The following is a 72,089-nucleotide window of genomic DNA, read 5'->3' on the forward strand; positions in this document are numbered from 1 at the left end:
TGTAAATCGATTCTTGAAATGTCAACTCCAAAAACCAACTGCGATAACATCGACAAGTAATACGACGTAGGTAGACGACAAAATAGTCAAGTAAATACGCATTATCAAAGATTAATCCAAAAGTTGTAATCAGATCTCGATGAAATTAAAATGTGTCCACACGATAAACATCGACTTTCGATTAAATTAAAAATCATCAAAATCGGTACACCATTGTCGATATAATTGAAGTCGGATTTTCTTCGCTTGCCTGCAAACACAATTATCATGTTTTGAAGTTGATTAAAAAATAGTAAATATTTTACAATGAATAACAAAGTATTGTAATTAAAATGTTTTAAAAATAACTATTTCTTGGTACATACACGTGTACGAAGCTGTATTTATAACAAACTGATATTTTATGCCTTTTTTTATACATTACACTACATTATATTTGTTATTTGTTATTTGTTGTTTGATATCTTTATTTACTTCTATTCATATTTATATTGATTTACTAACATTAGATATAAGTTGTTTTTGTAATACTAACATTAAGATATGGACTACTTATGTCTGAAACAAAATAAATAAATAAAAAAAAAAATAAAAAAAAAAATATAAAATGATGACCTAGTATTATTCTTTTATTAAATATTAATTATTTTATACGGGGATATCTTCCATATTGTTTTTCGGTGCGATAAATTTCTTTAAAATAATCAAGACTCTCTGTTTAACCGACTTGCAAAAACAAAGAAGGTTCTCTATTTTTTTTACTGGTCGGTTGGTGGGAACTTTTGACTGATTGAACCGACATGATTCCTGTTTAAGTCAAAAGCCAATACTTGTCATGGGACCACCATTTAAATTTAATCGAAATCTGATGACAACTTTTTGAGTAATCATTGATAACGCGCATTTGTTTATCTATTTTATCGTATACGCCTACATTGTATTATTTGTCGATGTATTTAAAGTCAGTTTCTTTTTTTCTCGATCTCTTTATTTTTGGGTGCGAACAAGCAAAATCATAACTACCCCAATTTCCTACATAGTACAACTTCGATGGTATGGTTGTACCCCGTAACCCTATTTGAGTGTTCCCTAATCACATATATTCTATTCTCTAATTGTCTCTTCTTTATTGTTTATTTGATTGATCGAGTCATAAATAATCATAAATTTCATTTATCCTGTTGGTATTATGGACAACGTTGTGAATGAGTCCATATCTGACTCAGAAGTTAATTAACAATGATGAGATAATAGCTTTGTCAGACTGCGTGTCGCAAAGTCGACATTTATAAAGAAATTCGATGCTATTAGTAAGTAGTTCCTGACAAAGGAAAGGCATAATATCCTTTTTGCTGCCAGACAGCACTTAGGAGTAGATAAATGCTGGGCACATGGAGTCAGAAAAATAATGGCTGTCAGACCCGATGGAACTCATCATCGCATTTATAATATAACTGACCTTAATACTATATCACCGCAGCCTGATTTTGATCATTTGATTTTATCCTGTCAAATGCCACTGCTAGCACCCCTACTAGTTTCGTCGCCACAGGTTTACTATCAATAGGTTGGAGTCACAAGAATAGTTAAGTGACCACCCGCCCATAGAGGGTCCAAAAGAAATAATTGATATAATCTTATTCCTGTTCATAAAATAACTTTAAAATTTAACTACTTGTATAACTATTAAAACTTTTTAAATCGCTTTGCAAATAAATTTTGTAAAAATATGAGTCTTTTCCAAATCTTTCTCCTTCTAGATTAGATATTATGTTAGTGTCATCTGCTAAGCTTGTGAAATGAAATAAATACAACTGTACTCAACATTTATACACACAAACATAAACAGCCAGGCCTTGTCAATTCCACAATATATTACATGCAGTCATACGTTTAGCCTACTGTTTTGAAAGATATTTTATGTTTCTTTCAATACGAATAACCATAAAATTACAATGACGATAATAACGCACTCCAATGTCAAATGATTGACAAACGACACGTACCTACAAAATGTAGTGGAAAATAAATTACCTAAAATGTAGTGGAACATTAAATGTACACAAAATATATTTTGTGTCCGTTCTAGCATAAAGTTGAATGTATTGATACTAATTTTATAAAGCTGACAAAATTGTTGTTTCCAAAGGATCTCATCTCAGAAACTACAGATTCATCATCATGATCATGATCATCATCATCATCACCACCATCATCATCATCATCATCATCATCATCATCATCATCATTTCAGCATATTGCAGTCCACTGTTGGACATAGGGCTCCACAAATTCGCGCCAATTTGGCGCGAACTCATGTGCCCATAGTCACCACGCTGGGCAGGCGGGTTGGTGACTGCAGGGTTGGCTTTGTCGCACCAAAGACGCTGCTGCCCGTCTTTTTGGATTTTTGAACGTTGGATGGTTATCCTGCCATCGGTAAGTCCCAAGGTGGTAATGGAACTTTGTTATTCCTTAGTCGCCTTTAACAACATCCACGAGAAGAGAGGGGGTGGCTATATTCTTTACTGCCTTAACCACACAGCAGAGTACATAAGTAAGACGCTGCTGCTCGTCTTCGGCCTGTGTATTTCAAAACCAGCCGTTGCTCCAAATCACCTAACTCACCACATGAATACAACATTGCTTGAAAGCAGTATTATTTAGCTGTGATCTTCTGTAAGGTCGAACTACTTCCCCTGCCAGGCTGCTTCAGATTTCGAACAGCATATTTCCTGCCGTGCCCTACCTTAGTTAAATATATATGTTCATTTAAGATTGTTATTAGCTTCAAAATTTCCATCTAAACCACAAGTGTTAAAAACCTCATATAACCAAAGTGCACTTCCATTTAGTTGAATTAATTCCAAGATTACCACAGTCACTTATAACTCCTAGAACTCCTGATCCAAATTATGTAAAGTTTGTGCACCCGAAGTCAAGACTCCTGCGGAATAGCAAACAGGCTTTAACGCGTAATATTAGCTTTAGTTTACGTATTACCAGACTTTAAACGTGGTTGACAAGGACTTGAAAATTTCCTAACCTGTAGTGTAATACCCTCTATATTATCTAGCTACGAAACGCGGTTTTACCCGCATAATTTTCAATCCCGTAGGAATCTCGGCATAAAAAGTAGCCTATGTGTTATTCTAGATCTCCAGATATCTAAGCTATCTACGTACCAAGTTTCATTAAAATCAGCCAAGTAGTTTTTGCTTAAAAAGTAATAAACAAACATACATACATACATAGGTACATACATACATACATACATCAACTATCAACCTCCTTTCGTATTAGAATGGGTTGGTCCCCATCAGTGTCACATTATGTCACTTATAATAAAACACAAGACTATTTTAGCAAATCAAAATAGAACACGTAGATCCTACGGTTACAAAATTGAATGTTAGTTTAGCTTTGAGCAAACATTTACAATATTTTTAAGCAATTAAGTAAACGCTTGAGACATTATCAAATCTACAAATGTCAATGGCTCCTACTTAAAAGTATACTTACGATTTCCACCATTACCCGACTTTAATTTATAACTAAACAGCTATGCCCTGTGGTTTCACGCGCGTTGATTTGAGAAAAAATAGCCTATAGCCTTCCTCGCTTATTTACCGATAAATCCAACACAAAAAGAATTTTCCAACTGGAACCAACTCCTAGAATTAGCTCGTTTAAGCAAACAAACAAACTTGTCAGCTTTGTAATATTAGTATAAATTTATATTTCGTAAGAAATCGTGAACACGGGCAGATTATAACTACGAAATATACTTTTTCTATAAACATACTTACTGTTTGATTTTTAAATCGATAAAAGAATCTGATGAAAGAATGTTATAAATTCTATAGGATCTATTGTAAGCGAGTTTTTTCACTTGAGTGATTTTCCATGATATTTTGTGCAACGTAGCATAAAAAACATATATTAACAAAAAGTAATTTCGCAAAAAAATATATATATATATTTCCTTTAGCCTCAATAAAGCGGAGAATAGTTTGCGGGTGATTTCCGGCTGTTTTCATAAATGGGGCGAACATCATGTTGGCTGACATCATTTTTTATGTTATAATATAAGGTTTTCTTGACGTTGGTTTTCCCTTCCTCAAACTGAATTGAGCAGGACTGTGATTTTAGGTTAAAGAGGGACAGTTACTATTTGTTAGTACTTATTCATCTTCACAAATTGTGTAGATTACGATTTACCATAAAAAAATGAAATTCTAAGGCCCATCCACATTATAATGTCGATTTCAATTTGTTCTCGGTTCCATCTCGATCCGGTAAGATAATATACTCTGTAAATAGGAAAAAATTAGTGCATTTCTATCTCTAACAGTCAAGTTCCAATCAAACCACACACCAGCAACGACTCGTCTATTCTGAGATGAATGTTGGAATAAGGATAAGGATTTTACCTTGATTAAGTGTTTACATTTTTTGTACATTGGTCTGTATTTTGGCCGCCCATCACGCTACAACTACGGAAGTTAATTAATGATTCATTTAAATAATAAAAAAAAATTGATACGAATCTCCTATATGTGATGTAGAAATGAACGATGAGCGGATTTAAGGGTAACTCATCTCCAATACGGATTACAGGGTGGACGGTAACAATGAAAATTTTAAATGTATGTTACTCTGAAACTACCGACCAATTTTTATCAAATTTTTTAAGCATCTGTCATTTTGTCTGACTTGGAAAATATGGTAGTTTTTATCTCAATTGGACTCGGTAGGTGGCGCTGCTATCTGTATGCTATAAGTAGCTCTGAAACTACTGAATCAATTTTTATCAAATTTTGTAAATATATATAATTTTGTCTAACTTGGAAGATATAGTAGTTTTTATCTCAATTGAACCCAGTAGGTGGCGCTGCTATCAGTATATAAGCTATCAAATTTGGTAGCTGTTTTCCGGGCAGGACAACGTCTACCGGAACCGCTAGTATATATAATATAACTTCATCGTTTATGAACCGATTTTGATAATTATTTTTTTGTTGGAAAGGAAATACCCTAAGTGTGGTACCATGATAAGGAAACCAGGATCTGATGTTGGTATCCCAGAGAAATCGAGGGAAATCCTCGAAAATTCGCATACCTTTTTACTGGGTGTACTGATTTTGATGATTTTTAATTTAATCGAAAGCCGATGTTTATCATGTGGTCACATTAAAATTTCATTGAATTCAATTGAGATCTGATTACAACTTTTGGAGTAATCTTTGATAATGCATATTTACTTGACTATTTTTTCGTATACCTACGTTATATTAGTTATCGATGTAATTGGAGTCGGTTTTTTTTTCTTTTGCCAGCAAACACAAATATATTTAACTTATAACATATTTTTTGAATAAAAAGTTATATTACGAAAAATTACGGTTCGCACTTGGCAAGCTTTATTTATTTATCACTCAATATTGAATATTACTTTTGCCTACTTGTTATTCACACGTCTGAGCTCGTACAAATATTTATCAAGAACCAAAATCAACACGTCAGCGTTAGTAATGAAGCCATTACACACATTAGCCGTCCCAATTCATGTCGTTATGATATGTCACGGTAGCAGATAACGTGATTGGAATACCGATCGTGCTACCGGTGACATGTTGCTTTAGTTTATATCTTAGTTGAGATGAGATAGATAGTAATAATACATCGCTTACATACGATAGACATAGTTTTTGAAGTGAAATTTCTTTAGGCGCATAAAGGTAAAATTTTTGTAAATGAAACGTCACAAATATGTGAGACATTTTGATATGCAACGTTTTTTCAGGTACAGGCGTCGCCCGCCTCGTGTCCCGCTTTACCTTAGGTTTCAATTAGTTTTTAATTATTTTTTTTTCAATTACTTTGCCACAGAAATTTCACTTCTGACATGTGTACTTTGTACGCACGCACTTTTTTTTGATGGTAAATATGTTGTACCACTAGGATAGTATACGAGAATACGGTTCATCTGATGGCAAGCTGTCATTATAGGCTATAGATACCTAGCATTAGGACCATCACAACCGTATTGCTAATTCTAACCCTAATCCTCCTTAGAAGCTCTGGCTCTACTTGAAAGCAATATTATTTGGCTCTGAGTTTCTGTGAATTTAATATGTTTACCTTAACGTGCTGATACGTATTCCTGAATTTCGCGTTCTTGGATCACTGCTCACTTAGTTAGAGGTCTGCTCACGCTGCGCTTCCTTGTCGGGTCGCCACTCCAACCTTCATTCAACTGTATTTTTTATGTATGTTACCTCATAATTACTATTAAAATTCTTATAGAAGTAGGGTTAGAGAATTGACTTGCAAAAAGGCTTGGTGCTGTATAGGGTTTAATTTTTTGTTTAGTATTGTTTCGTTATATTTCTTCCTTTTACTGGTGTTTGTGCAGTCCTTGTGGGGTCTGCCCACCGTGCCTCGGAGAGCACGTTAAGCCGTCGCTCCCGGTTATTATTATGTACACCTGATAGCGATCGTTACTCATAGTAGGGAATATATCCGCCAACCTGCATTGGAGCAGCGTGGTGGATTAAGCTCTAGTCCTACTCCTACATAGTGAAAGAGGCCTAGGCCCTGCTGTGTGATATTACAGGCTGAAGCGTATTTCTTCCTTTGCCTGTAGTTGTAGCTTGAATTTAGTTTTTAATTGCTAATATTAATTTTTAATTTATTTAATAAATGTATTTTTGCTTTTAATTTTAGCGAAGGTTGATTGTGTTAAATTTATATGTGGAAACAGTTTTGGTTTATGTTTTATGTTTGTAAATTTAATTGTATTTGTTTATTTTTAACCGTTTGTGTTCCTTAACAATAAAAAAAATATTTTTAATGGTCAGACGGTTTTCAATGATTCTTTTTATAATCAAAAGTTCTCGTCACGTGGTCCCATTTAAAGTTTGTCGAGATCTGACGAGTACTTTTTGAGCTATCTCTAATAATGCGTATTTACTTGACTATTTAGTCGTCGAATAGTGTAAGATGTCCTGTACTCCAGACCTTTCATACATATATTCTAACTCCTAAATTTTCCACAGATCCCAAATTTCAATCTCATACAACTAGACTTCATTACTTCAATTCTATAAATGTAATTTTTTAGGGTAAATTATTTAACAGCCAATTGTACAGTTATACGTAGAAATACGATCATAAAATAACAAATTGTTATTTTGTACTATAAAATATTTTTTTTTAAATATATATTTTGTAGGTTTCCCTTTGGAAAAGAGAATAATAAGCCTTACAACAATGTAATTGTTCGGGTGCGTTTTATTTGTTACAAAGAACGAACTACACCTTTGTTTTCGTGGAAAAATTGTGAAATGTGTCTTCGACAATTTTAAATACAATTTTTATGTCTCCTCGTAAAGAATGATATCAGTATTTTATGAGAAGCTGTAATTGACGTACATTGTAATGTTTGATTAGTTTATTAAGGAAACTTTTTAAATTTTTATTTTAATCTTGTTGACCTCAACCTTGAGACCTTCAAGAATGTGTGTCTAATTCTTTTTAATTTTCTTTGGTTGAAATAATATATCCAGTTTGATGGGTACTTGAAATTTTTACGCTTACCTACATTTTGACGATTGTTTTTTGCTCGCATTGATTTTTTTTATAAAAAGTATCCTATGTTACTTCTAATACCATCAAGAAGGTGTGTACAAAGTTTCATAATTATCGGTAAGTAGTTTTCACGTGAAAGCGTAAGAAACAAACTTACATTCACATTTAGAATATTAGTAGTGATTTCGTTTACAATATATTTGCGAAAAAAAAAATAGCTCAGGTGACAAATCGGTCGGTCGGGATCGACCGGGAAGGCCACGGGTCAAATCCCCATGTCATGTATTAAAAAAAAAGAAAAATAACAACATAAAAAAATACTATGTCTTTTTGCATGTAAGATATCAACTAAGTTAGCGTAATTTTGGTCGGTGGACTCACGTCTGCACTAGGGATACTAAGATAAAATAATTAGTTTTCTTAATGTTAGCTGCAGTAGTGTACCAAGTCAACGATCACTAACAAAAATAAAAATTGGAATGACAAAAGCATGGGCATTATAAGCCTGTGGACATAACGTTATAAAAAAAATCCCCGTCTCCAGATCGATTATTTTTCGTTTTTTTTTTTTGTAATTGCACTCATGATTTTTCATTTAAATAACCAGTTCATTTTTTTTATTGACGATAAAATCGAAAAATATTATTCATATTTTATCAATACGTAATTCGTATTTAAATATGATTTCCAAAAACACGATTTACTAAAAATACCGAGCTAAGCTCGGTCACCCAGGTATATCTATAGGAAATCTCTATCTATAGGAAATATCTATCATCTATAGGAAAGAATGAGATAGAATACATTACTACTCAAAATGCGTAAGCGACACGTTTTGCACGGCGTTTACGACCTTTTTCACGAGACCTTGATCATCGTCGATAGAACAAATAGCAACCTACCCTCCTACGGCATTTTTTTTTTTTTAATTATGTGATATATCCACAGGCTTATTATACCCGTGCCTTTGTTATTCCATATATTATTATTATTATTTTTTTAACATGCATCGGTACTTCACCCTCCTACGGCTTTGAAACGTTTGACTTTTGACGTGTGTGAATTGCACACGCACACTTTTTTATTAATTGAAGATATGATAGAGTCGTAAACAAACAAGTTATTTTATTCTTTGTCCTTTAAGGAAAAAATATTAAAAACATATGTTTTTTGTTTGAAAACTTGTTTTAAATGGAAACCGCATGTAGTGGCTTGGTTGACGTGTGGTAATAAGAGAAGCAATCGATATTGCAACGCCGTAAAAGCATGAATAAGGAAAATCTGATACATATTCCTCACAAATTCGAAGCAATTAAAATGATATGTTTCTCTATGTACTGGAAATGATTTATTTTTATTATTTGATACATATATTTAGTTTAATTTATAATTTTGTCTTAAATAATTTTTTTTTTGGAATTTCGCTAAGTAACAATAAAATTCCCATATAGGGTTTTTTTTTATTTTGTGAAACAGTATCGCTGAGTAGTAATGCGACTGGCCTGAGAGCGGCGCTTTAATGATCAACGTCTCTTGGGAGAAAAATAAAGTCTGAGGATTCACTCTAATCCAGCATATCGCAGTCCACAGCTTGATATAGGTCTCTCCAAGGAGGTAGGAATATCTGGCGCGAACTTGGGTAGGCCTGATGATAAGACCCTTCCTATTAGGCTGACATACACTTTTTTTATTATCGTCAGAACAAGATTGATATAAAATAAATTTAACAAAAAGTTTCCGTATATTTGTCACATTTTAATACAAAATAACATGAAAGATAAGAGATTCTTCATTCTGAAAGTGATGCGATACGGCTTTATTTTTGCTGCGCAAGCACGTTACACTGCGATTTGATACATGATTTATAATAATTATATTTTCTCGCAAAAAACGAATTCAGTTTACATCGGCATAATGTCGTATTACTTACGTGAGTCGGTGTCGTAAGAGGCGACTAAGGGATAACACAGTTCCACTACTACCTTGGAACTTATAAAGCCGACCGGTGGCGGGATAGCCATCCAACTGCTGGTTTTAAAATACACAGGCCGAAGATGGGCAGCAGCGTCTTCGGTGTGACAAAGCCAGCCTGCGGTTACCAACCCGCGTGCCCAGCGTGGTGACTATGGGCAACACACATGAGTTCACGCCATTTTGATGCGAACTTGTGGAGGCCTATGTCCAGCAGTGGACTGCAATTGGCTGAAGTGATGGTGATGACTTACGTAAGTAATCAAAAAACTAGTCAGTCAACAACACATTATTCGAAATAACTCAAACATTTCTCGCCAGATCTAATTCGATATATCCTTGTAGGTATTCCCACCTGCCTCGGAGAGCACGTTAAGCCGTCGATCCCGGTTGTTATCATGTACACGTAATAGCGATCGTTACTCATAGTAGGGAATATATTCGCCAACTTGCATTGGAGCTGCGTGATGGATTAAGCTCTAATCCTTCTCCTATATGGGGAAAGAGGCCTATATTCAGCAATGATATTACAGACTAAAGCGTAGCATATAGCTCATTTAATAAAATGTAAATAGGACCACAATATAAGCGCCAAATTCGATTTATGCACCAGATTCAAAGTAGCAAAATCTATTTATGTTGTAAAAAGTTATAAGGATGTATTATAAGAAGTTTTTTCTTTTTTTTGAAATCTGTTAAAAACGTTAAAAAATTAGCGGAACTGAGCGTATTACTCAATTCATATTCATGAGAGAATGTCACTCTTCTAACATTAAATCGCGAATCGCGTTCAGTCTGTACTGCTCCTAAAGCTATATCAGTAATGACTTGGTACAAAACTTTAAAAATTAAAAATATTACTCATCGCTTTCCCTAAGTACTTAGCGCTTAAAGTTTGTTCTTTTTATTATAATAACAATCGAATCCATTTGCAGAATTACTTTAAAAGGATGAATCGAAGTTTTTAATAACTAACAAAAAATGAGTGTTGCAATTACTTTGCTTTCAATTTTTTCTTACAATTAAAATTAAATAATGCGTCCAGTAATTGTAGAACTTTTAAAAAGGAAGAAATCTTTGTGATTTTGTCTTTAGACTTTTCAAATGTACTCATTATAAAATAAATTTAAATATTTCTTAAGAAAATTCAAAGTTGCGACATCTAAAATAGGTAAAGTTAATATCACTTCCTTCTACGACAAAGAGAGAGTCCTCGATCTTGTCGTTTCATACCATACTATGCTACCTTAGTTTAAATTTTTCTCTGAAATAATGATTTCCTTTTACCCTGACATGATATCCTTTTCCAAATTACTGTATAGAAAAGACTTTTTCTATATAACTAGGTCATCAAACAAGCGTACGGCACACCTGATGGTAAGCGATTACCGTAGCTTATTGACGTCTGCAACACCAGAAGAATCGCAAGTGCATTGCCGATCCTACCCCCTAAAACCTCTGGACACTTTACTCATCACAGGAACAGAGCACTGCTTATCATTATTTTAGCTGTGATCTTCTGTAAGGTCGAGGTACTTCCCCAGTTGGGCAGGATTGAGCAGTATATTTCATGCTGTGCCCTACCTCGGTTAAATAGGTTCTCAAGGAAATAGTCAACTTAATATAGAGTCTGATCAAAGCCTCCATTTAGCAGCTGCTGCAAGAATATACATTGCTATGTGTATATTAATTTGAAGTTAACTATGAAGTATAACCTTCAGAAGGCTACTTAAGTACACATAATATAAATATAAATAAATCGCTGTAATGCTAAGCGCAAAACTCGAGAACGCCGGAACTTCCAAGAAAGGAGGAGGTTCTCAATTAGACTGTATTTTTTATTAATGTATGTTCCTTCAGAACTTTTGACTGGGTGGACCGATTTCGACAAATTTTTCTTTAATCGAAAGGTGGTGTGTGTCATTTGGTCCCATATAAATTTATTTGTGATCTAACAACTACTTTTTGAGTTATATTCAATAATGCGTTTTTACTTGACTATTTTTTCGTCGACCTTATTATAATATCTAAATGAGCAGTTCCTTATATATATAGAATCTGAATCTCGGAAACGGCTCCAACGATTTCCATGAAATTTAGTATGCAAGGGATTTCGGGGGAGATAAATAAATCTAGCTAGGATTCATTTTAGAAAATGACACTTTATCCCTGTTTTTAGACCATGAAAAAATGGCTACAATATTGTTAGAATACGAAGATAAATTTCGCAATTGTCAGTAAAATTGTAATAGCTCAGGTGGGAAATCGGCCGGTTGCGATCGACCGAAGAGACCACGGTTCAAATACTCAAATTTCCAATTCGATTTATTTTTTAATTGCACTCGTTATTTTTTATTTAAATAGCCATTTCTTATTTTTTATTACTATGTCGGTAAAATCGAAAAATATTAGATATTCATATTTTATCATTATTATTTTTTAATTATTTTTTATTTTTGATTTTTATATTTATTTATATTTTTTATTATTATCGGTAAAAAAAAATATTATTTATATTTTGTAAATATGTAATTCGTATTTAAATATGATTTCCAAAAAACACGATGTATAAAAAATACACCCAGGTACTTTAATAAAACCGAGGATAAAATAGAAAGGTAATGTGTATAGAGATATTAGAAATTTTGAGTAACTTAATATTGTGACTATTTTGACTAAGTTAAGGTTGATTATAAAACTGGGTACATTGCCTAAGTTTATAATGTACCTATGTTATTTTTTATTATATTTTAGCTACCCCAATTTTCTTTTAATATTTTTGACTATCGTTAAGTGTGTTTATCACCTTATGCTGAGATAAATGTTTTCATTTCATTTCAATATTTTCTTACATTATTCTAGTATAAATTGATCACTTACGTGTAAAAGAATTATAAAATTTTTACAAAAAAAAGAAACATGTTTTATACTAAGTATTTATTTTTATTATGTAATAAAGAAAACGATAAAATCGCAAACGATGCAGATATGGCCATAATAAGTGTCCATCGCTGTGATTATTCACGATCCTATACGTTACAATCTGCGGTTTATCCCACACATGACTCGAGTGATTCAGTACCTACATAACATGTAATAATATATACTTAAAAAATAAAATATAAACACTAGAATAAGCTAGAAATTTGCATATTATATTCAATACAGATGGTTTCTCATGTAATTACTATAATACTAGCTTACTCGGCAAACGTTGTCTTGCCGCTAAACGCTATTTAAAAATAGGGGTTGGTGGTAGAAGGGTGAAAATTTGGAATTCTATGTATTTTTCAACGCTAAATCATGATAAAATAAAAAATGAACAATTTATCTAAGAAGGAAATAGATGTTGGGGGGGATGAAAAATAGATGTTGTTCGATTCTCAAACCTACCCAATATTCACACAAAATTTCACGAGAATCGGTCAAGCCGTTTCCGAGGAGTTTAACTACAAACACCGCGACACAAGAATTTTATATATTAGATTTACATCATAAGCAAATTGAAGAATAATTGTGTTTGCTCGCAAACCGACTTCAGTTACTTAGACTAGTAATACAACCTAGGTAGACGAAAACATAGTCAAGTTAATATGCATTATTATTAGATACCTCAAACTCCCTTACAAGGCATCGGCCTCTTGTGTATTATCTTTCTCTCTCTCTTTCGTTACGCTCTTGTCGGAGCGGTCGTGGTCATCACTTCCCAGTCACTCGCTTGACGATCCGTCTCCATTCTTTCCTGACAGCTGCTTTTTGGGAGCACACACGCAATGAAACGTCTACTGCAGCCTTTCTTAGTCCGTCCATCTCATAGGCGATCTGCCGCAAGGTCTGGTTCTTTCTACCTTTCCTTGGACGACTAGACGTTCGATGGAGACGTTGTCACGTCTAACCACGTGACCAAAGAAAGTGAGGATTCGAGCCTGTACGATGGAAAATAGACGCTGCTTGATGCCGAGTTCTTCCGGAATGGCCTTGCTGGTCCGGAATTGATTCCAGGACACTCTCAACATTTTTGTCCACAAGAATTTTATTGCATCTTTTGCCTCTTCCACAATTACGTATAAAACACGTTATGTTATATATATGTCGATAATAATTTATTTGATTAAGCGAAGATATTATTAGGTATAATTAATTCCTTCAACAACGCGTCAAAGAAATATTTCAAAGTGGTACATATTAAAAACAAACCAAAGATTTATTTAGTACCCTCCAGATAGGGTGTACTGTATCGTTCGCAGTATCTCGACGCTTTACAGTCTTGTCGATTTTTTTAACTTTAATCGTTTTAACGTTAACACAATTCCAATTTTACGATCCGTCCGCGGCGAGCCATCATCGAAATAACAAATAAGTTGAGCTGCGTTTATACTGTTACTTAGTATTTAAGACATTATAAACTAAAATACGCGTTAGTAAAATTGAACTTTGAACCACATATTACAGTAGGCCGCAGCAGGAAATATCCTTCTTTATACGACTAGGTCAGCAAACAGTGTGTGCTCCATTAAATGGTAAGTGGTTACTGTAGCATGTAAACGCCTACAACAACAGAAGCATCGAAAGCAAGTTGCCGACCCTACCTTCGACCTCCCCCACCGAAGAGCTCTGGTCCTTTTACTCGCCACAGGAACACTACACTACCTGAATAGGATATTTATTATTATTTAGCTCTGATCTTCTGTAAGGTTGAGGTACTTCCTAAGTCGGGCTGCACCAGATTTTGAACAGTATATTTCCCTCTGTACCCTACCTCAATAAATCCTTATTAGCAAATAAATCCAGCTGCAACTTATAACGCATATATATATATATATATATATATATATATATATATATATATATATATAAATAAAAAAATACATAAATAAATAAAAAGAAGAAAAAAAGTTATTATATTATAATCTAATAAAGTATGTAAGCAATGAACGTAAATTGAAGATAACAATTAAGTCAAATGATATAAACACAAATATACATATATTATAAACAAAATGAGAAGAGAAAAAAAAAAGAAAAGAAATTGCACCATATATACACTAAATCGTCTCCATCTTAAGATAATAATCCTTAACGTTTTTTAACGTTTTATATATATATATATAACGTTACTATACATAAATAATATAAGATATCGTTTTAACAGAGATTTTCTTAATGCTATTTCAAAATAAATAGATAGAAATGAGCTTCCGGGAAACGAACAATAAAAAAATAGATCCAGAAGTCAGATAAATGTAAAACGGACAGTTCAAGAATTGAAGTTGGTTTAATATAAACAAAATTTAATACTAATATACAAGCACCGAATTTCGTTTGAAATGTCGCAGTAAAAATGTCACTTGTATGGACGTGGCTTTACTCGAACATTTCGTTTCGATAACATCAAGCGTCGAAACGAAACACAAAAAAAAACGCGTTTTATTATCGCATCGGTGTTGCTATCGTCGCGAACAACGGAGACGCAATTTTATTAATGACCAGATATCCCTGACGGCTTTGCCCGTATCGACTTTTATGGTTAACGTGTAATATTTTTGTTTTTGATGAAAACTTTTGGAAAGAGTAATAGCGCTAAATCTATATGTAATTTTAATCTACTTACGTTAAAAAAATAGTGAATGTACCACTTTTTCAATTAGCCAAACTCCTTGACCAATTCAATTGTGACCAGCTAACTATACCTAACTGTGCTTTAGAATTATTATTATTATTTTTATTACAATTGGATGGTAAATATACTAATATAAACATAAGAACTCATTACTTGTTTTCAATCAAATTATATTTTATTTAAATAAACGATTTCTTTTGCACAAAAGATCGAAAACCCTGTTTGTGTTTACCTTAACCGGTTATATTTTAATCGGTTTCTAAAAAAAGAAAATATAATCAATTCGACTGTGTTTTTTAATTGTATTTACCTCATAACTTTTTCATATTTTTAGTAGTGTGTGTACCAATTTTGATTATTCTTTTCTTAATCGATAGCTGGCGCTTGTAATGTGGTCCTACTTGATTTCAATCGAGATTTGACGAGTACTTTTTGAGCTATCTGATGGATATTGATTATTTTTGCGACTACCTTACTTTATTATATTACTTGTCGATGTCAGAGCTATCCTTTTTGATGCGTAACGATTATTTCTGCGACTACCCACATCATATTACTTGTCAATGTCAAATTGAGGTCAGTTTTTCCCGTTTACGAGCAAACACAATTATTTTTGTACATTTTTAAATTGTTTGTATATTAGTTTTGATAACGATAAGAATTTTTTTTATAACTAGGTCGGCAAACAAGCATACAACTCAGCTGATGGTAAGCAATTAACGTAGCTTATAGAGGCCTGCAACACCAGAAGAATGGAAAGCGCACTGCCGTCCTTACCTCAATCCCCTTCAGGAGCTCTGGTCACCTTACTCATCACAGAACGCATCACTGCTTGAAAGCAGTATTATTTAGCTGTTTTCTTCTGTAAAGTTGAGGTAATTCCCCAGTTGGACTGCTCCAGATTTTGAGCAGAATATTTTGTGAGAGCACAGGCCTCCACACCTCAGTTAAAGTTTTAATTTAGTGATTCCATTATTTCTCACACGTTCGTAAACAATAACTGTGGTTTAAATAAACTCTTCGGATACATTTTTAATTTCGTTGTAATCATCATTAACAACGTATGAATCGTTATGTTTTATTTATGTTAATTGTATCATAATATGTTTATTTATTGATAGTATAGTTACAAATAATTGAATTGCTGCACGGAATGTATTGTGATATTGAGTTTTAATTGACTTATTTATTATATCAATTAAAATATTCGCTCTATTATCATTATATCATCATTTTATACAGGGCTTTATTTAATATTATGATTAATTTTAACGTTTATTAGTTAAATATAAATAAGTAAAAAAGTTAAAGTAATTAATGTAATATAACTTGGATGGCAAACAAGCATACGGCTCACCTCGATGGTAAGCGATTACCGTAGCTTATAGAAACCTGCAACATCAGAATAATTGCGTTGCCGTCGCTACCTCCAATCGCACCTAAGTGCTTCGGTCACCTTACTCACCGCAGGAACTCAGCACTGTTTGAAAGCAGTATTATTCAGCTGTGATTTTCTTTATGGTTGAGGTACTTAGTCGGGCAGCTCCTGATTTTGGGCAGAATATTTCCTGCTACGCCCTACCTCAGTTAATTTTCTATTAATAAAGAGTTTTCGATTAATTTTTACCTACATTTTTTAAGGTATATGGACTAAGGAAAATAAATTTTAGAAATGAGCGACGTATTTATAAATTTCAACGACCTTTAAGACACTAAGTTTCCATCTTACCTTGAGGTATTTTCAAACTACATAATTGTGTTTGCTCGCGAACGATACATACGGTCGGATTGAGTAACCTCCTCCTTTTTTGAAGTCGGTTAAAAAAAATACCAACCATCAGAACCTTCTGCTTTTGATGTCTGTTAAAAGTAAGCGATTGTAATTGACAAGAAATGACAACTCATTTGACATCAAATATTCTTTTCCGATAAAACATTTTGCTTCAAAAGACACGTTATTACCATTTTTTTGTACCGTTAACCAGTCACCCTAAACTATATATATGTACTTCATTGTATATGTTAAACAATCTAAACTATAAAAATCGTCACACTAATATTTTAATCGGGAAAGTTGATAAAGTGGATTTACAGACATATGTTTGTAACTCATTCACGCAAACAATATCAGCCTAAAGCCTAATTATTTAGAAATCTAAGTAACATATAAAAACTCGTACAGTTAAAACCGTAAACAACAGCTGTTTCCAATTGCTACTGTAATTGCTACTGCGTTTAATAACATTACGGTACTATTACAAAGTATTATGGTACCGCCTTAATATAATTATCTCGCTTACTTTATTAGTCTTCGGTATCGTTATTATCACAAGTTTTATTTGACAATACTGTCAATTATGATGTTACAGGTTTTTTATAGCGTGGTGTAAATTACCATTCCATTTGTGTTAAAATTTGTCAAATAAATTGCAGTTGAGATGTTAATTTAACTCGATTTTCGTGTGTTTATTATTTTATCATACGTTCGTAATGTTCTTAAAAAATTTGATTTCATTAAATGGAAAAGTTCGTTGTTCGCGCGATTGTTTTTATTCGTTATTCTTTTGGATGTTTAAATATTTTCTTTGCGAGATAAAAACTTTTTTTAGATGCCAAGTTTATCAAATCTGAGGACATTGATCTCGCAGATACTTTACTAGAAGCTAACCTAGTGTAAATATGTTAGACTCTCAGCCAAAGCTAGGGCTGGACATCATTCTAATACACCAGGATACCAATATTTCTCTGTCTTGTACTTTTATTCTGCATACGTTTTCTTACTTTCATACTTCCTTTTCGCACTAAAAGAGCTGGGTTCCAAATCTACTTATTCTAACTTAAAGAAGAAGTAATTTTTTATTTAAATTAAAATTCAAATAATTAAACTAGTATATTACATAAAACTGAAATCCATTGACGCCGACAACACCACCACAGAACCCTGCACGACAAGGAGTGAGAGAGTAAATACGATAACACGCTTTGCTCATGAGTGTAGTAAGGCTTTTAGGATCAGAGCCATGAGAAAAGAATCGTAATGTGTAAAATTCATTACATAAATATTATCATAGTAAAAACATGTCTTTATACTAAACACTGCTGCCTACTTCTTTCGTATCACGTTCGAATCTAAAGATCACATCGCATCTACGGACATTCTTACATAGTTTCTTATGGAATTTGCTGACACCGTTTTATTGTTTTTTTTTTTTTTTGTTAATTTTTAATTTAATTCAAAAAAGAAAGATATACAAAGTACACCGTTATTATTTTAGTACGTTGGGTATAGTGAGGTGGTTTTAAGTTTACCAAATTCAAATTAAGTTACCTAAGAAACAGACAACCGTGGGTGTATAATAAAAAAAGTTACTTCATCTACTTCACTAGCTACACACGCTCTCTGTAGATCGTGCAGGCTACCAAGTAGAAGAGAGCGGTGTTATACCTATAAAGCATACATACATACATATAATCACGCCTCTTTCCCGTAGGGGTAGGCAGAGACCACTTCTTTCCACTTGCTACGATCCTTACATGCTTCTTTCGCTTCGTCCACTTTCATTATTCCCTTCATACATGCTCTTCGGTTTAGGGTACTCTTGACCTGGTCTTTTTTTTTTAAGACGTCCCTTATTTGGTCTCGGAACGTCCGCCTAGGTCTACCCCTTCCAACTCTTGTATCCACCACCTATAAAATTATGCTTTTTAAAAAATTAATAGACTTTATTGTATGGTTAATAACAACTAGCATTTCAATTACGATAATTATTACATTTTTCACATTTCTTATAGAAAGTATATGAACATCGATAGAAAATTAAACTACAGTCTCGCGTCGTAACTGAAACACACACTTTTTTGTCCAGAGCTAACATTCAACGCGGCAGTTTGGCCTTGCCACTACATTCTTGCCACCTATTCAGGCAGACATGATTTATGCCACAATTGTCGATAATTACACAGATCTAAGACGGGCAGCAGCGTCTTCGGTGCGACAAATTCAGCCCTGCGGTCACCAACTCGCCTGCCCAGCGTGGTGACTATGGGCAAAACACTTGAGTTCACACCATTTTCGGCGTGAACTTGTGGAGGTCTATGTCCAGCAGTGACTGTGATAGGCTGAAATGATGATGATGATGATGTCGATGATATTTTTTTTAATCTTTTAATGAAGTAAACAAAATCACTGTCCAAATTGGTACCTAGAAACAAGTCGATAAATTATTTTATATTCTGTCACCAATCGCCATTCTAACTTCGTACTGTATTATCGTAGCATTAATTAAATATTATTAATTAAAATATATCAATACATAATTATATCGACACACAATTGCCTTTCATTATCAACCTCACGACAATTAGGCAAATTGGTGACCCCGACGTGATTGTAAGAACAAACGTACAGTTCACCTTATGGTAAACAATTACCGTTGCTTAAAGACGCAACAATAGTAGCATCGTAATCACTTTGCCGATTTACCCCCAATTCCCCCGAGGAGCTCTGGTCACCTTACTCACCACAGGAATACAAAACTGCTTGACAGCAGTATTAATTAGCTGTCATCTTCTGTAAGGTTAAAATACTTCACAATTCTGACTGCTCCAGATTTTGAGCAGGATATTAAGTGTAAAGTTAAATAAAAATAAAAATGTTTTTTGTTACTCGGACAATAAAGGGTCCATAATTGTTAGTGAAAATCAAAGATGAAAGCTTAATAACTAATGTTAGTACTTCATAACTAAAAGTGACTTCGTAATGTCATACAAATGCCTGAGTAGCGGACAGTCCCCGCTATCGGCGATGACCCTTAAGGCATTGCTGCGGCTGCCGTGCACTCGCCTTAAAAGTGGGCTAGCTTTTTGCGTAGAATGGCCGGGAAACTGTCGACCCCCGCGTGCGCGAACATACTAGAGGCACTGCAGTACCGCGGCAGCCCCAACAATGCACTAAAGGCGTTATTGTACTGTACACGCAAGGCGTTATATGACCTCTGAGTATAGCTGACCCATAGACTGTTCGTATAAAAAGAAGTGTTGAGCAACGAGTAACTCTGCGGGCCAACATGTTCGCCCTGATCGACAACGTCCTGCGTTCTCGATCAATATCAATATTGTCCTTTAGGTCTTCTGTGTGTACAATGTGACCTAGGTACTTGAATTGGTGTACTCTAACAAGATGTGCCCCGTTTATTATTTTACAAACTCGTTTTATTCAATTTGATATCCAGTCGTTTTGTCAGTTCGCTTGAACTATAGAGTCTATGAAGATATCTTACGATGGAATTATGAATTGAAAATTTTCAGCTTGAACTCTATACTATAAAGTCTATGAAGATATCTTACGATTGAAGTAAGAGTTGAAAATTTTCAATTGTTACTATAATACTATGAAAAATATTATTACTAATCTGATTTTCTATCAGCGGTTAAACATTGTCGTCTTGTAAGTATTTTTCAACTCTTTGATTAATAATTATTAGAATTTAAACAATTTTATTTCAAATTTTTAGATTTACAAAAAACATTTATATACATCATGATATAGTAACGAAAATGGATGAGAAAGCCTAATAAAATGTAACCAAAACAAAGAAAATATATGGATAAATGTCGTACGTACTTTGTTTTAAAAAAAACTTAATAAATACCAAAAGAAAAATAAACCTATTACGGGTGTATTCCTCGCGCGAAGTTTACGACTTCATAAAGTCGATATATCTTTCGAGGCGAGGTATCCCATCGACAATAAAAATCCATTTGCCATTTCGTACTCAGTACTATATATATATATATATATATAAAATAACTACGTAGGTAGGTATATATAACTAGGTTGGTAAACAATTGTACGGCTCACCTGATGGTAAGCAATTACCGTAGCTTGTAGACGCCTGCAACACCAGAAGCACCGCGCGTTGCCGACCCAATCCCCGTTCTCGGTCTGTGTATTTCAAATCCAGCAGTTGGACGGCTATCCCTCCATTAGTCGGATTTTTAAGTTCCGAGGTGGTAGTGGAACTGTGAGAGGGGATGGCTATATTCTTTACTGCCGTAACCAGACCGGATTTTTCTACAAATATAAATATCAATACCCAACGAAAATCGAACGTGGATTCAAACGCCTACATGAACCATTACACTGTATTTAATATCACTAAGATATATTACGTAATATGTAACTAATAACATGAGTGTTTTACTAAGACTTCACACTTCAGTTAAGTGCTATCAAGACGTGAACTATGCCTAATATAGTACTGCTTGATACATTGAACAATTACGATTTTAGACTAAAATTTGAGTCAATTCTATACATGCGTTCAACGACGTCAACGAGTCCTCTTCATGTAATGCTTTGATGAAAATTGTAATGTGAACTTCATACTTTTGATCGACTTCAAAAGAAGAAGTTCTCGTTGTCGTGTTTGTGGCAGCTCCGAAGACAACAAAATTATTAAGCATTAAAATTAATAAGCAAAAAATTATTAAGTATTCAGCCATTAATTTTTAATTGCATAGATTTTAGTTATTTTTTTTTAATTAATTTTGAAAACAAGTGGCTTACAATATTTAATTAGAACAAAATTTGAATTAATGTGATATCGTTGTTATGTATTATTGTTACACGTTTAAATTTTATTGCATGTTTCTTTTACAATATTGTATGTATAAACGCCTCACGCTCAACGCCACTAGGATTATACTCCTATACCGGGGTTCCGGAAACACAATTCACAGGCACATCCACCCAGACAATGTCAGACATCTGTATAGCCAATACAAAGGTATGGTAGCAAACAAAATTAAATTAGTAACGAATTCACCGCATATTTACCGTATATATGTGTAGAAGAACCCAGTAAAATTATTCTTCATTCAGAAACATTGAAGGAATAAATACAAAGTACGTACTCGTTGTCAATTATATTTGTGAATAATATCAATATATATAATAAAAATGTAACGAATCACTGTCTGTACATGAAAGATATATAAATAAAAAAATATTGGGACCTTTATCAACGCAAATAGCATCCAAAACAATGATTGTTCGAATTTTTGTCTGTTTGTCTGTGCGTTTGTGAGCGCTAAACTTAGAAACGACTTATCCAATTTAGATGTTGTTTTCACTAATATATTTTGATAAGCTTCACTTAACATTTAGTGTTTGTTTCATGTCAATCGGTTCATAACTAAAAAAGTTATGTCAATTTAAAGAATCACGTTGAACATGTAAAGTCACTAACGTGGACGAAGTCGCGAGCAGAGCTAGTAAGTACGTATATCAATACTTGTATAATCGTACAATATTGGTTATAAATAGTAATGATATTAAGCATTTCATGAGCTTTGAATATATATCAGCCTTCATTGCTTTTAAAGCAAGCCAATGTGTGCAAAGAATAAATCGTATCATTTCTTAGGCATTGATAAAATTTCCAATTTGACGCCTATTTTTATAAATGTAATATCTTTCTGTCGTTCTTTTGTTTCGAATATAAGTCGTTATTTCTATATGATTTATAGATTTATTTTAAATTCAATAACAGATGCGGCGTTTGTTTTGAAAAAGTACAATATAAACCTTTTGTATTTGTTGAAACAAACGCTTTTTATTCATTCAAAATCAAAATTATTGAAATAGCCGTAAAAAGACATAATTATAATTATCGTCAGTGTCAGAACCTATCTTGGTTTGATTGTCTAACTGCCACGTTAATTTATTAAAATTTAATGTACTCTTTTGGCTAATAAAAATTATTTTTACATGTTTGAATGTTTTGAGTGTTTACTAATTTGATAATTTACAATGATAAGTCACAATGTCTATTATAATTTTTGCCAAAGTGACTTATCCAAAAACTATAAAAATAACCAATATGTAAAATAAAAATATGTCCAAATAATCTAAAAAAGAAAAATAAACAAAAAACAATACAAATATATTTATCATTTAAGGAAAAAGGAGAGATATTCACTAGAACATTCGAGTATGAAATTATGAGCTCCTATTTGCATCGGTCTGACCCGCTACCGCTAAGTGATTACTTCGCCCTATCACCAGGGATTAAGGTACAAATTCGATCTTAACTCGTACAGTTTAGCCGTCATATTTGCTTTCCGAACGTGTTTGATTTGCTTTATAAGCTGACCAGCGACCATCAAGCGATAAGAGAACAGCGTGAATGAAAACTAATTTCAAATCATTATACCTACATTAAAATAGTAATTTAAGACGATTTGTTAATAATGAAAACTGGGCTTTAACGACTGTTTTGCATATGTATAGTCTTGCCAAGAAAGAAATACTTGAACATTCAGTTATTTTTAATTTGTTAACTAATTGCCATTTGTGGTCTGTTTTGTGCCTAAGTAAGTCCCATCAATTGTCTACACAAACACTTTAGCTAATATTATTTTTACTGAGCAGCAGGCTATTCAACGATTTTTTTTACTAATCTACTGCTAATTTATTTTCCGGGCCGTATCTTGCATTATTGTAATATTGACATAAAATTTCTAAACGAAAACTCAATAGAAATCATGATCATCATCATCAAAAAATAAAATGTGTTTGAAATAAAATAAAAATAAAAATTTATATCAGGTAAATTTCATAAATTGGCCGTAAATTTCTTTCGAAAAAGGTCTCCGAATCCAACTCATTTTAGAAAGTCGGCTTATAGGTATTTGATTTTGTATTACAATATTTTTAAAATACGCACTCATTTCTTACAGATGCTGTGGAGCGTGTAGAGCTTACTTAATATCTTGCTTAAACTTTGGAGAATTCGCAATGACCGAAGAACGTTCAAACCATCACTATCGGTATCATTTTCATTTCGACTAGCCCGTTAGTGACGTTTGCATTGACCCTACTTTCTGCTACAGAGTTTTTTTCTGTTGCAGGTTGGATTCCTGCCCTGGTACCCAGCCTGGGTATATTTAGGTATTTTTTAAACCGTATAATTATGGAGAAAAAAAATATCTATAGGTATCAGTTAGCTGTTACCCATGACACAAGGGTTAAGATGCTTCCCTGGATAACAGAAAACCATTTGTGCGTGTCATAGATATTTTTTTTCATTTATCGACACAGTTCAACTCACTCTACCTACTAACTTAACTGAACTGCGTTACAGAGTAAATCCTACGTAGTACTATGTGACGGTTGGTATAATAACGTGGCATCAATTGCTGATTATCGTTCATTGATTATTAGTCACACTATTTTGTAACGTTCAATCAGGTGTTGCTAGGTGTTTTGAACAAGTTATGCGGAAGTGTTACGCCATAACAATGATGTACAAATTTCTAGTATTTGGGTTTACGTTATAGATATCCAGTATATTTTATGAACTTCTGTCTAAACTGTGCTGAAATGGGCCTATTCCCTGTCGGCTTTAATCCTTACTCTCATGGAATTTTGTTAAAAGTTTCTTGGTTTCAAATCAACTGCTCTAATTAATGTGGACAAACTTCCATTCCATTGTATTATTACTTACGCTCCCTTCTAAGTAAAGTCAAAGCCATCAAAGAAATAATAAATAGTTTGGAAACCATTTACCAAGATTTAAATATTTTTAGAATAAGGGAATTGGAACCGAAAGTTTGCTCGAGCAATGGCTGTTGGAGCACTTGTGTCCCGAAGTGACCAAGTCTCGACAGAATATCAAAGTATTGTCATAATGAATTACTACCTGGTACGCTTGGCTGATAATCTGCGCAATAAAAAATAGGAAACTAGACGCGGATTACAGACAAGCTTGATATTTGAATGAACTTGGTGAAACCTATGTCTAGCAGGGAACGACGAAAGGCAAAACCAATTTAGAAAATCTGAAAAACGCCACTTATGAACATGCTATTTTGTTTTCAAATATGAACTTTGTGCTTTAGTAGTGATGTGTGTTGAGGTAAATACAAAAACATGTGAAGACACTTTAAATTTAAAATTTTACAAAAGGTACGGATAGTCTTAAAAATACAACGATAGCTTATTCCGAAACAATAACAAAACCTAAGGGTCCATGGAGCAATAAACTAAATAAGGAAAATAAATAATAAAATAAAATATAAACTCGTATTTCATTCAACTTGCAATACAATATTCAATTCCGACGCTCTAAAACAGCAAAGGGGCACAAACAAAAACATAGAACAAAGGTTTTAATCAAGTAACTGGACCACGGTAAGACGTCTGTTTTCTTTTTATATTTTTATATACTCGTTCGTACTTAACAGAGAATAAGAGTATTGACAAAAAAATTAAAAGTGCTTATTTCTCTTCTTTACATACGCTTGACTTGGAGAGTAGGCTGATGAATGCGTGACAATAGCGTTACGAAAAATGTGATCGAGCGAGTTGAACGGATCAAGAGAGGGAGGTGCGAGCACACATTTTCTTTCTCTCTTTCTTTCATAGCCAGGTACATTTTGTTTATCTCTAACACAGCGCTGGCAGAAGATTTATTTATCTCAGTCATGTAGTCTAAAACACAACCGTCTTTTTCTTCTTTTTGTTCTTTATTTCTCACTACGCTTGATACTAGATGCAGTACAAACAGTAATTTAACCTAAAAAGTAACGTATGGATATCTGAAACGCTATGAGCATAGTAAGAGTCTACCCTACCACCGACCCTTCCCAGGATCTCTGGCTACCTCACTCATAACAAATATTTCCTACTGCAACATACTTCAATAAAATTCTGCTGGTTTTGCAGCCATTGCAGTTACGACAACTGCTTACCATCGGGAGAATCGTGTTTGCTTGCCAACTTGGTAATGTACATGATCATATACACTCTTAGTTCTTTATAAGTTAAGTCAGTATCTATCGATCGTAGATGATATTTAATCACACTTGAGTCATTGTATTGCGACTGTTACTACTATAAAAGCTTACAAAAAGGCTAAGTATAAAATAATTATCGCTAGCATCTCGTCTCCTGTACGCTCCAGTATTGATAAAGACGGCTCAGCTTTATTGGTCGCTGTCCCATAACAATACGATGTTTGGGTTTCGCGAAAGTTCTAACAGTAAATATTACGGCTTTTAGTATCCGTTTCCTACGGCGCTCCTGTTTCTATTGTTTTTCATTTGCTAACAATTTTATTATTATTACCTTAAAATCAATAACGTTCTGTATGAAATGTGTAAGTTTATTGACCTGTGCTAAATTTTCACTAATATTCTTTTATGTGTGAATTTTTTTTCTGTTTACACGTAAATAATTAACTATGGTAGCTTAAGACACGTTGTATAGTATAATGTAACGCTTATATGCTAGTGTGTGTATTATAAATTAAAAAATGAAAACATCGAATAACAAACATTTTTGAATATCATATCAAAAATTGACCGCTCCAGCGGGATGGAGCGGTCAATTTTTGATATGATATTCAAAAATGTTTAGAATTCCTAATTGTGGGTAACACAAAAATAAAAATCGTACATATCGAATAACAATTTCTTGCCTCGAAGCACTTGATGCAAAATTTTGTGACTCAAAATCACTACCAAATATTCATTTTACAAGTATATTACCATAACTCAAAAGAGATTAACACATTCAAGCACAAGAACAAATAGAAATCTCATATCGCCCGTCCATTTCGGACTGGATAAATGACGTACATTACTAGTTATGTTACGCTATTCCACTCAATTAGTTCTCCGAATACGAAGCTTAATGATTTTAATGGACTTATCCAGGAACTCCTGCTAAAAGTAACTCTATTATAATAGAGATAAGATTCAAAATTTAATTGAATACATTTTATGTATAGCAGCCAGCGAGATGATAGTAAGCAATAGATGTTAAACTTCGTAATAAAGTGAACGAGCTGATCGCTTCTTAAAAACTAGAGGAACATCAAGATTTTTAAGTATTCGAGAGGGAAATTTTTACGCGTTTTTTTTATGCCAGTAAATGAGCACTTGCTGAATACGTGCGATACAAGAGTTGTCGCAAATGTTAACTATGTCTGTCTGAAACAGAATTGAATAGAATTTAAAGAATTTCCAAGTCTATACATATAAATAAATTTGATATGTCTGTCTGTGATTTTAAAATAACTGTGTTTTTTCAATTGCATATAGTTATTAACACGATACTAAAACGCTTTTTTTTATGGCCGAGCTAATCTCCTAAACTAAGCCGGTATGTCTGGCGCGAACTTGGGAAAGCCTATGTCCAGCAGTGGACTGCAATAGACTAAACTGTACTTGTAACCATAAACATGTCGATTGACGAAACACTTCGTCAATGATGGCTGAAAACAATTAAAATTGTGTCCGCCTTAACCGGTTAAATGCTTTGAATTTCTTCATAAATGTATATTAACATAAACGTACTAAATAAAATAAACGTTGAAATCAAAAGGATATATCAACTGAGGTAGACACAGCAGGAATTTCCTGCTCAAAATATAGAGCAGCCCGACTGTGGTAGTACCTCGACCTTACAGATGCTCACGGCTAAATAAAACTGTTTTCAAGCAGTATTGTGTTGTTGTTGGTGAGTAAAGTTACCAGAGCTCCTGGGGGAGATTGAGGATCGGGTCGGCAACACGTTTGCGATGCTTTTGGTGTTGCAGGCGTCTATAAGCTACAGTAATCACTTACGAGTACCATCGGGTGAGCCGTACACTTGGTTGCCGACCTAGTTATATATATATAAAAATAAATATCATCCAAAGATAAAATACATAAATATTTGGTGTAATTAATTTATTAATTTATAAGTACACGTTTGTAATATAATATTAATATTACAAACGTGTTCGCGTTTGACGTATTACTTTTGGTAATTAATAAATAAGCGGCACTAAAGAATTCCTCCAATGTCTCGCCGGAAACACACATAACATGTGTGTCTGAAAGATAATTGTATGTCTGTACATAAATACAAAACTCAATAGATGTATTTTATCCTTACAACATAGTACTTATTGATACAAATTGCATTTAAGCATTTTGATGTTAACAGTCACTCTGGAACAAGTAAAGTTTCAACTTCCATTATAAAATAGTCCTTAATTCTTAAAAGATAAGATCGATTCTCGCTAGCTTCGGATAGTTATAAAGATACGAATAAGATTATTTTTATGGTAAATGAATGTGTAAAGTTATTTTATCTTTATAGCCTATTTCACGACGTCGGTTGCAAACCTCTTTGTAGAGAATACATTGTTAATAGAGCTTACGTTGTCGATTGGACATTAATCATAATGGCATTTTGATTAAAGCGTGTAATCAATAATATTAAATACACAGCACACTATTTTAGCGCCTGTAAAAATATGATAGCAATATTTAATATTGGTTTGATGCTCTAAAATTTTAAAAGGGGTTAAAATAGAACATTTCATTCAGCTAGACTCAGTAAAGTAAATATCGTTTATTTAAGAGTTTTATTTAAATAGCCCATCAAATATTATCTAATACCGAAGAGCTATAACGTAGCCATATTCTTTTAAGATTCACTAATTTTATTTTTGAATAATATAGACGATGTAAAAATACAATTTCGCTTTTTGAAAATATTATTTTCAACAGTTTTCATTGCAAGAGTATGTGCTACAATGAAATGAAAAAAAATTATACCGTTAGTTATAAAGAAAATTGTTTTGTGCATTAAGTTTTTCTAAATCCGATTACATGGTATGAAGTCGTTGCCGTCGTCCAGAGTAAGCTCCTGAGCTCCTTACAGTAACTGAATCTAAAAGCAAATTCACCTCCCATCATAGACATGCTTTCAAGATATTTTCTAGATTTTTATTTCACACTATCCGAAGATAAGTCTTAAGCTGAATTTAAGAATAAATTTTACTGTATTCCATTTCCCAAGTCACGTAATAAAGAACTTAACCGTGATTTATACTGTCGGTAATATATCTTTTTACTCTGTAATTTTTTATGCATTTTTATTCATTTTGATGTCCATAGAACGAGTCAATGGTTCATTGATTTAATATAAGTGTCGATTTGAGAAACATATTCTAAGGTTTTTTAAGCTTGATTTTGATAGCCTTATCTATCAGACTACAGTAATAAAACTTCTTGGTTTTTTACCTTTTTTTTGGTGTTTGTGTTTTTATTGACAAAACTTATGACTGACTTATGACATGAGTTTTGTCAATTCTTTTGAAAACTCATATTTTGGATAAATTTCTGAAATGGAAGAAAACGATGGACAATATTTAGATACAGAATATAAACGGTATTTAGAAATAATTCGACCATATTTAGGTCAGTTACTTGACCAAGATGTTATTGAAATTTGCAGTGCTTGGATACAAAGACTTTCAAAATGTAAAGATCATGAAAAATTATTACGTAATAAATACATTTTTGCTATGTGCTACCAATTAGCTAAAGGTGTTCTTGAAGAACCTTTTGTCAAGGAACCATCAGCTGATGATTTGTGTCCGTTAGTCGATGATGAAAATAGTGATGAAATTTCGTCTGAATTAGAATATAATATAGTTGATTTGGAGAATGATCATACAGAAATGGTTTTCAAGAACGAAAAGCCTTCATACTCTACCATATTGCTCTCTGGTGATAGTGATTTTAAGACTGATAGCATTAGATACCAAATATCAGTAAAAAGTAATAAATCTATTAATTCAATGACATACAATATACCTCAAGCTGTACATAAACAGAAAATAATGTGCTATAATTTTACTACGGAAACGTCTGACCTTAAAAGTAAAGAAAACGTTGAAAATACATATGATAATTGTAATTTAAAAGCAAAGACTAATAATGTTGTGATGAAGCTTCGGGAAATTAAAAGAGATAATTTTATGTTATTAAATGAACTTAATACTTTAAAGGAAGAATTGAGGATGAGAAAAGAACTCAGTCGCTCTCGTGACGACATTTTGAAGGTTAGTCATGCAACAAGTACTCATGCAATGTCACGAGATAGCACAACTGCATTAAAATGTAAATTACAAGAAATTACGGAAGCGAGAAATACTCTTCTCGATAAAATAACTAATTTGCAAGATAAACTAGATAACTTTAACTATATGAAAACACATGACTTTGAAGACTTAGGAGCCAAGCATAAGATAGAAATTATAAATATAAAAACGAGTATACGTGAAGAAATGAAAGCTTACTATGAAAATAAATTAGAAGATCTCAAGCAGGAATACGAAAAAGCCATAAAAGAAATCCAAACAAATAATTCAAAAGAAATAGAACAAATTATCACAGAGAAGGATGACATAATTTCCGAAAAAGATAAAATTATTTTATCTAAAACCATTGAAATAGAAAAATTAAGTAAATGTATTGAAGAACATAAAAAACACGAATTAACATTGCTTAATAACTCAAAATTCCCAAGTAAAGATTCCGATACAGAAAATTTAAAACGAAAAGCGGAAGAGTTAGAAAAACGATTAAATAAAACGGAAAAATCTAAACTAAAATATTTTAAGGCGTACGACATAAAGCTAGCTAATTTACAAAAAGAAAAACATTTAATCGAATGCTCTTTTCATCTGGAATTAATGAGACAAAGGGCTCAAGTAATATACGAAATGTCTAATGAACATCAAACTGAACTTGATTCTGCTTTGACCAAATTAGAAAGCAAATACAAGGAAATTATTGCTAATGTACAATCGACGGCCGTTCAATGCAGAATTCGGGAACAAATGGCGTTAGAATCGATAATACAAGCAGTTTGCGGTGCACGGAATGAAGGTATGTACACTAATAGCGCGCAAGCTACATGTCCAAGCCAATTAACGAACAAAGCTACGCATAGTCAAACAAGGGATAACAACGCAAATCGTGAGACTGAAATTCCGACCATATTTCAAAGTAATAAGGTCGGTAGTGTCATCGTCAGTGGTAAATCTTTTGGCGAAGAGAGTGTGGTAAATGAGTATTGCCTTGATAGCCAGAAGTTGGGTGAAATGTTTGAGAAATTGTACATTCCTCAAAGGGACACTGGCGGTGACTTTAATAAAAAGTAATCTAACTTTCTTAATTTCAGCTTCCTTCCTTTATTGGAATTTTTTAAAGTGATTAATCAGTTAATTAATTTGGGTCATTAACTTGTTCTTGTTATTATTTGTAACTTATAAAATTAGAAAATACTATATTTTTTTTTCTTATTGATACTTTGATACGAACATTAACTTTATGTCATAACCGTCACATAATGTATATAGTATTTGCATCTAATGAAAAATTTCATAAGACTTACTATACGCGAATTGCTCCCGTGACTCTGTCATAATAATAATGAAATATTACTCAACAATCTAATAAAATACAGCCAACAAAGCCTGAATCATTGCAAGTTTTAGGTTGGGATTACAGCCATATAAATACGGTTTAAGCGTGACAAATATGTCTACATTGTGTCTTTAGTAAATTAATTAGCAGATCAGCAATTCGCTCTAAGACTGGTACTAAATTATCGTTTAGAAAAATCATCAAATTTTTCCAAGTCAAAGATCAATTTGTTTCATCATTCCGAAATAAAAAATCTCAATGCGAAACAACGACCAGACAATCGTTAATATACAACTGGGTCTGGTACAATATATACGTGCAAAAAACCTTTTAGTACGCGTTAACAATTTTCCAACAGCTATTTCTTCCAATGTGCGAAAGTGGTAAAACGGTTTTATTTGTGGAATGGCTCTAAATCGATTCTGCATTGTTTCAGAAATGACTTATTACCTCCAGACAAATGGAACGTTGTGTGAATATTGTCATGCGCTGGACATTTTGATTCGTTGTGTATGTCTTTTCAAGCCGTACATTTGAAATCTTTTTATTTGGGAATTTCACTATCAATTTCACCGAAAACCGAACCTTTTTATGTAATATTTATTCTGACATCTATAAACAAAGTATTGGACACTTCGTTTAAGTTTTGCCTATTACAGAATTTTGTCTCAATTTCTATAAACTTGTATTTTTTATGTGTCTACATTTACCCTGATACATCAGGGAATGCTATATGGCTATATCCTACCGGACATTTAAGACCTAAGCCCCAATGAAAGCGACTTAGTCAGATTTTCATAATTCAATTTAATAAACAATACTCTCACCCAAGCTCATATTAGGTCTGGTCTTACCACGAAATCTCATCTTACAGATATATTATCCGAATTAGTTTTGCATAATAAAGCGATTTATTCGATACTATCCAGAACCCTTAAAACATTTGTGCCCATTCCGCGTCGCTTCTCTAATCCTTGCTAATGTTCCGATTTGCATACTAAATGAGATTTCAGATATGCCTTAACAATATCACTGATATATTGTTAATAATTTAAAACGTTGAAATAAAATTTACTGAAACAGTCACCAAATACCTAAGGCACCCTTATAGGAAAAGAATTGGAATTTAATCTGCAATGCTTACTCCACTACGAACAACATCCCTTACCAAGAGTAATGTCTTGATATTTATGAGTTAAAATAACAGTTTTATAAAATAAAAATCGGTATCGCATCTAGTCGTTGACTTTAATGAAAATTTTACGCTACCTCTTCATAATAGACGTCAAGACTTAATCATGTATAGTTCAAGGTTAAAATCCAACTTATTTTTGGGAAATCAAAACAACGTAGACATTTGTTATCATACAATTTTTGGGTATATTACAATATAACCTCCGTTAAATCGCGCTATCAAAGCTTACAGCATAAGATTAATATTGTTGAGTTTCGCCCTAGTCAAAGTTTCACCTCGTCACCTCGTCTTTCTCTTCCTTAAAATCATATTTATAATAATTTTATCGCGGCTTATTAACTTCTTTATATGTCCAACGTTTCGGATACTTTACAGCAACCTTGGTAAAATCCGAAAAAATCGTCTCATTATAATGAGTAATACTTTCGTAAACATTAGAAAACAATATAATTATATTTTAATTTTATTTATGGAGGGTTAAACAATCTCGACAGCATTTAATTTCCTTTTTTCATTACTTGAATATTAATTCAATTATACCACGTAGCAGATAAATTAAATTACGGAAACTCTTCATATCTATCTTGATTAAGACGTTTGGAATAAAAATCGGCTTAAGGAAATTTAAAAGCACCCCTTGCTACGTAATTACGACGAGATAGGATTTTATATAATTTACAATTTTGTTTTGAGATAAAACTGTTATAAAATTTCTTTGTCTTGATGAATTTAACTGTCCTATTTTCCTCGGACTAGCTGTGATAAAACATCCCGTGTGGATATCACATTATTATATCGAGCTATAATAGAACAAAAAATAAACACATACAAACACATAAAATTACGAAAAAAAAAGTGTGAAACGTCCTCCGACCCGTTGGACCGACGATCTACGTAAGATTGCTGGTGTAGCTGTGGCTCGATGAGGATTGCAGAAAACCGGGATTGAACAGATTTATCTCAAAGCAACGGGATATTTATCGGTATAGCAACGTTTTTATGACAAACATTTGTATTGGCCCTACAGGTGTTTGCCGTGGTCCGGGTGTTTGTGCAGTCCTTGTGGGTCTGCCCACCGTACCTCGGAGAGCACGTTAAGCCGTCGGTCCTGGTTGTTATCATGTACACCTGATAGCGATCGTTACTCGTAGTAAGGAATATATCCACCAACCCGCATTGGAGCAGCGTTTGGTGGATTAAGCTCTGATTCTCTCCTACATGGGGAAAGAGGCCTATGCCCAGTAGTGGGGTATTACAGGCTGAAGCGAGAACGTATTTACATGACATTGATTTCATTAATTTAATTACAAGATTTTCGCCTGAAGTGCTTTAATTGCGTATTAATGCTAATTAAACAAGCTACCCATCCCTAGTTAATAATATAGCCAACCCTTGTCAATCATCATTACGGAATAAGAAACAGCCTCATCATTTATTTATGTGCTTTTACAAATAATTATTTATCTCGATTTGTTCTTTACTGTAACCTTTACAATGTTTCAAATGAGACCCGACATGTTAGTTCTGAAAATCAAATCCCTACTTCTAATATATAAAATTCTCGTGTCATGGTGTTAAACATTGAACTCCTCCTAAACGGCTCGACCGATATTAATAAAATTTTGTGGGCATATCGGGTAGGTCTGAGAATCGGCCAACATCTGTTTTTCATACCCCTAACTTATATGGGGGGGGGGGGAATAAGCGGGTTAATAACATATATGGCAAAGAAACGTTTGCGGGGTCAGCTAGTAACATTATAAATGTGAATGTAAGTTTATTTCTATTTAAACTACTTAACCGATCATCGCGAAACTTTGTACACATATTCTTGGAGTTATTAGAAGTAATATAGGAAACTTTTCTAAAAAAAATCAATACGAGCGAAGCCGCGGGTAAAAGTTATTTGTATGTACAAAAGTATGTATATTTTTTCTTCCCGTTGCCACTTTAACCACGTGAACTGCACATTTTGACTTCTCTGTTTTCATAAGTAAAATATAGCCTGTGTCGCTCAATGATAACCTATAATTCTCATAGTGAAATATACTTTAAAATCGAATAAGTACATTTGAGATATTTTGTTTGTTTCCAATTGAATAATAAATTTAACTTTTTATACTGTCAGTGTACATATGTATATACTGTTATTTATTTATAACCTAATAATCAGTCATTAGAATACTATAGTTATTACATATTATGTTTTATTATTCTTTATATCTCATATATAAAATTCTCGTGTCACAGTGTTAGTTAATATATAGTCGCTTAGACCGAATATAAAATCATCATATCAAAAATTTCGATCTAGCGGTTATATCGTTCCATAGCTTAATTCGCTAAAGCACCGACACGGTAAGTCGGAGATGCAGGTTCGATCCCCGCTTGAACGGTCAATTTTTGATATGATATTAAAAATGGGTTAGTTAACATACTTCTCGGAAACGGCTGGACCGATTTTTATGAAATTTTGTGTACATATCGGGTAGGTCTGAGAATCGATCGAAATCTATTTTTCAAACCCTAAGTTATAGGGGGAATTAATAACATATATGGAAAAAAAAGTTTAAGGGTCAGCTAGTTATTCATATAGAAATACACCGTTATCGCATCGATCAAAAGTCAATTATCATAATGCGAATCGTTTGTGAAAGGTAAAATTGAAGACTCAAATGTGACTGGATTTAGAATGTAGACCCAGCCAGAATCTAAGTTCCAAAATCCGGTCGGGTCGAAAGGTGAATAAGATACAAAAAATTTGCCATTACCTTTGTTTCTGATACAAAATATTTTCGTCCTTTGTTTTGCCTTAAGAATTATACTTACATACATCTCAATCAAGTACTACAAAGCTGAAGGGTTTGTTCTTTTGTACATCATTTGTATATGAAATAATAATTTCATTTTTAAAAATTCTTTCTGTAAAGAACAATGCGTTGTTGAGTGAGGTAGTTAGTAGGCGATATATTATACTGCGACTCGAAGAAGTGTAAATATAAACGTATAAAAGTTATATGTTATCGGCATTTGAGGTGGTGAAAACCTCTGATCTAAGAGCTTACGGGGAGTTAGCACTTCATAGTTAATCAGTGCGATCTCCTTAGTTGACATATATTAGAGGACACTTGCCCTGCGTTCGCCAACCCGCCTGCCCAGCGTAGTCTATGGGCAAAACACATGAGTTCACGTTATTTTAAACGTGAACTTTTGGAGGCCTATGACCAGCATTGGACTGTGATAGGCTGAAATGATGATGATGATGATGAAACTTAAGTCACATCTTTCGCGACTGTTGTATAACCGCGACGGTAGACATAGATGCATTTTATAACCACAGCATATGACTATGACACCACTACTATATTCACTGCTGTGTGGTTACGGCATTAAAGAATATAGCCACCCCCCCTCATCCTGTGGGTGTCGTAAGAGGCGACTAAGGTATAGCACAGTTTCACTACCACCATGGAATTCAAAATGCCGACAAATGGCGAGATAACCATCCAAGTGCTGACATTGAAATACATGGGCCAAAGACTCGTAGCAGCGTCTTCGGTGCGACGAAGCCAGCCCTGCGCTCACCAACCCGCCTGGCCAGTGTGGTGACTATGGGCAAAACGCATGAGTTCTCGCCATTTTTGGCGCGAACTTGTGCAGGCCTATGTCCAGCAGTGGACTGCGATAGGCTGAAGTGATGACGATGAAGTGATGACTATATTACAATTGCACATTTCTTTGATTTCGCAGGTCAAACGTAATTGTTTTAATCATTCTTAAATGATGCCTGCCTTACTATTTCAGTCAAATTTTTGAGCATATCTCGATAGACGACAATACTTATTTTTATTTTATTTTGTTTTATTAGGTAATCCAACAGCGTTATAATACAATAGTATGTTACAATATAATGTATAAAAATGGCCAAAATATTAATCATTATAAAATGCATAACTAGACACTATATTTAAAAAAGTAATAAGAAGTAATAAAAAAAAAATAAACGTAAATACAATTGTATTTCCAGAACTTTCCCCCATCACAGTCCCCTGCAGCGTCTGGCACGATAATCCCACCATCAACTCTGAGCCTTAACTGCCATAAAATAATTATGTTTGCGAGATTAAGAGTATATGAGGAAGATTCTCTATTCCACCATAATTTGTTCTCATAAAAATCCTAAGATTATCCCGGATGACACGAGTCGATCCCAATAAATCACAAAAGTAGTTTAGCGAACGAAAAAATCATATTTGTGATAATTTCCCTTTTAGATATTCCTTTCGATATTATTTTGTCCGTCTACCAAAAAGGCTTTTGTGTTTAATTTTGCTGAGTAGTGTTATAGACGGGCTGAAAATATCCCAAATTTATGTTTTATATTTTTTCAAAGTGGAACGGTCCGAATAAATTTTTATTCGTAATAAAATTTCTACCCTTAAACTTTTCCAATGGGAAGTATTTATACGTCGTTAGAAGCCGTTAACTTTAAGAAAGAATGAACAGAAAAATATTATGCACCTACCAAATACACTTCATTGAACAAAACGACCACAATCTTAGCTCGAAATGCTTACACAACTCTCGACGGCATTCTCACGTCATGTGCAGACTACGTGTCCCCAATGTAGATCTTGAACTTAACCGACATGATACGAAAGCCTATTTTAACGGCAAAAACTTTTTCGTACTAAAAATAATATGGGAGCTGATTCACGCTTGTTGCTGAAATATGCAAAGTTTAAAAATCGAAAAGTATTCTACTGTTCTATCTATTCGTCTATTCGTAATACGAGTATGTCATATTATTGAACGTGCATTATTAACGCACGTATTATTTTGCAAGCTAAATTGTGCCTTTATATGTATACTAGCTGCTGCCCGCGACGTCGTCTGCGTGAACGCTATACAGCACCAAAAATACCTACGACTATACCTTTTAAATAACATTCATTTACCCATTTCTTCTTTAGATTTCATTTCTACAGAAAAATCTCATAGATGGCGCTGCTTTAAAATTGTCTTGTCTACTTATATTCATTTAATTATGTTTATCGGCTTAGTTACTTATATTGCGTGATTTTTATAGTGTGAAGCTGGCTTATATAGCATGGTTATTAACATAATAACAACAACATTCAAATATGCGTCGTTAGATTACACGTTGTTACTGACTTTCCTACCATTTTATTATATGTATAGATATAGATAGCACAATGTAATTTGTTTCAGTCTACTCTCGCTACAATCGCTACCCGTTTTATAAATGCCATTTTTATAAGTACATTGCTTTTAATCATTTACCAAAACATGGGCACTACATTCAGCAGACGGTGCAGCAAGTGTAACAGAGAATACTTCGCTCAAAATGTAGAGCAGTCTGACTTAGGAAAGCATCTTAACCCAAAAGTAAATTACAGCTAAATAGCTGCTTTATATAATAATGTTGTGTTCCTATGGTAATAATACCAGTATCAAACCTAACCCAAACCTAACCCAAACCTAAACCAAACCTAACCCAAACCTAACCCATTAAAGTAGGCAAAACTCCTGAAGATTATGTCGAAAATAAGTTGCTGATATTATAGGCATCCAGGCTATGGTAACTTCTATCACGAGGTAGACTACGTACTAGGGCACTGTATATTATATTATTTTATTATATAATACTATTAGTATTATGTTATGATATATAATGTTATATATTTTTTTTTTTTTTTTATTGTGCACCTACACACTATACAAATTATATTGCAAATATCAAGGTTGGCTGGTAGAAAATGCATTAGCGTTAAGCCCGCCTTTTGTACACGCTTGTATTAGTGTATTTATTGTACAATGAAGAATTTAAATAAATAAATAAATAAATAGGGCACGTTTGCTATAGTATATTGTAAAATGATATTGTATTGGTATAAAAAGAAAAACAAATGTTTTCGTCACTACTCTGGATACGCTAAGTCTGCACGCGACTTTCAAATCCTTACATAGCACAATGCTACCTGGAAAGACTTCTTATCTTTGTGGCGCGGCCCGCGGGGTAACCGCGAATGCACTATGGCTCTAATGGATCTTTTGTGCTTGCACCTCGTCTTTTTAGTCTTATTTTAAATTAAAGTTTTGGTTTAATAATATCAACTTGAGTTTAACTACAAAGAAGTGATAAAATATAATTTTGTTTACTGGCAAACGAAAAAAAAACCGACTTCAATTACATCGACAAGTAATACAACGTAGGTAGACGAAAAAATAGTCAAGTAAATACGCATTATCAAAGATTACTCTAAAAGTTGTAATCAGATCTCGATGGAATTTAAATTTGACCACATGATGAATATCGGCTTTCGATTAAATTAAAAATCATCAAAATCGGTACACCTAGTAAAAACTTATGCGGATTTTCGAAAGTTTCCCTCGATTTCTCTGGGATCCCATCATCAGATCCTGGTTTTCTTATCATGGTACTACACTTAGGATATCTCCTTTGCAACAATACACTTAGGATATCTCCTTTGCAACAAAAAAAAATTATCAAAATCGGTTCATAAACGACGAAGTTACCCCAGAACATACATAAATATATATACGGTCGAATTGAGTAACCTCCTCCTTTTTTGAAGTCGGTTAAAAAATAAGTTTCGTTTTTTTTTTTTTTTTTTTTATGTAGATAATAGATTGGATTTTGTGATGTGATAAATACTGACACAAAAGGCTAAAATTAATCTGTATATTACTGTACTTGAAGCAAAAAATTTGTACCCCTTTTTTACGAAAATTGCGTGGACGGAGGAATATGAAATTTCGCATACTTATAGTTTATATAGAGAAGGAGTGCAGAATGCCAACAGAACCTTAATAATATTCAAAGTTATAATGAAAATTAATTATTTATGACCATTAGTATAAATAATTATATAACAATATGTAATAAATATCGTGTTTTAATAACTGATTGTTAGGTTATAAATAAATAACGATGTGTAATCCATATGTATGTACAAGAAAGAGGAAAGACTGATGTATTCTAACTTAACCTCAAAATGTCATTGACATTAGTCGAATTTGAATAGTTACTTTTGCTTTGTTTTTTTTTTCTCTATAGATAATCGAAAAATAATTTGGTAAATTAGTATAAATAGATTACAAGCCTGACTTTACTTGATACTTACTTTACTTAAACTTTCGTTTTTTTTTTTCTACAAAATATTCTAAAAAATTAAAAAAAACGACTGTACTTTCTTCCGTATCTAACTATCATTATTATGACAAATGTAATAACATGTTACATCGGTCACCAACCCGCCTGCCCAGCGTGGTGACTATGGGCAAAACACATGAGTTCACGTTATTTTTGGCGTAAACTTGTGGAGGCCTATGTCCAGCAGTGGACTGTATAGGCTGTAATGATGAATAACATGTTATAATACATTAAAATTGTCAGATCGTGTAACTTACACAGTACTGTTATTCACACTTACAAACACACCTACGTGAAGTTAATCTGCACAGTCAATCATTATGAACACATGTACGAAATGAATATAATTTTTATAGTGAGAGATTTTTAGTGATGAAGTTTTTATACCTTAATTTAATTATTATTTTTGACTCCAAACGATCGTATATAATACATTTTTCTTTATTATAATTTTAGGCTAAAAAAATGTTTCACGCCTGTCAATTTATTTAAGCAAATATTTTTTTCATTACAATTGCTACGAACCTTTTATATATTGTAATTAAATATCTTAAGCGTGTTACAATGACTGAGCTGACCTTTACAGGCTTACCTAAGTATTACATTTTGTATGGACGATGTCGTTTATAAAAATACCAAGTTTTAACGTTTTGACTGACTAATTACTCGCTACATCAATTTTTCTGTAGAAAGGTAAAAAGCAATATAAATAATAAAAATATTTTTTCTTTTTCCCATCCACCAACCATTTGGCCTATAACCGTGTGATATCGAAGCGTAGTGCATTCTAGTTGTCATAAACTACAAGTCGAATAAATTCCGCTATCCACGACTATGCTTCATACTGGCGATACTCCAAATTGACGACAATTCACACCGCCATTTGTACCGCATCGCTTTTAATAATTGCAGTCAAGTAATTAAGCTTTAGTGATTTTAATTATTTAGTTTTATTAAAACATTTTTATACCGTAATTATCTATACAAATAAATAAAACTGGAGTGTATGTTTGTAATATAAAAATAACCGCTTGTTACTAAATGCATATGAATTTATACACGCTACATATACCAAAATAACATTTTTTATAATTTTTGTCTGTATGTCTGTCTGTCTGTCTATATATTTCGCTAGTGACTATTAACATAGTCGGAACTGCAAAATCGCACTTTTTTGTTTATTTCATAAAACGTTCCCAAATGACCAAGTCTATCATCAGCTGAAGAGAAATTTTTTATTTTATGCATAGTTTTTGAATTACTTAATTTAAAAATGTCGGATATTACCTGGCTAGCTCGCTAACAATGTCAGATGATAACTACCAACGTTGTTAGCGGTGCACAGGAGCGCGTGAATGCGCACGATCTCCCACTTCAGACTATGTTAGCGGAATTAACTGATGTTGCTTTGACACTTGTTTTTAGGACATTTTATTGTTAATCCTTTACTTTATACCAACTTTCACAATGTCTAGTAGATAAGCACGTTTAATCGAACTAACTACTGGACGTTGTAAAGAGAAACATAGTAATAGAAGTAAAAATGCCGATGAAAACATTTTGAGTAAAGCAAAACCTAGTGAGAAACAGGTATTAATTTTTACTTATTATATTACTTTTACGATTTCTAACAATAAAGTTCATAGTTTAATACTATTGCAAATTTAATGATAGATAATAGAAATTACACGAGCCATTTACAATAAGTAATTTAAAATTGTAGGATGTACCTCATCCAACTTTGTTAACCGGTTTTTGAAAGGAGTTAAATGTCGTTAGTACCATATCCGACGTTGTTAATTTTTTTTCAATATGAGTTAAATGTCATTAGTACCACATCTGACGTTGTTTATCGGTTTATCAAATGGATTCAATGTCGGTAGTACCATATCCGACGTTTTTAACTTTTTTTTTTATTAATTAAATGTCGGATATATTACATTTGAAGTTCTTTGAGGTTATGCAGATGACTTAAAATATCTTTAGTACCAAATATAACACCCAAACATATAAAATAGTTAATTTTAACTGTTTTATTATTATTATTTCCTATTGAGTTTCTAATACCGAGAACTTTTCAAGATGAGTGAACTCAATTTTTTTTTATATATAACTAGATCACCCAACAAGCGTAAGGCTCACTTGGTGGTAAGCGATTACCGTAGCTTAAAGACGTCTGCAACCTACTCACTAACAGGAACACAAAACTGCTTGAAAGCAGCGTTATTTAGCTTTGATCTTCTGTAAGGTCGAGGTACTTCCCCATTCGGGCTGCTCCATATTTTGAGCAGGATATTTCTTGCTGTGCCTTACCTCAATAACTACTAAGTCATCATTACAGCCTTTACAGTCCACTACTGGACACAGGCCTCCATAAGTTCACGCCAAAAATGGCGTGAACTCGTGTGTTTTGCCCATAGTCACCACGCTGGGCAGGGAGTTGGTGACCGCAGGGCTGGATTTGTCGCACCGAAGACGCTGCTGCCCGTCTTCGGCCTGTGTATTTCAAAGCCAGCAGCAGTTGGATGGTTATCCCGCCATCGGTCGGCTTTGTTAGTTCCAAGGCGGTAGTGGAACTGTGTTATCCCTTAGTCGCCTCTTACGACACCCCCGAGAAGAGGGCTAGGGTGAGAGGGTGGTTGAGTTATTTAAGTCAAAAGAAACATTTTGTATTTATTTTGACGATTTCCTTTATTCAACAAACTTTTCTTTGTTATTTCTAAATAAATACATTCACTTTTTTAAATTTTTGGTGTTTGTTTTTTAGTCATATTTACATACGACATACATTTGTTATAAATACTAACAATGAACAATGACGTAAATGGCATTTCCGACAAGCAATCGTCAATTTCGTACAAGCAACAATGTCGGTTGTGGTACTTCTGACAAATCAGTATTAGTCTTAACCCGTTAAAAATGTAACAAGTGACTTTTCTCATATTTACACATTAAATACCGGCTAGTAATAATATTATTCAAAATATAAATAGCCTGTACAGCATTACTCTAAAATTTCATGATCCTGCTTAAAATGAGTAAAAAGATACACGCCTTTTACACTTTGAATCGCTCTCCTGTAAAGTTGCTGTTTTTCACATCCGACGTTTTTAATAGTCATGGGCGATTTGTTCCGGCTAATCTGTGAAACGGCTGAACCAATTTTGATGGGACATTCACTGACAGATAGCTAATGTAACAAGGAGTAACTTAGGCTACTTTTATTTTAGAAATTTATTTATTTTATAACTCTGAGAACTGAAAAATATTGTTAAATTCCACGCGGACGAAGTCACGTTTTTAGTTAATTAATATAATGTCATTAACTATATTTTTGTACTAATATTTAAGACAATTTACAGAATCACTTGACCTCGTTTGAAATATTTTTTTATAGAGTTGTATGTATCAGTATTTTTAAAGTCGAAAGCTTCTTACACCATAATATAATAAAACGTCGAACTCTAGTAGTGATAGGATCCTGTGGTGAGTAAGGTAGCCAGGCTTCCTACGAAAGCGCTGTGTTTTTATCGAAATTGATTATTTTTTCTGCCCCCTTGAGATCAAATAAATTTAATTACCTACATCTACTCGTCATAAAACCTCTAAACACAACGTTTATTGTGATAAACTAATACTTCAGAAGCTCTTCGCGGTTCTAGCACGAAATTTACAATCGATCATAAATATATTAAAAAATTGCACATACAATGTATAATGTATATGCCAACGCGCAATGGAACAGCGTAACGTGGTCGATTAAACTCCGACACTTCACCTACATGAAGAGCGAGGCCTGCCACCGATTCGGAATATAGATTCTGCAGAGAAGAACCAGAAAGAAACTCCGCAGTTAATCTTTTAAAAAATAAACCGTGTTTTAATACTAAAATTAGTAACATCTTGCATGAAATACGGTGTCATTAAGTCCACACATCTTTATAATAACAATAAACGCTATTATAAATATTATAAAAATATTAATAGAAACACGTACAATACACAAGCACAATGCCCGGACCACGACAAAAATCTATAATATGGCCGATACAAATGTCTATCGTGAGCGAGAATCGAACCCGCGACCGCCAGCGCAACAGCCGGTGCTATGACCGCTGCGCCAACGCGTCGTCAATATCGTATCATTTATGTAATCCTACACCGAGTAATAAGCTTCCGATATATATATTTTTAAGCTATTGCATAACTTCTATCGCGGGCCTTGAGCGCGGGGACCGAATCCAGAAATTCCGTAACGAAAAAAACCTCACGCTCCCCACTCCGCCGGGCACGGAGGTGTGGCTCGAAGGCCGTGCATCGTCTAACGTCGTTTCAGTTCGGCAGTCTTCGACACGGCGTTGTGTGCGTGCGTTAAGTCGCAAACTTATGTTTCTTATTTCAGTTATCATAAACCTATAGTTTCAATGATAAATATTCCTGAATAACCAACAGCTACTGTAAGATAATAAAACCCACATGTATTGTAAAATAATAAAAATATTTTAAACAATATTAACTTTTTATTTATTTAATAAAAGAAAAAAAAATTGTTTTCTTATCGGTCACCACGCTCAAAAAGTGTAACTTGAATTAATATCAAAGAAAAAGAAATACTGCATAAATAAATAAATAAATAATTATAATTGCATAATTTGATACAAAATGCTATGCAATAGCTTTACCGCGGCAGTCCCCGAGTGCCACACGTTATTTTTTTTTATATAAACTGAATTTATTCTCAGACAATTGCAACAGATAATGAACCAATATATTTAAGCAACATTTTAACTCATGAAAGAGAGAAAGTTAAGAAGTGTTATTCAACATGAAAGTGTGCAACTTTCTAAAGTATTGTTAAAATTAGTCACCTGTTCAAATAAAAAGTTCAAAGACGGGGTTTTAGCTCGCGCTGTAAATGAATGAGCTACAATTAGAGTGTTAAATTGATTATATTGTGTTCTATCTTTGTGAGCAAAGTTTGTATATCGGTGTGATATAAAACTAATGCGATACGTTACACAGGGGTCCATAGTAGTGTTTGCTCGCAAACTAAAAAAACGGACTTCAATTACATCGACATGTAAATAATAAAGCAGACAAAGAAATTGTGAAGTAAATACGCATTATTTGACTCGAAAATTACTTATTCCCAATTAAATTTAAGTGGAACCGCATGTCACGTACCACCTTTCGATTTAAAAAAAAAACAAACGGTACTTTTGCAAAAGAAATCCATTTATTTGTTTAAACATCACCAGTAGATACAACACTTGTATACGGGTTTCTATTATTCTTTCATCTTAGTCAAGTCGAGTTCCAACTCTTCTCCCATATCCGTTCTACGCGTACGTAGGCCTTTTCATTATAGAAATGCGATTGTAACTGTTTACTTTTTTTATGTTAAGTGTCCTCGAGTATGCGTGTCCTTGACCAGACCAGATGGTCCCCATTAAACATCCCATATAACATTGATATATTTAAAGGGTCCAAATTTTTTTTTATCAAACTCATTCTTTACCGAAGTCGACAACCTTGCCTATCTTATTCTAAAGATTGCCGCCAAAATAACATTCTGACACTGGAGGAACGTCGCAAAATACTTAGTCTTTCTTTTTTTTATGTCATAATCTATGGCCACTTGTATTCACCCGAGCTTGTAAGTCCAATATCATATTGTGCACCCAAGCTTCGTACCCGACATACACCACTCCTTTGTTTGTACGATAATTCTGTATGTCCTATCGAAATACTAAAACTTAACGATTTCACCGCAAATTATGAATTTAAAAAAACGACCTTTTTTTGGCCGACTGTAATGTGAACGGTTGTTCAATGTCATTTACTTAAAAACTAGGTAACTTAACTGAGGTAGGGCACAGCAGGAATTTCCTGCTCAAAATATGGAGCAGATCGACTGGGGTAGTACCTCGACCTTACAGAAGATCACAGCAAAATAATATTGTTTTCAAGCATTATTGTGTTCCTGTTGGTGAATAAGGTGACCAGAGCTCCTGGGGGGATTAGGGATTGGGTCGGCAACGCGCTTGCGATGCTTCTGGTGTTGCAGGTGTCTATAATCTACGGTAATCGCTTACCATCAGGTGAGCCGTACGCTTGTTTGCCGACCTAGTGACAAAAAAATAAAACTAGAATTTGATTTTTTTTTTTGGTGTACGATAATTGTGCCGTAAACCCGATAATTTCACGGCACCGTGTCGATCAGATGGGCATAAATTTCGGGTAACACTAGTCTAGACTGCCGCGTCTATTCAATGAGATGTGAAAGAACATAGATATATTTGTAAATTCAAAACCTCACTTAAAAATAGTTTAATGGAACTTTTAAAAAATTAAGTACCGATTTTCATAAGCAATTATAAGCGAAATAAAAGTATTAGGATACAAGTTATTACTAGCCCGTTGGCGCAGTTTGTATTGACCCTGCTTTCTTCTCCGGGGGTTGTGGGTTCGATTCCCACCCCGAGTCTGGGTGTAATATGTATTTATTTATATAATTATGTAGTATTTATATGTATGTTTATCGAAAAAAATATATATGTAGCTATACCAGTCGGCCGTTACCTATAACACAAGCATTAAGTTGCTTACTTTAGGAACAGACGACAGTGTTTGTACTGTGAAGATATTTATTTATTTATTTATATCTCTGAATGTGTTCGCTATTTTTTGTACGTTTGGACTCACTGTACTTATTCTGCGTCTTGTGTTGGTCTGTAATGTTTAATGTCATAGGTCATGTTTTTTTTTATGTTACGATTCTATTAACTTTCATTTTGTTTTGTTTTTCAAGTAATTTTTTAACCGTCTTCAACAAAGGAGGAGGTTATTCAATTCGACCGTATATATATATATATTATATTAGTTCGGGAATAAGCTCGTCGTTTATGAACTGATTTTTATAATTCTTTTTTTTTTGGAAAGGAGATAGATATCCCAAGGGTGGTACCATGATTCGGAAACCAGTACCTGATGATGGAATCCAAGAGAAATCGAGGGGAATCTTCGAAAATCGTAGTGACTAGTGTATTTGTTATTACTATTTTTTTTTTCGTCTACTTACGTTGTCGGTGTAATTGAAGTCAGATTTTTTTTTTCGTTTGCTAGCAAACAAAATTATAATGTCTGCTTTCAATACTGCCCTTTTGTTACAGTACTATGATGTATAGATAGGAAAACTTATTATTGGCATTATTACTGTTAATATTATGTTAAATTTTATGTATATACGAATTAAAACGCTGTTTTTTTTTCCAAATAAAATAACAAAAAAAATCTTTTTCCTATTGAAGAATACAAATTAATTCATTCGAAATGAATGTATTACGGGATTTCCTGTTGGCTTACCCTCATATTACATAGAAAATTTGATTATACCCACCTGCCATTGGCTGGCTTTGAGCCAAATTAGGACGATTCCGCCTTAGACTAAGCAAAATTTACGTCAGCCGTTTTTCAGCTAACATACCCTAAATTAATATTCCACAGGTTTTCGCTTGGCGTGATAGCATTTTATTTATTTAAATGTCTGTTGTAATATCTGTAGAGATATTTTTTCAGGAATTGGGGTTTTTTCAGGAATTTGTTATTTTAGCTTTTTTTATTGTTATTGTAAGTTTTTCTTCTAGAGTTTTTAAGTAAAAACTTTTGTGTTAATATGTCTGATATTTTTTTACAACTATAACGGCAAACAAACGTACGGCTCACCTGATAGTAAGTGATTACCGCAGGTTATAGACTCCTACAACACCACAAGCATCGAAAGCGCGTTGCTAACCCTACCCCAATCCCTCCCAGAATTCCTATCAACTTACTCACCACACGACTACAACACTGCTTGAAAGCAGTATTATTTAGCTGTGTTTTTCTGAAACGTCGAGGTACTTCCCCAGTCGGACTGCTCAAGGATATTTCCTGCTGTGTCCTTCAGCTAAATTTTTCTTAGCTTTTTCTTTGCCCAAGGTCCGGTTATCTGGAAGTTATTTTTGTGGTAGAAATAAAATCAGTTGCAGCTGATGCAAATTATTTTGACAGTTTTTGAAATTTATCGTGACCAATTTCTATTGTTGGTGAAATAATGCGCATAAAGAAAATTAAAACAGATGTAGATCAACAAAAACAAGATTCAAACAACTTGGTCTACAAAATACCGTAAAATCTAAAAAGCGGTTATTGCGTAAAAAATCAGAACGCGAATGTCGCTTCGAGAATGTCAAGAGTGTTATTTTTTACGTCCTACTTTATTATCCACGCGTTTGTCGACGGCATCGCCATTATGCGCCCCCTTGCAATCATCATCTAGTTAGCGGTCAGCTGATGCTTAGAATTTACAGATGTGGCGTTTAAAAAAAACCGTCTTTTTTTTCTATAAATATTTTCTCGACTATTACGAGTATAGAGGACTCTGTTCCAAATATAATGTTATCTGTGGAAATTATAGTGTAACTAGCTTTTAAACGAAAGTTAGTGTAATTTTTTTTATTAATAACTGAGGTTGGTTATATCAGAAATGATCCTGCTCAAAATCTGGAGCAGCCCGACTGGAAAAGAAGGTACCTTGACTTTACAGAAGATCGCAACTAAATACTATTGCTTTCAAGACATCTGCGTGATCTTTTAAAAGGTCGAGCTAATACCCCAATCAGACTACTTAATATTTTGAGCAACTAATTTCCTACTGAGCCCTAGCTCAGTTATTCATAAACTTTTAAAAACTATGAAGTCATAACTAAATGACGGCTTCTTCAAATTCAACTGCAGCAGATTAAAAATCGCATAATAATCAATAGCGCCATAACCCAATTAATATCTACTACTACTACTATTATAAAGGTGAAAAGTAAGTTTGTGTAAACGCGCTAATCTCAGTCACTACTGGTACGAATTGATTTTTTTTGCATCAGATAGCCCACGTACCGATGGAGGCCATAGCTTATTTTCTTTTTCAAATTACCGCGTGTGGAACCGCGAGACAGCTATTATATGTACATAAAATCGTTCAACCATTCACTTCACTAACTTTGCCATTGTTTATTTCGTTTTCAATAACTAGTATTAGTACACTTCCGATACAATTAGCATAAACTTTTTATCGTTAATTTTTGATCGTCCTGAGCTCAAAATACATTTTTCTATTCCATTCACCGAGGAAGGCTAAAGGCTCTTTCATTCCTTAAATTAACGGATAAACCTGTGGAGCACAGTAATTAAATATGCGTAACAAAAATCGCCGCTTCTAATACTTCATATACCTGTCACACGACAGTGTCCCCCGATAACTGTGTTAGCCGGGACAAGGGGAGCCGAGGCCTTTCCGCGGCATTTCGGAGCTAAATTTAGACTTCTCGACCCGTGGACATCGCGAATGGAAACATCTAGAATTCTTACGCTTTTTATTTGTCCGCCCTTGATCCCTCAAATGTTATGTCGCTTGTATTTGAAAATAACTTTTATTTTTAACCAATTTTAAAGGAAGGAAGATGTTCTCATATCGACTTTAGTTTTTAGGTGTGTCGTTACCGCATAATTTTTTACTTAATGTACCAATTGTAATGATCTTTTTAATTGAAAGACCACACTTGTCGTTGATAAGTATCATACTCGTCGCGTGGAATCATTTAAATTGGATTGAAATTGAATGGGCGCTTTTTGAGTTATTCAAGCATTGTTCTTTATATTACCATCTACAACTTTGATTACTCTTAAAACCTAATGCTACGCATAGTTTGACTGGATCGATGTAGTACCAGAAAAGAACGAAAAAAACCGCGCGGTCTCGTAGGACACCAGATAGGAACGAAGTTCCTAATTATAAAATATTAATTTCAAGTTCTATTCGAGGTAGAAAGAAAATAATTATTCGGGTATACATTTTTTATTATGATTTTTAATTTTTTTTATCGATAAAAATCAAAAAAACTACTTTACAAAATTATCTTAAAACCTTTATTTTATTCACAATTGTATAATAATTATTGAATGATATAATAATAATAGTAAACTACAATAATAATAACAGTCATCACATAGACTATTCATTAGACGTTGTATAGCTATCATACATGACTACACATAAAAATCTTACGCCTTTTTTTAACGTTACGGACGTTTTTTGCCGGCTAGGGTACCGCCACATAAAGAACTTCGTTTCAAAAGTATATAAACAGGTTTTACTAAGACTATTTATAATATTAATTTGAATAAATTCCTTTTGAAATAAAAAGTGAAAAATAAAAATGTACACACATAAAAAATATATTTATTCCCGTTAGTTATTTCTGCACTCGAGTTCGGATGGTAATCGCTGGAAAATATTAACATTTCAAAGCTCAAAGAAAGTGTAATAGTCCAAAGCCCAATCAGGGAAAAATAGTATGAAAAAATAAACGTGAAAAAAATCACAACTCGCTATCAAAGAGTAGGGGTCGATTCTTACTTTGAACATTTTTGTTTGAAATTCACTTAAAATTGTTATGAGTGAGCTTTTATACAAAAGTAACTAGCATGACGGGTCATCTGAACGTTTATTTACTTTATTATTATTATGTGACTGGATGTCACTCCACCCGCTTAATATATAATAGATACATAGATTACAATAAATACTTATATAAATAATATAGTGAATTTACTTATACTTTATTGCACTCAAAAAATACATGTAAAAACAACATAAGAATAATATTTATGGCAAAGGTGGACTTATCTCTGAAAGAGATTTCTTCCAGTCAACCCATGGTCATGAGTAAGTGTTTAATATAGCGAGGCAAACAGTGCAAGAGAATTTACTAAGAACAAGAAAAAAAAAACGTGAAAAAAGAAAACATAATAAATTTGATAAATCTATACATATATATTCAAATATATATATATATATATACATACATATATACATATACGTACACACATACACATACATATACACATACATACACACATACACATACACATATACAAATATATATATAATATACTACATACTAACAAATACATGTATAGATACATACCAAAATACAAAAATACACTTGTACACATACATAAACATATACAAACTCACTACAATACATACATAAATACATACATATTCTATAGATGATTACACATTTGCTAGTGAAAACAAGTGTTTCTTTAATTTATATTTAAAGGAAACAAGGGAAGGACTAGTTCTGATGTCACTTGGGAGATTGTTCCATAGTAAGGAGGCGCGTACCGTAAATGAATCTAACTTAAATTTTGTGTTACATTTCGGTATATCTAACATAGCTTCTCTGCCAGGGCGCCTGGAACGAGTAGGAGAGGGCAGGAGGTGAAATCGGGATTGAAGATACAACGGAGCATTAGGATCATGAAGGATATTGAAGAGGGTGGACAGGATGTGCATATCACGCCGAAGACGAATGGGGAGCCATTTTAACTGAGCACGAAAGTGAGAGATGCGATCAAATTTTCGCAGGCCAAAAATGAATCTTATGGCAAGATTTTGGAGACGCTCTAACATTCTAAGTAGCTCCTCAGTCACATCCAGATAGCATACATCAGCATAATCAAGGATAGGTAATAGAAGGGTTTGTGCAAGCATAATTTTGGTGTGAAATGGAAGAAAATATTGGAGACGCTTGAGAGAGTGGAATGTGAAGTATATTCTTCTGCTGACTTCGCTGACATGAGCTGCCCAAGATAAATTGCAGTCCATAATGAGCCCTAAATTCCTAACTTTATCACAGTAAGGAATCGGAACCCCAGAGTATGAGATTTTAGGAACCAATCCCCAGTCAAGCCTGCTTCTCAATCGACTATTTCCAATAATAATAGCTTGTGATTTAGCAGGATTGACCAACAACCCAAAAGATTTAGCCCAGACCTGAACTGCAGCTAGGTCGCTATTTAAAGTTACATAAATATTATACTTACATAAATAAAAATGAGCGGGTAGAGGAATGCGCCCCGGCAGGGAGATCAAACGGCCGGGGCTTAGGGCTGAGAAACCGACAGACAATCCTAGCCGAGTCAAGTAACACCGCCTTCTGCATCCTGGCTGCGAGCGAACCGTCCCGGATCTCCAGTTGCCTTATCATTATTATAATTGTCATAAAATCTATATAAATAAAAATAAATCGTTGAAATATAGATATGTAAGCAGGTAACCTCAACGAATACTTAAAAATGAATTTTTTGTTCGTTACTGCCAAGAAAAAACAAAAATCCAGTAGAGTTGTGAACCTAATACTTTTTGAAGGTGGTTAAAATTAAAGAATTTGCGGAGACAATGGAAAATCTCAAAAAACGTAGCAGTTATTTTAACTTCGCACATTTAAGTTTGCGCGTTTAAGTTTGCGCGTTTGACAATTCGCAACACAACGTCGGTCGGGTCAGTTGTATATGAATACTAGCTTTTCCCCACGGTTTCCCCCGTCAATTTGAGGATAAAACGTACGAAAATATATAATAAAGCCTATCCTATTATAGCCTTTCACATAAACGAGTTATCAAACACAAAAAAATTCAATTTGAGCGAGTAGTTCCTGAGATTAGCGCGTAAACAAACAAACTTTACGGCTTCACGATATTTGTATATATAAGATTGTTAATTTAAAACGTTGCTCGTGGACTTTCGTCGGAGAAAAGTAAGCAGTGAAAGGTGTCTCGACGTCGATAAGGAAAACGAGTGACGACTTCTCTCAGAGAGATTAGCTATAAAATAATTCTACGTATTTCTATTTTTAAACGTCTTCAAAAAAGGAGGAGGTTACTCAATTCGACCGTATAAATAGGTATATGTTTTTATGTATGTTCGCGGATAACTTCGTCACTTATAAACCGATTTTAATTTTAAAAAATTTAATTGAATAGAAATGAGATATCCCAAAGGTCCCATGATAAGGAAACCAGGATCTGTTGATGGAATCCCAGAGAAATCGAGGGGAACCGTCGACAATCGTAGTGACGACTAGTGCGTTTGTTAATTTTTTTTCGTCTACTTACGTTGTATTACTTGTCGATGTAATTAAAGTTGTTTTTTTTTTTTTTTCGTTTGCTAGAAACCACAATTAGACGTATTAGTATTAACGAGGAAATTATATTCATTAAATACAATCGTACTTACTATTTTTTATACTCATGATATTGTTTTGGTTACAGCAAATGATTTTAATTGCACCACACCACAAGCATCATATTTCGAACGCAAACAGAATCACCAAAATAGAAACCCCGTAAAAATTTATGAGGGTCGAATTGAGAATCTCCTCCATTATTTGAAGTCAGTTCAAAAATGATTCATTCTCTATTTTGGGGCTTTTGAGCGTGAATAAATTATTTATTTATTCAAATGCGAATTGCAATGAAATATTTAATAACAAGTCAGTTTAAACAACCGCACTTGTGATAGGTAAACAATGTGGTATTTTGTGACAGACACTTCGAGAAGCTCTTAAAATTAAATCCTGTTTTTGTTTTTCTGTGTGGTTACGGCAGTAAAGAATATAACCACCCCCTATCTTCCCGTGGATGTCGTAAGAGGCGACTAAGGGATAACACAATTTCACTACCACCTTGGAACTTACAAAGCCGACCGGTTGCGGGATAACCATCCAACTGCTGGCTTTGAAATACACAGGCCGAAGACGGGCAGCAGCGTCTTCGGTGCGACAAAGCCAGCCCAGCGGTCACCAACCCGCCTGCCCAGCGTGGTGACTACGGGCAACATAAGTACACGCCATTTTTCGCGCGAACTTGTGGAGGCCTATGTTCAGTGGACTGCGCTAGGCTGTAGTGATGTGATGATGATGATGATTTGTAAATAATTTTTTATTGCAGATCTAATTTAAATAATACCAAATACCATTGATATTGTGAGAAATAAACAGCTAATTTAACATTATATATTTCACTGGTTTCCATTACAGCTCATGACACAATAACGTTTATGGTATGATTGTGTTTGCTCGCGAATGAAAAAAAAACGAATTTCAAGTAATCCATCGTACGCTTCAACCTGTAATATCCCACAACTGGACAAAGGCCTCTTTCCCCATGTAGGAGAAGGATCAGAGCTTAATCCACCACGCTGCTCCAATGCGGGTTGGCGGCTATATTCCCTACTATGAGTAACGATCGCTATCAGGTGTACATGATAACAACCGGGACCGACGGCTTAACGTACTCTGCGAGGGGAGACCCACAAGGACTGCACAAACACCCAGACCACGGCAAACACCTATACGGCCAATACAAATGTTTGTCATGTGCGGGGATCGAACCCGCAAGCCAGCGCAACAGGTACAATCCATGGCTGTAACCGTTGCGCCAATGCAGCGTCCATCCATCCAATCCATCGTAAGTTGTATACAACGTAGGTAGACGAAAAAATAGTCAAGTAACTGCGCATTATTAGAGTTAAATGAAAAAGTACACGTCAGATCTCAAAGAAATTTAAATAAAACTACATGACACGCACCACCTTTCGATTAAAAAAAAATCATCGAAATCGAACACAAAAAATACAGTCGAATCGAGTAACTCCTTCTTTTTTGTAGTCTGTTAAAAATGCTAAATGTTAAAAATGCATAATCTCATGGACCCCTTAAATATCTGTAATAATACAACTAATTCAATTGGACCAATATCAATATCAAAAACAAAGGCTTCAAAATCACTTTCGTACCGTCATCTTACAAATTAAAATTTTAATTATCGTTACCAATGAACCGTTTATCTAATTCATCAACAAATATTTATACTGAGATAATCCATATAAGTGGGCATACTTCTATAAAATATTTTAACCGAACCATAGTTACCTACAGACATTCATATATGTACGACCAAATTGTAACTTGTACTGGGGAGCTTGGGGATAGATATATCTGCACATAAATGTAATTTGTATTAAAAAGACATTAATAACTAAAGCTTATTATTCGGTGCAAGATTACATCTATAATTAATAGGAGCATAATAATATATTAATAGGAGCGGAGCACCAATGAAGAATGTTTCAAAATCAGGCTTTTTTCATTTTGAGAGCTTCAGCTAGTAGATGACTAATGACGCTGTATTTCCTGCAAGATATTACCAATTTTTTATTGTGTTGTTTTTTTTAACCGACTTCCAAATAATTGTGTTTGCTCGCAAACGAAAAAAAAACCGACTTCAATTACATCGACAAGTAATACAACGTAGATCGACAAAAAAATAGTCAAGCAACAACAACATTATCAAAACACGCAACAACAACACGTTATCAAACAACGCATTATCAAAGATTACTCAAAAATTAGTTATCAGATCTCGATGAAATTTAAATGTGACCACATGATAAACTTCGGCTTTCGATTAAATTAAAAATCATTAAAATCGGTAAACCTAATAAAAAGTTATTGCGGATTTTCAAGAAGTTCCCTCGATTTCTCCGGGATCCCATCATCAGATCCTGGTTTCCTTATCACGGTACTAAACTTGGGATATCTCCTTTCCAACAAAAAAAGAATTATCAAAATCCGTACATCCAGTAGAAAGTTATGCGGTATAATACAACGTAGGTCGACGAAAAAAGCGTCAAGTAAAAACGCATTATTAGATATAGCTCGAAAAGTAGTTGTTAGATCTCAAATAAATTTAAATGGGACCAATTGGCACACACCACCTTTCGATTAAAAGAAAATTTGTCGAAATCGCTCCACCGAGTCAAAAGTTCTGATGTAACATACATAAAAAAAAAAAAAAAAAAAAAAAAAAAAAAAAAAAAAAAAAAAATACAGTCGAATTGAGAACCTCCTCCTTTTTTGGAAGTCGGTTAAAAAGGAGGAGGTTCTCAATTCAACTGTATTTTTTTTTTTTTTTTTATGTATGTTACATCAGAACTTTTGACCGGGTAGACCGATTTCGACAAATTTTGTTTTAATCGAAAGGTTTTGTGTGCCAATTGGTCCCATTTAAATTTATTTGAGATCTAATAACTACTTTTCGAGTTATATCTAATAATGCGTTTTTACTTGACGCTTTTTTCGTCAACCTACGTTGTATTATACCACATAACTTTCTACTGGATGTACCGATTTTGATAATTCTTTTTTTGTTGGAAAGGGGATATCCTTAGTTTGGTACCATGATAAGGAAACCAGGATCTGATGATGGGATCCTAGACAAATCGAGGGAAACACTCGAAAATCCGCAATAACTTTTTACTGGGTATACCGATTTTGATAATTTTTAATTTAATCGAAAGCTGATATTTATCATGTGGTCACATATAAATTTTATCGAGATCTGATAACTACTTTTTGAGTAATCTTTGATAACGCGTAGTTGCTTGACTATTTTTTTGTCGATCTACGTTGTATTACTAGTTGATGAAATTGAAGTCGGTTTTTTTTTTCGTTTGCGAGCAAACACAATTATTAGTTTCTTACCTGTTCTTCTATCCAGAATCCAGTTCCGAAAGGGTGGTTAAGCATGACTTTTAACGGTAATTACAATTTTGATTTGTAAGATTACGATTTGAAGATGCTTTTGAAGCCTATTTAAGTTATTTTTAACCGACTTCAAAAAAGGAGGAGGTTACTTCATCATTATCATCATCATCATTACAGCCTATACAGTCCACTGCTGGACATAGGCCTCCACAAGTTTACGCCACTTACTTTTTACTTATACTTAATTCAACCGTATATATATATATAAATACCCCGAATATATATTCGGGGATAACTTCGTCGTTTATAAACCGATTTTGATCCTTTTTTGTTGGAAAGGAGATATCTCAGGGGTGGTACCATGATAAGGAAACCAGGATCTGATGATGGAATCCTAGAGAAATCGAGGGTAATCCTCGAAAATCGTAGTGACGACTAGTGCGTTTGTTAATTTTTTTCGTCAACTTACGTTGTATTACGAGTACTTGTCTATGTAATTGAAGTTTTTATTCGTTTGCGAGCAAACACAATTATTAATTTTGATTTCTTAAAAATATAATTTTTCATCCAAGGCTCCTTGTGCTAGTTTTAAGGGTTTCTTGTTTTATTTTTTTAATTCTTGTTATGTTAAATGCGATCAATACGTAATTGAAACTAGATATTTTGTTAAATTATTAATTATTAGGTAGTACATCACAGATTGTATTGGTTTTTTTGTTGCTATCTTGGTTATTATTTGGTTTATACTTACTTCTATAAGAAGTCTTGATAAAGACTTACACGGAACTATCTGAGTAACAAGTGGAACAAAAACTATAATATATATTTTTAAATAAAGTATAAAATACATTAAAAAGCACAATTTGTTTTTATTTCTTCAAAGATCAGTCTTATTACTTGTATTTTATGTTTTTCTCCCACACACGCAGCATATTACGTGCACAAACAAATACACAACATATCATATCAAAAATTTCGATCTAGCGGATACATCGTTCCATAGCCAATTGGCTAGAGCACCGACACGGTCAGTCGGAGATGCAGGTTCGATCTCCGCTGGAACGGTCAATCTTTGATATGATATTAAAAAAATGTTTAAATTAAATCGCTTTTAAATGATATTCAAACATTTATAAAAAAGTTTTATACAACTTCTCAGCAACAGCTTACTATTAAGTCAGTTTTGTATCTATAAGAAAAACGAGTGTGCTTTAGACCACACGACTAATTAATACTTACGGAACATAACGCTCTCTCTTTCTAACTTCACTAACTTATATCTCAATTTCCGTTCGCTTCGCCTGATCACACTTTTCGTAACGCTCTCGTCCCGCATTCACCAGCTTACTCCCCATCAAATCAATGTTCAAATTATTTATTTAAGTAAGCTTCAAAAGTACACGAATCATTATTTTAGAAAACATAATATGCAAAGGTTTAAATGTAATACCAAAGTAACATAAATCTTCTATAATATAAAAATGAGTCGCTGAATGTGTTGCTAAGCGCAAAACTCGAGAACGGTTGGATCGATTTCGCTAATTCTTTTTTTTAAATATTCTTTGAAGTACGAGGATGGTTCTTACGGAGAGAAAAATTCTAAAAAAAAAAAATTATATTTCCTGAAAAAGTCTAAAAACAACACTTTTCTATACTCCCATACAAAAGATTTGTGATAATACTTAAAAGTCAATTTGAACTTTAATACCATACGATAAAGTTTGTGTTAGGCGATACGAAGTTCGCCGGGTCAGCTAGTTCCCAATAAAAATGAAACCAAATCATTGCAAATCGATCCCATAATTGATTTGCAGACTATAACTTATTACACGTTACATTTTCACTTTCAACAGTAAACAATAGCGCATACCTATATTGACTTTACTATCTGTAGTAATATTATTGTGTTCGTCTTCCGGTTTCAAAGGTTAATGAACCCGGATATGTGTTAAAAGGATACAATTACGTATACAAATGACAATTTATATTTCATTTCAATTGTGTATTGTAGTCACAGAAAAATAAAAAATATTGTAATATTGCATAGCAGTAGCTACATTAAGGTTGTGACATACCTAATGATAAATTGCAGCAATTTTGAAAGTTTTAGTTGAATTCTCTTTAATTTATTTTTTCAAATATAGAATATTTTGACGTCCGTTAAGTGTGTGTTGCCATCGAATGGCGTAATAAATGTTTTTATTTATTCAATTAATTTACATTTTCTATTTATTATCATACCAGTCTTCACGACTGATCTTCTAAATTCCTTAACTAAATACTTCAAAAAAGAAAGACGTTCTCAATTCGACTATATTTTTTATTTGTGTTACCTTATAACTTTTAGACATAAATGGACATGCTTGTCATGTGGTCCCATTGAAATTTAATTGAGATCTGACGTGTACTTTTTTAGTTATATCTAATAATGCGTATTTACTTGACTATTTTTTCGTCCACCTACGTTATGTTACCGGTCGATGTTATTGAAGTCGGTTTTTATTCCGTTTGCTAGCAAACAATTACTATTATTTGTGTGTAACATTTTTTTTCGTAAACCTAGTTTTTCTTTCGCAAAATTAAATATCCTTAAAAAATGTGCAAACTCATAATGTATTAAAATACCAGCAGTTTTGCAAATCAGTCAAACTTTAAAAAAGTATGCGTGTGTGAGTACTTATGTACGCACTTAAGAAGTTATACTTCAATGGCTAGCTAACTTCACGTTGCTAACTTCTTCTTCGTTGACTGGTTAACTTCAGGGTGTCGGTTTTTTGTGTCGGTGTGCGCGCGCATCGTAAAAATTTACCCTCATCATTTTTCCCCACAGCGCCAAAAGAAGAATAGCTTGAAAAAATTGCACACAAAAAAAACTTGAGGAGGCTTCTAGGCTATATAAGATCACTCTGCAATTCATCAGGAACAAAGCACTAACTGAAAATGTAAATTATATTTATTGTTACCGCGGCTTAAACCTTGGCTTTGAGTTAAAAAATACAGAAGATAAGTCAGTCAACTTGTTTGTAGATTCTTTGATAACGCTATAATAATGTTAATTTTACATCGATATAACACACACATACACGCACACTAAATTATTAGACAAAGTGTATAAATGAAAATCAAAAACAAAAACAACTTTATTCAAATAGGCTCCAAGAGCACTTTCGAATCGTCATTTTACAAATTAAAACATCATACATTATATATTATATATGTTCATAAAATAAGTTTTAAATCTTTATTTTTACGTAAAAGTGTGTGCAGTTGTAAGCTCTTATAAACATATTATACATAATACTAATAACGGATACATAGATACAATTGAAAAGTTCTAGATGAAGAAAACAAGTCATGGACATACACGAGAATTGAAAGCAACAACAAAACTTGTTTAAAGTATTTAAGACACGGTTGGGGCAGTTACATAAAAAAATAAATCTTAAAAGAAATTATATTTTTATGATCTCAAAGTATAAAACGACTGTACTTTTGCCGTTTTACCCAAACTTCGTCAACCAGTTCCCATAACTCCCACCTGTTGCGTTTGTTTACATTACAAGGCGTACCAGAATTTTCTAGAGTGTAACGATTGCTTCAGTTAATCTATTTTAGACTTTATATCTTCTTTAGTAAGCATCATTTTTCCCTAACACTATCTTTAATACGCATTAGTTTTGTTTCGAAACATACATAGAAAGTTCCAGAATGTACTGTCGTAACGGACATCGTTTATATTATTAATGTGAACTTTAGTCATATTGTCTTAGAGTCTAAAATAGTTTGATTTCATTTATCTTATATTATACTGGAATTAAGGCGGGTGGTTAAAAGCGATAGGTAGCGTTGGCATAACAGTTTTGATGCAATGATATAAGTATGATCACATTATAAACATAATTAACATACTTATACATTTCTTTTTATTTATTTATGTATTTTCTATACTGTGTGGCTACGGTACTAAAGAATATAGCCACCCCCTCTCTTCCCGTGGATGTCGTAAGAGGCGACTAAGGGATAACACAGTTCCACTACCACCTTGGAACTTAAAAAGCCGACTGGTGGCGGAATAACCATCCAACTGCTGGCTTTGAAATACACAGGCCGAAGACGGGCAGCAGCGTCTTCGGTGCGACAAAGCCAACCTTCCGGTCACCAACCCGCCTGCCCAGCGTGGTGACTATGGGCAAAACATATGAGTTCACGTTATTTTTGGCGTAAACTTGTAGAGGCCTATGTCCAACAGTGGACTGTATAGGCTGTAAGGATGATGATTTTCTATAACTATTAGAATTCAGACATTTGTATGTAAGTTTTTTTATTATACATCTACACCACCTACCCAATTTAGATGATAAGTTTTCTTTTTATGTCTGGGTTGTCTGAAAGAAATGGCTAATTAGCCATAAGTCAGCCTATTGTACTTCACTGTCTGTAACTATCTTTAAGCTTTGTTTGTAATATAATTGTGGTGTACAATAAAGTCATCATCATCAGTTCATCCTAATACAGTCCACTGCTGGTCATAGGCCTCCACAAGTTCGCACAAAAATGGAGTGAACTAATGTGTTTTACCTACGGGTCATGTCACCACGCTGGGCAGGCGGGTTGGTGACCGTACAATAAAGTATAAAATAAATACTTAGGGCTTGTTTCACCGGCTTCTGATAAAGATCTGACGTGTAATGGTATCCAACAGATAGAAGTTACATAACATTATTTTTAAACTACCAATTTCCACTATGTCTCTCAGATGAATCAGAAATTTCTAATCACAATCTGCTTACCATGACATTCACGACATTCCATTGGGAACTAAGCACATTGTACGATTCCAAAATTGTGGCACAATAGTAGATAAGTGATCGATCTGTACCATGTTTAATATTTCCTTTCACAGCTTATGAAAGGTCTCACACTGAACGGCCCCCACCAGGATTCATTTTTGTGTCGGGGTAACACACAATACACAAGCACAAACGCCCAGACCACGGCAAACACCTGTATGTCCAATCCAAAAGTTTGTCATGTGTAGGGACCGAACCAGCAACCTCCAGTGCAACAGCCACAAATCAGTGCTATGACTGTTGCACTAATGCGTCGTCACCTTCAATTGATTACATGAACAAACCTAATATTCTAGTGGCACAATTCGAGGGTAAATCTTGGCGTCACGAGGAGGGCATGAGCCTACTTTATGACATCAAGCCATCACTTTTACGGATGCCCGAGAGGTCTAGTTCCAGAGCTATCTAATGCTTGTACATTATGACACTTTTTCTGAGGTAATCCTCAGACAGCCGGTCAATATCGTCATACCATCCCAGACGCCGCTCTAGTAGCTAGCCTGGCAGACCCCTAGACTGCCTCCAATAACGTTAATATAAATAAAAAAATGCGTGTACTTATGTACTCACGTAAGAAGTTATACTTCATTGGCGTGCTAACTTCGTGATGCTAACTTCTTCTTCAAGCTAGTCAAGCTTACTTCAGGAAGTTAGTTTTTTATCAAGGTGTGCGGGCACATCGTAAAAATTTACTCTCATCATTTTTCTCTCAGCCAAAAGAAGTATAACTTCAATAAATAAATATCTATAACATAGGGGTCATCTGTAACTTACGTCACACGAATTCCACGATTTTTTTACCCCTCCCCCGTCATTGTTATAGTTAGTCACATTTAAGAGCGTACCTAGTGGGACGTCACATATTTTGAAATTTTATTGCAATATCAATGAAACATAAGTATGATTTTTTTTAATTACAATTTACTCTTTAAATTTATAAAATAATTGTTAATAGGTATGTTGTTCTAGTATCATATTTTGAGACGCTCAATTCGATATATTATATTTTGAAATGTTATGTCACAAATTTTAGACCCACTCTTTGTCACACAATGTAATACTTCGTTGACTCTCTAACGGGAGTAGTACGTATACAGGCTGATCCAGATAAACAACAGTCCAAACTGCGACCATTAAAATTGAGATTCTTAGCAAGAGTCAAGACATTTTGCTAGCTTAAATTATGAAAATAAACCTTCCAAAAATTTCTCCTTATTTTTATTCTTTTCACTATTGAATACTTTTTCTTTCATCAACAAAAGATTTAAGCCAACTGTAGATAATGTAACAAAAACAGTACATTAAATGAAATTAAGAATTGGTTCTGCATAGTTATTTAAATATTATATTCTTAATATTAAAATGTGAAAGATATTTTGTTTGTATTTACGTTTCGCGAGAAACCTAATTATTAATAATTATTACTTAGCTAAATATTTAACACTGTGTGGTGAGGGGAAACATTATGAAATTCGACAATCAAGAGAAAAGTAACAAGTAGGTAACAAAGCAGTGTGTACAATTGTGATTGCAGTTTCGAATACATTAATTCATGAAAATCATTGAATTCTACAAAATTATCGATCATCAAATCCAAATAATATATGGAACCCAAACATCGAGAAAGATCATGACCCACACAACTCTTAGACGTTTATGCTAACGGTACACGCACACAGACAGCATCGGTACGGCCGTAAGTGTTTAATCTCGATGCAGGTGCTAACAAACTGTGGAACAATTTGTATAATAAAGTAAATTCGTACTTTATATTCAAGTAAAATTTCTTTACGCACGCTTGGTTTGAGGAGTAATCCGGTGAATGCGTGACGAGAGCGTTACGAAAAGTGTGATCAGGGTAGGCGAACGGAAGTTGAGAGGGTAGAAAGTGAGATAGTGTCGTTTCGTATATTACTGTAGGTGTAACTAATGAAGTTTTATTTCGTGTATTCGTGTGGTTTAAATCACACTCGTTTTTATAACATCTATTTGGGTATTGGGTATTTCTGTAAAGAACTCACTATAGACGGCGCCACGGTTCGCTTAAACCGAATATAAAAATCATCATATCAAAAATTTCGATCTAGCGGGTACATCGTTCCATAGCTTAATTGGCTAGAGCGCCGACACGGTCAGTCGGAGACGCGGGATCCCCGCTGGAGCGGTCAATTTTTGATATGATATTCAAAAATGTTTATCTATTTGGGTAGTCTGTAAAAAAATACTAAATAACCATAAGCATTACACTATAAACGTTTCTAAGCTATTTAAAATCTGTTTATAATCTAATTATGTAATTGTGCTGTTAAATAATGTATAAATAACCAACCAAAATAATATACCAATAAAACATAAATATAAACATACATATTATAACTAAATCAATATGTGGTATCTTGTTGTTAGCTTTTATTTATTTCTGTTCTGTATTAGTTATAGTTGCTTGCTAATAAGCTGTAAGTTATCGTAATAAAATAAAGTAAAATAAATATGAAGATATAAAGGTTGTCTGAAAGAAATCGCTCTTAGCGATAAGACCGCCTTTGTACATCTTTCTTTGCATGCATCACTTTTTTGTAATGTTTCTTTGTAGTGTACAATAAAGAGTATTTATTATTATTATTATTATTATGAAGATTTATTTAACTTATTGATTTTTAAATCAAGCGATTTACAAGAAACATACAAAAACAACACGTAATACACGCATTTACCGATGAGGTCAACGCACAAACGTAACCTACTTAACGTGAGTCGGCGCTCGTGACTCAACCGCACATATTTTCACTTTCCCCCAACGGTTGGCGACCGCTGCTAATTGCAGTTATCAATGAAACAAACCGACGCCGAGTTCCAGAACACTCTGAGGCTATATAAACGCGCCGGCGATGCGGGACCGGCGATAGTTTGAAAACAACGCGATACAAAATGTACAAGCACGCAATCATCTCACTAGCGATCCTTAGTTTCGCGGTATGCGAAGAAAGGTCACACAAACATGCACCTGTAGACCCCTTCGCGATGATCGACAAACATATCAGTCTTTCGCTCGCATACCCCTACCTCTGGCCATGGAGTCAACTGATCAGAGCCGCCACCGCGCTGGACATGGAGGAAAGCATGGAAGACCCGCAAATAATATCGGACTCAGAAAAGTACCAGATCAATTTATTCGTCAGACGTTTCAAGCCAGAAGAATTGAAAATCAAAGTTAAGAACCGGTACATAATAGTGGAAGGAAAGCACAAAGTCAAAGAGAACGACAGCAAATTCATGGCGAACCACTTTGTCCAGCGTTTCGTCCTACCACCCGGTACGAAACAGGAGGAGGTCACTGCTGTATTAAATGAGAAAGGCGTTCTATCAATAATGGCACCAAAACACGAAGTTCCTCCACCACCACCAGAGCGAGAAGTTCCAATAGAAGTCAGACTACCAGAAGAGAAGACAGAAGTGCCAGAAGAGAATAAGAAAGAAAGCGTAAAAGAAAACGCTCCTCCAGTCGTGCAAACATCAAAGACGCCATTAGAACAGATCGACATCGAAGCGACGACGCACGTCGGGAAAATAAGGAAGAAAGAATTGAAGACGACAACTAAAACGACAAAAGATAACGAGGTCACCAAAGGAATTGACGGTAATGGTTTAGATTACGCTCTGATCGAGACCGAGGAGTGAATGACAATGGGTACGAATGGAAAAGACTGAATTTAAGCTTTAATGTGCGTGGGAAGTTGTTCGACAGCTGTGTTTCGTTTATAAGAGTTGTTTGTTTATCAAATAAAGATGTTATTTATTACGAGCTCTCTCTTTCATTTATCTCTGTAAACAGAAACAGACTGGTATAATATTGTTTTGATCATCTGTGTAATTGAACGTGCTTGGTAATTATATTGCCTGTTATTCTTATCACGTTGATATTTTAAGGGTTCTTCGTAAATAAGAATGATAAATTAAATTTGTTACACTAAGTTTTTTTTTATAATTGTTTAAGCTACTTAATTATAACACTTAATATCTTATACTTCGAGACGGTGTTTCTGTGAACATACGTCAGAATTTAAATGGAAAATCAGGAAACAACAACGAAAATGCATTAAAATTTAAGCGAAATTCAGTGAGAATTTATAACAGAAGAGAATCTTAACATTTTTCGGTATTTATTATTATTATTTACGTAACTCTTTATGTAAAAGCTTTTGTTAAAAATGTGCCTCCTATTATTTTATTTTTATGCGAAAAAAAATCGATTCTTCATACAACAATTTTTAATTCTGCTAAATATCCGTTACATCATACAAATATTGTACAGTTACCGTTTAATACGCTAAAAAATATTTACCATAAAGATATTAAGATACAAAAGTTTCCTCTTTTCTCCGAAATTCAATTCACGATTTATAATTTATTTATAATTAATTTTTATATAACATATTAATTTTACTAATTATTTTCAATATTTTACAAAATTATATATATTTTCTAGTTCTTGATTTTTTTAATTTTGTTGATTGGTTTTTAATTAGGTACATAAAAGTATTAAGGAAATTTAGTATTTTAGAAAATAACAAATACCTTAAAATAAAATAAATCAAACAAAATAATAATAATAATAATTCAAACTATTAAGTGCAATAAAAAAAATATGGCTTTATTTATTTTTGTCGACTGTATAAAATTACATAAATAATTTAAAAAAGTTTACTAGTAATATTTTAGTTTTACAAACGTCATATTATACAATCGTGTGACTGATATTGCGTCACTTCCGTTATATATTTTTCTTGCGGTTTTAGTATCACATTTTTTTCAGTTCGCTTGCCCAGCCAAATGTCAAGCCTGCCGTAAGGAATATCGTTCCAAAAAAAAGTACCTCTTTAACTAACTTTCAGTATTTTCGTAATATTACAAAATAGTGTTTCTTATTAACTGAGTTTGTTTACAAACCAAAAACCGACTCTAATAACATTGACAAGTAATACGACGTAGGTGGACAGTACGAGGTAGGTAAAACGAATAATTAACAGTGGTCAAATCTCGATCAAAGAATGGAACCACCCCACCACAGCACCAAACACCAGTTGTCGATTAAAAAAATCATATAAATCGATACACTAAGTTAAAAGTTGGGAGGTACCACAAAAATTACCTTCGAATTCAAAACCTCCTTTTTTTAAGTCGATTGAGAAATACTTAAAAGCTACGTATTTTTATCTGGAATAAAATGATATATGAATGTATAAGACGAATAAATAATTGATACTGGAACATGAATCAACAAGTTTCGATTATATAAAAACCATTGTTTATTAGCATTGTAATATTGTAATAACATAACAGTTAAAAACTTTGAATTTATTTTTTTAATAGCTTCTTCCGCGACTTCGTCCACGTGGAATAGTTTCTTTGAGCTAACTGGGGAAGCTCTCAAAAGAAAAAACAATTCGATTATAAGACATTTTTAAGTGGTGCTCCGCTCCTATTGGTCTTAGCTTGGTGATATATAGCCTATAGCCTTCCTCGATAAATGGGCTATCTAACACTGAAAGAAGTTTTCAAATCGGACCAGTAGTTCCTGAGATTAGCGCGTTTAAACAAACAAACTCTTGAGCTTTATAATATTAGTAAAGATATAAATATATATAAAGATCAAAGTGCTTTGTCCAAATAAATGTGTTATATGATATTTCTTCGAATGTAAACAATATGCTAATTAACTCTGAACTTTCTAAGCCTTAAAATCTAAGGTGTAACGAATCTGTTTTCCTTTTTAACCAATTTCAAAGCATAGGTATTGTATACATACAGACTGATGGTGTGTGTTTTTATATGTGCCGATAGACTCTCGAAATTTCTAAAAACATAAAAAAGCGAGAACAAACTTAACTAAGGGAACAGCAGGGCCTGCTCAAAATATAGAGCAGCCCAACTGGGGTAGTACTTCCACCTTACAGAAGACAGCTAAATAATACTGTCCTGTTGGTGATTAAGGACCTGGGGGAATTGGTGATAGGGTCGGTATGGCACTTGCGATGCATTTGGTGTTACAGACCATCAGGTGAGACGTACGCTTGTTTGCCGAGCTAGTTATATATATTAAAAAACATACATAATAATAAAAATAGAAAATTATGTAGTACGTCTAGACTCATAATAGTTTCAAAACTTTTAGCCTTCATTCTAAGTCTTTCTTTAATTTTTAATTAGTTCCTTTACAAATTCCATTAGCTCCAACTTTATTAAACGTTTAGTCCCAAGTTAGTAACAACTACGAATTTTTTTCAACTTTAAATTAATTTAGGAGCTCTTGTTTCTTTTGATATTTAATGTGAGAGAGTTATAAAATGTTAAGCTTACAGTTTTTAAAATAAATGTTAAGATACAGGCGAATACAAAAAGTCGGCCAAGAGCGAGTCGGACTCGCGTACGAAGGATTCCGTACCATTGACTTAAACTAAATATAAGTGTAAGTGTTTTGTAAAATATTGTATTAATTTGTTAAATAAAACTAAATAATTTGTCTATTACTGATTTTAATATTGACCAAAAAGCGGAAAAATCACTTTTGTTGTATGAGTGCCCCCTAAATATTTTTTTATTATAATCTTATTATTTATTATTAAATTAAATATACAATTAAGAAGTGAATGACATTGACAATATTTTTATATTTTTATGTTTGTTATGATGTGTAACTAAAAGTAATTAAGTATTTTGTGAATATTTCATGTGAATATTTGTACCTGTTACCATTTATTAATATCGAACAAAAATAGGTTAAAAAACCGCGTTTGTTGTATGGGAGCCCCCTTAATTTTTAATTTTATTTTGTTTTTAGTATTTATTGTTATAGCGGCAACAGAAATAAATAATTTGTGATAATTTTAACTGTCTAGCTATCGCGGTTCTTGAGATACAGCCTTGTGACAAAGAGACGGACGGACGGACGGACAAACAGCGAATTTGTAGTGATAGGGTCCCGTTTTTACCCTTTGGGTACGGAACCCTAAAAATTAGCTATAAATTAGAGGAAAATGGTATGTTAAGTGCTCCAGGGGGTATTAGGGGTTGGGTCAGCAACTGGCTTGCGATGCTTCTGGTGTCGTAGGCGTCTACTTGCGTTCTTACCATCAGTTGAGAAAAACTTTGACTATCCGGTAGATACATTCCTATAATTAGTATTAATCCCAAAAGGGGAACAAAAAATAATCAAATGTTCACAACAGAAAAAGCAAGGATCATAGCTAATAAAAAAGGTATGTAGATTCAAGAAAATTAATTTATGCAGCTAACAGGATTCGAAGTCGATCCTCTGTATTGAGTGTGTTCATTGAATTACTACGACGTGGGTCTGACTTCTTGCATGCATTTTAGTGACGATTTGTATACCAATATTCTGATCTGACATATTAAGTGGTTTTATATCTATTTTTGTTAGTAATCATCATCACAGCAGCCTTTCGCAGTCCAATACTGGAGGCCTCCACAAGTTGTCATTTTTGGCGTGAACTCATTTGTTTTGCCCATAGTCACCACGCTGGGCAGGCGGGTTGGTGACCACAGGGCTGGCTTTGTCGCACCGAAGACGCTGCTGCTTGTGTTCGGCCTGCGTATTTCAAAACCAGCAGTTGGATGGTTATCCCGCCATCGGTCGGCTTTTTAAGTTCCAAGGTAGTAGTGGAACTGTGATATTTTTGTGTGTATTTTTGTTAGTAATATATAAATCATATATCCACAACCGCTCCGGTGTAGTGGTGCGTGAGCCATGTGTGCTCCTAAACACCGGTGGTTAGCGATTTCGATTCCCGCTCAGGATAGATATTTGTATTTGTATAAATGGTTTAGATGTCTGTTCTTGAGAGTATTCCCACTGTACTTCGGAAAGCTCGATAAGCTGTCGGTTCCGGTTGTTAGCATAGACCAGACAGCGATAGCAACTCATACTAGGGAAAGTATCCGACAACCCGCAGTGGAGCAGCGTGGTTGATTTAGTTTCGGTCCTTCTCTTACATGGACTAAGATACCTATGCCCAGCAGTGGGATGTTAAAAACTAAATCGTTATATAAGTAATAGTAAACAAACAAGAAAATAACATTGATTTATTTTTAATAAAATCACTCATAAATGTAATTGTATAACAGTACTAAATGAACTACTAAAAATTATATAAATCACAACAATTTGTTTTTAAATAAATTTATTTCAATAAATAAGACATAAAAATTTATTTATAATAATTTAAAAATAAATTAATACTACAATAAATTACAATACCTAAATCATAGTCACACACCACATAACAGTTTTCTATATTTTTTGTCTATGATTGTCCTTCCAACCTTATTATTGCTTCTTATATTATATGAACTATTTAATGTCACAATCAGCCGCTACAGTAATAATACAGTCATAAATCCTTCAAAAATTTTAACCAACTGAATAGGATCCATCAGCGTCATAAACTTTCTTACTTGACGAATAATCAGAATCAAATTCGGGTTTATCGTAAGCACTATACGGATGATGGCCATAGTTTGAGAATCCATGATCGTGGTGATGATATGGATGATGATCATAAACTGGCTCGTGGTCTAACTCCACGTATTCTTCACGTTTCTTATCCTTCAAATAATGTATCAGCCATAGAACAAGATGCCAAGCCTTTATTACTATGACGTAGAAAATGACGCCATATACGATTTTCAGGATGAAGATTTTTGTGGCAGCCACGTAGAAGAAGTGCACTGCGAAAAATAAACGCTTATATAAATTCTGCTTAGTAATAAAACATAGGAATTCGAATTACGAATAAAAGCAAGTTTTTTTTTTTGATATTTTATAAAAAAATTATTAAAAATAATATTTACTATAAGAATATTGAGTACTTTATAAATCATTATCCATTTCACAAATATTTAAAATTCCTTAAATTCGGATTATACAAATGTATAGCTGGCACATAATTTACTTTTTACTTTCATGTCATTTTATTCCTCAAGGGTCAATTTTAGATCCATTTTTATTTACGGTGTATAATAACGAGTTGCCTTTTGGTTTAAATGATATTGATACAACTGTAATTTTATTAGTATAAGAAGTTATAAGAAGAATAAGTATGAAGACGCATGTTTGCTAAATACATTGTCAATAGTAAAGACGTGTAATGTATTAAAAACGATTTAAAAAAATACTTTTTTAAATAACGTAACACTTAATTTAATTTCATCAAGAAAATTTTAATTTCATAATTAAAATTGTATGTATATCAAATCAAATGCTTTAAAAAATCAAGACTTCATTGGGAAACTAATTTAGAATGTACCGAGTCAAGTCTAATGCGATACTACTCATCATTACAGCCTATACAGTCCACTGCTGGACATAGGCCTCCACAAGTTTACGCCAAAAATAACGTGAACTCATGTGTTTTGCCCATAGTCACCACGCTGGGCAGGTATACTACAGGCGATACTACTCGATTACTATATATTCAATGCACAGAATGTAATGCCGCAGAGATATAAGCGATGTTTACATTGCAGAAAGTTTTGAGACACTTTCACGAAAAGTAGATTGATAGATTGATATTTGTTAAAAACTTATAAATTTTATCAGTAATGATAATTATTAGTTTTGTCTTGGTAAAATAAATAAATCGTGTTTACGAAAAGGTAGTACAATCTTGCAAATAGTTTTACGATTTCCACTTTTCTAATTTCACCCATTTTTGTATACCAGATTTTTTTTATTGAAAAAAGTTGTAGGACCAGAGTACGGCAGTTTATAGAATAATTTCACATGCAACGCAAACAATGCAATCAAATGATCGGCAAAGTCGATAGAAAAATCGATTCTCAATGGAAGCATAATTTGAAGCCTGACATAGAGTCACTTGAACTTAAATTAATCTGATAAAGCACCGAAAATTCCTTAATAAGTCTCCATGAATAAAAAAATATTTTAATAAAAATCGATGTTAAAGTTAATCTAGAACATAATTATTTGCAAACTAATTACCTAAACTCGATCGTGCCCATAACTATGTAGTAACATATCTATCAATACGTTAGATGGTGGATGTGGAACAGGTTTAAAGTGGTTATTTGGAAATTGATTGTTTTTATAATGTGGCCACAAATCCGGTATATATTTGAAAATGGCTAGAGCCCATGCCATCACCACCATCGCCTTGACTGCAGCTACCACTAACGCTATGCCCAAGAAGATCTTGTACAGACTGACTTTGACTGAGATGGATTTATTATTGGCTCTACATAAGGACAAAACTACCACTATATTTTTGTTGGTATTAGTATCTTTAAAACCAGAAACGGATATTAATTAAATATTTACTTTTATTAAAATTCTTAACGAGTTGTGAAAATGTAAACAAGCAATCCTAAAACTGATATATTTACATTTATAAAAAAAAATCAATCAAATATCAAAAATAAAAAATGTTTTTAAAAATGTTGTTTGCAGCCTTCAAAAGCACCTTCAATTAGTCCTTTTAATTATTTCACTCTTTGATAAAAAAAATCTGATAAATTTGAAGCTCTACCAATATAATAATCAATACATAGTAAAAAGCAAGCTGCTTCGCAAACAGCTTTGCAAAGCCGCTTCCCGCTGTCTGTATGCTTAAATCTTTAAAACTACGCAACGGATTTTGATGCGGTTTTCTTTAGTAAATAAAGTGATTCCAGAGAAAGTTTTATATGTATAAATCGTTCATAACATAGTAAAGGAACACTGTTAGTTTTTGCAACTGTTCGAAGCCGGGGCAGGTCGCTAGTATATGATATAATCGAAAGTATAACTAACCTTCTAAAATTTACAACCTTTGAAACTCTGACATGCAAATTAGACACTTAATGTAACCCAATCAATGAACTTTGAGAACAGAAAATTTCTTCACAGTTAATAAGTACCAAAACTATAGAGCATCTTAGCTTT

The 72,089-nt window shown here is 33.5% G+C and overlaps 2 protein-coding genes and 2 long non-coding RNA genes across 4 annotated transcripts in view; 3 read left to right on the forward strand and 1 right to left on the reverse strand.

Moving 5' to 3' along the window:
• The window catches only part of LOC123658404, a 23,887-nt gene extending 19,200 nt beyond the window's left edge, over positions 1-4,687 (reverse strand). The window contains exon 1 of the long non-coding RNA XR_006743870.1: positions 4,667-4,687. This is a non-coding gene — a long non-coding RNA (uncharacterized LOC123658404). The remainder of the gene's footprint in view (positions 1-4,666) is intronic.
• A 24,449-nt stretch (positions 4,688-29,136) lies between these two features.
• On the forward strand, positions 29,137-31,194 carry LOC123654668 (repetitive organellar protein-like). Its single transcript, XM_045590562.1, has one exon. It carries the CDS (start codon positions 29,371-29,373, stop codon positions 31,192-31,194), a length of 1,824 nt encoding a protein of 607 aa, XP_045446518.1. The 5' UTR covers positions 29,137-29,370.
• LOC123670483 lies at positions 31,046-51,373 on the forward strand. Its single transcript, XR_006745915.1, has 3 exons — positions 31,046-31,056; positions 42,293-42,295; positions 51,145-51,373. It is a non-coding gene; the product is annotated as an uncharacterized LOC123670483 (long non-coding RNA).
• Positions 51,374-64,013: 12,640 nt separating this feature from the next.
• Positions 64,014-64,934, forward strand: LOC123670490 (protein lethal(2)essential for life-like). The gene has a single exon (XM_045603987.1). The coding sequence runs from the start codon at positions 64,061-64,063 to the stop codon at positions 64,808-64,810; it is 750 nt and encodes a 249-aa protein (XP_045459943.1). The 5' UTR covers positions 64,014-64,060; the 3' UTR covers positions 64,811-64,934.
• Positions 64,935-72,089: the final 7,155 nt, after the last annotated feature.

The sequence above is a fragment of the Melitaea cinxia genome, chromosome 1 (genome assembly GCF_905220565.1).
Source record: "Melitaea cinxia chromosome 1, ilMelCinx1.1, whole genome shotgun sequence".
NCBI lineage: Eukaryota > Metazoa > Arthropoda > Insecta > Lepidoptera > Nymphalidae > Melitaea > Melitaea cinxia.

Bases quoted from the DNA above. Each gene is read 5' to 3' on its own strand.
- LOC123654668 (XM_045590562.1), top strand. From the start codon at position 29,371: ATGGAAGAAAACGATGGACAATATTTAGATACAGAATATAAACGGTAT.
- LOC123670490 (XM_045603987.1), top strand. From the start codon at position 64,061: ATGTACAAGCACGCAATCATCTCACTAGCGATCCTTAGTTTCGCGGTA.